The 60948-nt window shown below is 51.7% G+C and overlaps 1 protein-coding gene and 1 long non-coding RNA gene across 3 annotated transcripts; both read left to right on the forward strand.

The window, feature by feature from the left end:
• The first annotated feature begins 7683 nt into the window (after window positions 1-7683).
• SEC14L1 (SEC14 like lipid binding 1) lies at window positions 7684-60237 on the forward strand. Of its 2 annotated transcripts, XM_030295742.1 has the most exons (18): window positions 7684-7806; window positions 8922-9026; window positions 9130-9408; window positions 9851-9943; window positions 42305-42454; window positions 42565-42696; window positions 44615-44743; window positions 45530-45764; window positions 46356-46465; window positions 49143-49332; window positions 50791-50879; window positions 51619-51689; window positions 52594-52765; window positions 53099-53233; window positions 55078-55212; window positions 57338-57589; window positions 58828-59006; window positions 59193-60237. In XM_030295742.1, the coding sequence occupies exons 4-18, from the start codon at window positions 9881-9883 to the stop codon at window positions 59296-59298; spliced, it is 2148 nt and encodes a 715-aa protein (XP_030151602.1). In that variant the 5' UTR covers window positions 7684-7806; window positions 8922-9026; window positions 9130-9408; window positions 9851-9880; the 3' UTR covers window positions 59299-60237. The 2 variants fall into 2 exon arrangements, with proteins under 2 accessions (XP_030151602.1, XP_030151601.1); XM_030295741.1 differs by lacking the exon at window positions 9130-9408.
• LOC115500971 lies at window positions 27940-30111 on the forward strand. Its single transcript, XR_003964684.1, has 3 exons — window positions 27940-27951; window positions 28877-28884; window positions 29507-30111. It is a non-coding gene; the product is annotated as an uncharacterized LOC115500971 (long non-coding RNA).
• Window positions 60238-60948: the final 711 nt, after the last annotated feature.

Raw genomic sequence — 60948 nt, forward strand, 5'->3', positions numbered from 1 at the left:
CCCGGGGGGTGTGGAGGAAGGTCGCCTTAGCACTTCAGAGCGGAGTGAGCTCTCCGAACGTGGAGGGTGACCGGTAACCGGGGCTGCCGTGCCCAGCTCAGCAAGGTGACCGCCTCTGCCTGCATTTCCCCGACACCTTCAAGTCCTGTCTAGCTTATAATTATCGAAGGCGCTTTACCAAGGAAGCGGGCAGGTCTGTGTGTCCAGCCATTCAGGCGAAGACTGGTCTTTTGATCAGCACTCTGTGTTTGTTATTTTTGGGTTTGGGGGGAAATTTCAGATGGAGAAGGGCTTATCTAAATAAACAGAGGATGGTTCTAGCAACCAACCAGAGGCGTAGGCAGGGTCATAATAATCCCTGGTTGCAGAGCTATAGGATGTCTGGCTGTGGGAAGCCTTTGCATACAGCCTCGCCGTTTACAAAGGGTTTTCGCAAACATTTTCTTATCTAAGCTTGAAAACCCTGCGAGAAACGTTTTCTGACACCAAATCCCATCAACATCCAATTAAAAAAAAAAAAAAATTTCTGGGGCGCCTGGGTGGCTCAGTCGGTTGAGTGTCCGACTTCGGCTCAGGTCACGATCTCGCGGTCCGTGAGTTCGAGCCCCGCGTCGGGCTCTGGGCTGATGGCTCGGAGCCTGGAGCCTGCTTGGGATTCTGTGTCTCCCTCTCTCTCTGCCCCTGCCCCGTTCATGCTCTGTCTCTCTCTGTCTCAAAAATAAATAAAAAAAATGTTAAAAAAAAAAAAATTTTCTTTTCCCTCCCTTTGGAAGAGCAAGGCCTCCGAAGCTGCTCTGGGCTACAGCCATGGTTCCATCAGGCGCTGCGATGGTAGGAAGGGCTGAGAGATGGGATTTTCAGCGAGGTGTGAAATGAGCGGATGCGTGGTTCTCAGCGGGAGGCCACAGAACATTCTGGAGGCAGAGCTGTCGGATGGCTGGCTGTGGGCGGCGCCCCAAATAAGGAATTGAGCGGAAATACCCCCCCCCCACCATGTTCAAAAGCCTTTGGGGAGACAGGAGATTTTGGGGTCTGAGGCAGGCCTCTCTTTTATCTGTGTCACGGAGAAAGCGGGGGACCTCTGGGCCACAGACTGAAAGGGCTGCCGTCCACAGTTAGCCTTGGGACAGATGCTTCATTGATCAGATTTAGAGGGCTCAAGCTTCTTCTTCTTCTTTTTTTTAATGTTTATTTATCTTTGAGAGAGGGAGAGAGACAGAGTGTGAGCAGGGGAGGGGAAGAGAGAGAGGGAGACACAGAATCCGAAGCAGGCTCCAGGCTCCGAGCTGTCGGCACAGAGCCCGACGCGGGGCTCGAACCCATGAACCGCGCGATCACGACCTGAACTGAAGTCTGACGCTCAACTGACCGAGCCACCCAGGCGCCCCAAGGGATCGGCTTCTCATTCCTCGCTCAGGGTCCCCTTGTTGTGTGACCTTTGGTCGGTCCCTTGTTAGCACTCTGTGGGTCCTGCCAGGCCAACCCCACCCCCAGCTTGTGTCACCAGCAGAGCAGCCTGGGGACCCACTGCTGGCTTGCTAACCCAAGTCCCCCTCTAGCCTACAAGAAAAGTGCCACACAGCTGCATCGGGGCGGAGAAGCCAGGGCTATATTTTGCGAAACAAACAAACAAACCAAAAAGAAGTATGATTGGGTTGGCTATTTTTATTTCTCTGAGCCGGAAGCTGAAAGGCCTCAGGCCATCCTTTGTTGTCCTAAATCTCACTGGAGGAGTGCTGTGCTTCTCAGGGCACACGCAACAATTTGCCCCCTAAGCCAGGCTGCTTCCCTAGGCTCTAGATGTCCTAGCCTGGTGACACAGAGGACAGACCGGGGTGGGGAGACCACCGCCCTCAAGGATGCTTCAGCTCAGTCCATGGGATGGAGAGATGTGTTTAATGCACTCAGAATAAAGGCTAGGGGGTGGGGGGTGGGGGGGGTGTGCCTGGGTGGCTCATTCGGTTGGTCGGCCGACCTTGGCTCAGGTCATGATCTCACGGTTCCTGGGTTCAAACCCTGCATCGGGCTCTGTTGCTGCAACCCAGAGCCTGGAACCTGCTTGGGATTCTGTGTCTCCCTCTCTCTGTGCCCCTCCCCTGCTGGCATTCTCTCTGTCTCTCAAAAATACATTAAACGTTAAAAACATTTAAAAAAGAAAAGAATAAAGGCCGAATGTAAGGCTCATGACTTCAACCCAACCAATATGTAATAGGGCTCTGGAAAAATGCCAGGTGCCAGGATAGGTGGGAGAAAATGAGTGCATATGGTCCTAGGACCCAAGCAACTTACAATTTGATGGGACACAGACCTGGTTCTTCTTTTCAAGTTTATTTTAAGAGAGAGAGAGAGAGAGCACGTGAGTGGGTAGGGGAGGGGCGGAGAGAGAAGGAGAGAGAGAATCCCAAGCAGGCTCCATGCTGTCAGCACAGAGCCCGACGACAAGGGGCTCGAAACCGCGAACCGGTACGATCGTGACCTGAGTCGAGGTCAAGAGTCGGATGCTTAACCGCCCGAGCCACCCAGGCGCCCCGACCCGATTCTTTTATAATCTCGCTGAAGACAGCTTGCCTTCAACGAAGTGCCAAGCGCATAAGCATCTAGAGAAAGAGCAGGTGACAAGAAAGGCTTTGGGGAGGGCTGTGGAACTCAGCAGCTACATCTTCGCCGTTTCCACGTCTGTCCTGTGCCGTAGGCTGAGCACCTGGAGGGAAAATCTGCTTTTATATAGTGTATCTTCCCACACTCCCGCGCTCGATATGGTGTCTGAATAAATTAAGGAGCCGAATAAGCGTTTGCCTAGTTAACAAAGGCACGGATCAGGGAACAGACAGCGGGGGGATGGAAATAAAATCATTCTGGACAGAGGAAAGCTGGGGACCAGATTTATAGAAGACCTCGGATGGCAGGCTTTGATGCTTACATTGATTTCTGTCGTCAGTGCAGGTGTCGAGTGAAGGGGTGAGCTTGCGTTGGTGGTTTCGAGAGAATATTCTGCCGGCAGCCTTAAGGGTGCCCTGGAAGAGGGAAGACTTCGGCGGCCAAACCAATTAAGAAAGCGGGAGCTCTGCCCTCTCCGGATTGACGGGAAATGTTTCAGAGATGGGTAAGGTCGGATGGTAACTTTTGCAAATCTGGCTTCCTGGCCTCAAGTTTTCCCAGGTTGGAAATGAGGCAATGGTATTCGCTCAAGGCCACTGGCTGACCGCCAGAGCGCAATTAGGAAGTTGGGCCTGTGGGGGAATCTACCTCCCCCAACCCCCAGACTTCTCCAGGCTGGAAACTTCGCCAGATGGCCCGTGTCAGGAGAATCTGTCATGTTTTGCAAGGCTGTCTTTTGCCACCAAAGGAGAAAGTAATCTCTTCCAGACGTGGAAGAGGGCTGACATGTCCCTGTGACTGACCAATGTGTAAAGGACCAACGCGGGGGTGGGGGGGGGGGAGGGCCACCGGACTATAAGTGCCATTGGGCCTGTCACACAGCCTGGATACTTAATTGACCCTGACTCTCAGTCACATTCAAAGGGATCATTCAGACCTTATTTCCCGTTTCTTTGGCTGCTGTGGGGAAGAGGTTGGGCTCCACAGGCTGGAATTTGAGCTGAGACTGTCACTTGGCTCCCAGCGTCTCCCCTGAATGACCCTCCCCTTAAGCTTTAGATTCGGGCTCCTAGCGGACACTCAGCTGAGCAACCCAAAGGAACCAGAGGGTCTCTTTATGGACGCCAGAACTTGGGACTCTTCGGTTTCCGTCCCAGGGTCCCCATCAAGGCTTCCGTCTACCCAACGAGAGGTGACAGCAGGTGAGGAGCTTATTAGAAAGAAGGCTCATGGAGCTGGGTGCCCACTCCAGGTGTCTCAGAATTCTCTCGTAGTACAACTTGCGAGTCTGAGGAAGAGAGCCAGGGGTGCTGCGGCAGATGAGCGGGGCCACGTCACGTCACCTCCACCGGTGCTCCGCCGTCCCACCGGCCGTCCTGCCCTTTGCCTTGTCACGCACGCGCTACTGTGCGCGCACACGCGTTACATCCACAAAGCGCCATCGAGGAGGGGTGTTAGATCCTCACCTTCGCTCTCCTCCTCCTTGCTGGCTGGGGGTGCAGGAAACATTGAGATAAGACAAGGCAGCAAGACAGAAGGACCCCATGGCCCCGCCGATGAGAGACGAGACCGCCCGCGTCCACACAGCCTGACTATCGGGACTCCTGTGTCAACACGACTCGCTGTGTGTCTGGAAGATTCCTGGCCGGGGAAGATAAGACCGTGAACCAACGAACGGCTTCACCGTTTGCTTCGGGAAACTCATGAAAAAATAATGCCTTCTAACGAAAGATGGCTCATCTTGGCAAACAGCTTGTTTAGCAGACGGCCGTGTACTCGTCGAGGCTCAAATCTTCAAGACCCGCTGCTTGCTGTACCCATCAGGTCTAAACAACTACATCACCGAACGGACCTAGTCCTTCCTGGTCCCGGTTTTGAGACAGCTGCCTCGAACGCTTAAGCCCAGACTCACATCCCCTGAAATGTGCCCCCGACCTCCCCCCGCTGACCCACCAAGAGTGTCTCCAGGCTGACTCTGGTTAAGGTGGAGCTCTCCCCTGCTGGACTTGACTTAATCACCGTAGCCTTGGGTCATCAGGGTGGTCCTTTGGGGGCATCGGCAATTGATAGTGATGATGAGACACCATTCACGTGTGAGGGACATAAACTTCTGTTCCGTTATGACACTTTTGCTTGGGGGTCCTGGTCACCGGCAGCCACACCTGACCCCCACACTTCTCCCTTTCCCTTTTTACACGGTACTCATCTTTTTTTATATATTTTTTTAATGTTTACTTATTTTTGAGAGAGACAGAGACAGAATGTGAGTGGCTTAGGGGCAGAGAGAGAGAGGGAGACACAGAATCGGAAGCAGGCTCCAGGCTCCGAGTGGTCAGCCCAGAGCCCGAAGCGGGGCTCAAACTCACGAGCTGTGAGATCATGACCCGAGCCGAAGTCGGATGCTCAACTGACTGAGCCACCCAGGCGTCCCTTATGGTTTATTTTATAAATTATATATATATATATATATTTTAATGTTTATTTATTTTTGAGACAGAGACAGAGCGTGAACAGGGGAGGGGCAGAGAGAGAGGGAGACACAGGATCCGAAACAGGCTCCAGGCTCTGAGCTGTCAGCACAGAGCCCGATGTGGGGCTCGAACCCATGAACTGTGAGATCATGACCTGAGCCGAAGTTGGCCGCTCAACCAGCTGAGTCACCCAGGCGCCCCCACACTGTACTCATCTTTACGCTTCACACAGTGTCTGCCACATAATAAGAGGTCCATGTACATGTGCTAAAAAAAAGAGACTGGAGACTGGATCTTTTCACGTAACTCTGTGGTATGTCGCTCGGGAGAGTTTCTTGTGCATTTTCGACAATTGCCCAATAAAACTGATTTAAAAACAATCCAACGTAAGCCTCAGTGGTGACAAGCCATCTTTTGTGTGTGTGTGAAAAACGTCTTATTATTGGTAATTTCAAATGTGGTAACTCAAACATTGGTCATTTCCAAGTGTACAAAAGCGGACGGAATCATACAATGAACAATTATCAACCTAGGACCGATCTTATTTCGTCTTAGCCCTTACTCCTCCCTCTCCCCACCTAGATTATTTTCAAAGTAATTTCCAACACCGCATCATTTCACTGCAAAATATTTCCGGGCACATCCTTATAAGATAGGGCTTCTTTGAAAAATGTTAGCTATAATACCATTATCTCACCTAAAAAAATTAATTTTTTTAGTATCGTAACATGTTCAAAGTGTTTAAACTCCCCGGTTTCATAACAATGTATTTCACTGGTGAGAATCAAGACAGAAATAAGGTTCATGGTCAATGTCTTAGTTCTGTTTTTTTTTTTTTCCTCTGAAAAGTTTTTTTTTTTTTTTAAAGGGTTGAGAGAGAGCGTGTGGGCATGCGTATGAGTGAGGGAGGGGCAGAGAAAGAGAGAGAGAAAGAGAGAGAGAGAGAGAGAGAGAGAGAGAGAGAGAGAGAGAGACTGAATTTCAATTCCGTGCTGGCAGCAGGAGTCTGACTTGGGGCTCGATCCCACGAACCGTGAGATCATGACCGGAGCCGAAATCAAGCGTTGGTCCCTTAACAGACCGACGGAGCCACCCAGGTGCCCCTTTTGGAAAAGTTTTAACTGAAGTATACTATATATACACAAAAGCCTACAAACCATAAGTGTATGGCTCAATGGTCTCCCAATCTCTTTTAGGTCCTTCCCCCCCTTTTTCCTTTAGAATTGATTCGATAAATAATATGTTTGTCATGCAGTGTTTCCCACAGTTGAAACTTGGGCGATTCTTTTCCCCTGAAATCATTTGGCACGTTTCTCTGTTCTCTATTTCCAGTAAATTGGTGGTTACACCTAGAGCTTATCAGATCAGGTCAATTTTTGACAAGACCATTTCATGGGTGCCGCTGTTTACTCCTACCGGGAGGTTCATCATTCCCGGGATGTTTCTTTCCGAAAGCATCTTTTGAAGGTGGATGCAATTTTTACAAACTGGCCGAAGCCCGTCGGAGCTGAGTCTAGTGAGCAGTGTGGCTGCTCAAGTTGGAAAATGAGGGTCAGAGAAAAATAGGGTGTGATCAAGTTATAAATGGTGCTCTTGGGTGCCTGCTAAACTGACCCTGAAGGAAATTCCAAAGCAGTTCCGGAAATGTTCTGTGCAGGGGCAGCATCCGAAGTGTAGCCACCCAGGGTGACTAATGCAAAGGGCGCAGTAGTGACACGGCCGGAGAAATTGTGTGTTGGCGGTAAAGCCAGCCTTGTGGTGTGTGGGGAGAGGGAGGTGTGTGGGGGGACGTGCGCCGTGCCCCCCTCCAGCCCTCGCTCCCCGTAAGGCGCCGGGTCTCAAGGTGCATCACCCTCGCGCTCTGAAGCTACAGCTGGAAGTGCGGCTGTCCCGCTGGAATGCAGCCCTCCTGGTCCCCAGGGGCTGACCTGGCCCCGCGTTCCTTCCATCGCGCGGCCTGGACGTGTTGACAAGACGATGCTCGGTTCCACCCAGCCCCTCCCAAGCCCTGGCACTCGCCTCCGCTGCATTACTCGGCGAGAATGCGGTCAGGGCGCTGCAGGGGGAGGCCTGCCGCCCCCGAGCAGTCCATAAAAAATGAGGAGGCACCGGACCTCGGGCGCCGGCCGGGCCTCGCAGCAGCGGCCTGGCCCCGGCCCCGAGCTGACTCTGACCTGGCAGGAACCGGCTTGCTCCAACTCGGCGCAACTCCAGGCCCAGCTTGCCCGCCCTCCGGTGTCTCGCCCCGCCTCCCGCCACCCCCACCGCGGCCCGCGAGCCCCGCCCCTCAGCCTAGCCACGCCCTGTGACGAAAACAGGGCGGGGCCAGCGGCCTCTTGCGAGACTAGCCTTGCGTCCGGGCCGGCGCCAGCTCCGAGCTCCTCCCACGCCCGCCGGCCGCCGAGATGGCGCTTGCGCAGCGCGGCTCGGCCCGGGTCGTCCCCCTCCTCCCCTTCCCCTAGCAACGGTCGTAGCGCCCGCCTCCGTCCTTCGGCCGCGCTCGCGCACGCGCTCCCCTTCCGGCCGCCCGGCCCCGCCCTCCCCGTCACCCGTAACAACCACTGGAGCCTCGCCGCGCCCCTCCCTTGCCCGCCCCCCCTCCCACCCTCCGGTCCACTCCCCGGAACCGGCGGCGGAGCTGCGATCGCAGGCAGTGGAACGGCGACGGCACCCCGGAGCCGCCGGCATGAGCTGCCCCCGCCGCCCCGCGTTCCGGGCCCGGCCTTTCTGACAAGAGGTAGGCGCGCGTCGCCGCGGCGGGCTCCGAGCGCGCCCCCGGCCCGGCCCGGCCCCTCCCGGCGTCGCGGGGCCCTTCGCGGCCCCTCGGCTTCCTCCGCCCCGGCGGGAGCGCCCCCCCACCCCGCTCCCGCACTCCCCCTTCCCCCCTCCGCTTTCCCACTCCGGGAGCCCTCCCTGCGGGAGGCAGAATTTGGGGTCTGATCCCGTCCCCGGCTCCCCTCCCCCGGGCCGGTCGGGGCTGGGGGCCGGCGGGGGCCGCCGCGCTGGAGCCCCCGTACCGGCCCGAGGGCCCGGCTGCCCTCAGCCTGCGCGCGGTGGACTCCCTGGGTCTGGCCATTGGCTGATTTCTAAGCACCAATTGTCATGCAATAGAGGCTGCCCGGGTCCGGGGTGCCACTTGGCCGTCGTAACTCCGGATTCCCGCGGAGGAGGTTTCTCTGGACCCGAGCATCCGAAGCTGGGAACTGGCAGGAGTTCAGAAGTTCGTGAATTAGCAGGTTCCCCAGCGTGGGTTCTGCCGGGCAGTGGAATCGTGAATGGATGTTAGAGTATCTCAGCCGAGCACTGCTTTTTGAGTCTCCCAGCCCCCCGCATCCCTTTGTATACCCCGTAATCGCCCTCCCCTTCTCTGGGAGATCCTCGGACATCCGTTTTCCCAGTTTTCAAATTGTGCTCCAGCATCGCCAGGGTTGCAAAACGGAATAGATCGTGGTCCCAGCGCATCAGGACCTGCCAGTCCCAGAATTAGGATTAATGCGGGGCTTCCAGGGGAGGTGGAGAGTTCCGGAGTTGGGGCTCTGCGTGTCATGATTTTAGAGCTGGAAGTCTTTCAAGGTTATCGCACTCCAAACCTCATTGTACAGAGGTGAAACGGAGTCCACGGGAAGTCAAGGGACGTGCTTGAGGTCACCGAGAGTAATTGTGTGGCAGTTTTCAGACTGTCAGCGCTGTTTTCCAACATAACCTGTTCCTTCAGAGAGATAAGCTACACAAACATGCCGGAGAGAGTTCCAGACCTGTTTAAATGTAATAACGTAGATAGGAATCTTCTGAAATAAAATATATTTCTGTAATCCTTTTCTTTTCTTTTCTTTTTTCTTTTTTTTTTTACAGCTAGACTTTGGACTCCTTGAGTATTTTCCATTTTGTACTTTGGAATAGCCCCTCACAGTATCCAGCATGAAGTAACCTTCTTAATGATTATCCTCAGCAGGACAAGTAGGTTCTTTGGATTTCTTTTTCTTCCTCATTTTTAAATAGGGAAGTAGGGTCTCGCGGAGGACTCCCCCCCCACCAAAAAGAGTGTGTTTTTTCACGACAGTGCACGGCGGCTGGCACCACCGGGGCAGGAATACGTACCTCGGGGAAGGTGCCAGGGGGTACCTCGGGGAAGTAGGCTCCAGCACTTGAACTGATTGCCGACAGATACCACAGCTATTTGAGGCTTGGAAGTTTCAGGGGAGCCTCTAGCCAGAGTGCTTGGTGTTGCCGCCCCGTGAAGACAAGTCTCTGAAATTGTGGTCACCGCAGTTAGAAAACAGGGATGGACCGTTAGACTTCGAAGCTCGCTTTTGAGGAGTTTTCCATCATTTGAGATACGGTAGTATTTTCTTCCACTTTTATGCCTGTGTGTCTCCAGACTTCATATCCCGAAGTGCCATCATTTTGGTTTGGCTTGTTGTAAAAGTTGTGGAAGAGAAAATGATTCGGGAACTAATACTCGGATCGTAACATCTCAGTGCCGGAAAGGACTGGGATCTTGTACCCCCGTACATCCCCTGGAGAGGCCCCAGGAGGCCGACCAGAGGGGATTCCCTCATTACACTTGAACTTCCTTCACCGACTCTTACTGTCTCATTACCTTCTCCTTCCTCGTGTAATCAAAGTAGCATCTTTTGATTTTTGCGTGTAGAGAATGATGCGACCTATTGAGGTCCCTTTCTACACTCGGGCTGTGGTTTGCTGAGTAAACACGGATTTAAATTTTCCCTGTATCACGGGTTTTTTTTTTTTTTTAATCGCAATGCATTTGTGTCTTGCAGGTGTGAGAGGTTTGCTGTTGTGTTACAATCATGGTGCAGAAATACCAGTCACCAGTGAGGGTGTATAAACACCCCTTTGAGTTAATTATGGCTGTAAGTACTTTACATTTTGATTTACTCTTTGGCCTGTCTCAAGTATTCAGATTTGACTGTAGCTGGATGTATTCAGATTTGATCTGTAGCCGGATGTTTATCATTTGTCTCCATTCTCCCATTTTTACTTGTTCTTTTTTTATGCTGACGAGCCACGGCTAGAGTTTGTGAAGTGTCTTTAAACTGTCAGTCTCTGAAAATCAAAACCTGCCTGTTTTTTGTTTTTGTTTTTTTTTTCAACGTTTATTTATTTTTGGGACAGAGAGAGACAGAGCATGAACGGGGGAGGGGCAGAGAGAGAGGGAGACACAGAATCGGAAACAGGCTCCAGGCTCCGAGCCATCAGCCCAGAGCCTGACGCGGGGCTCGAACTCACGGACCGCGAGATCGCGACCTGGCTGAAGTCGGACGCTTAACCGATTGCGCCACCCAGGCGCCCCCTGTTTGTTTTTTTAAAACTGCACCTCAGGTTGATACACGGATTTGAGTTGAGGCGCCTGGGTGGCTCAGTTGATTAAGTGTCCATTTCTTGATTTCAGCTCAGGTCATGATCTCAGGGTCGCGGGATCGAGTCCCGCGCGGGGATCTGCCCTGAGCGTGGAGCCTGCCTAAGATTTCTCTCTCTCTCTCCCTCCCCCTTTGCCCCTCAGAAGCAGGATTCTGATGAAATACTTTTTCCTCTGGATTTTGTTCTTTTTGTTTGTTAAAGTAGAAGAGGGATGTGGAGAGGGTTTTTTCTTCCCCGAGTCCCACTCCCCACCTCCCTCCCACCTCAAAGTTGGCCGCCGCTCTCACTTTGAACACCATTGATGAGTGTTGGCTGTTTCGTTTCTGTATTTAACTAGAAACTCAGGTGTTTTTGCATCTGGTTGTTTCTGCTCAACCTTGGTTGTGAGATTTATCCGGGTCAATGTAGGTTTGAAAAATAGCCCCCAAAACTCAAGTCCTCTCAAGGAAACAATTTAGATTTAGGGAGTTTGTTTTTGTAAATTGAGGTATAATTTACATACAGTGAAATGGTCACATACTCAGTGTCCGTTTTGATCGGTTTTGAAGGAAGAGTGACCAACACGTCACTTGTAGAGCCTTTCCATCCATTACCTCAGAAAGTTGCCTTGTGCCTCTCCTCAGTCAGTGTGAGGTTTTGGGGGTTTTACTTTTGGTGTGGGGGTGGTGTTTCTAGTTCTGTATTTCCTTTTTTTTTTCTTTTTCAAGATTTTATTTTTAAGTCATTTTAACCCCCAACGTGGGGCTCAAACTCACAACCCCAAGATGAAGAGTGTTGTGCTCTACTGATGGAGAGCCAGCCAGGCGCCCCTGTATTTCCCTTAAATACTAGGCCTGTTGAGTATGTTTTGTGAATGGTTTATCAAGAAAGGCTTGTTTCCTGTTTGCATGTTATACGTGCTGTTTTGGCTTTTGGTTGTGTGCAGCACAGACCCACTCCAGAGAGCTTGAGAAGGGGCATTGTTCGTGGGAGCACATGTGGGGTGATGTGAATTGCACAGAAATGCAGGAACGCAAGTTGGATGGGCTGAGCTCCAAGGACCTGGCATCGGAGGGTGGTTCCTGGCAGCTCTGGGGAACGTCTGTCCGCAGCAGTTGTCCCTGGAACTTTACCCCGTGGGACTCTGCCTTGCTCCGTACGCGGGAGCCCCCCTCTCCTACCAGCTGGCTGCTTTGCTCGCTCCTGGTCTTCCCTCCCTTGTGGCTTCAGCTCACGTGCTCTTTGAGCTATTCAAAACCCCGCAGGCCCCAGTTTGTGGCATTTCTTGTTATATTGTTTCAGTTTCTAAGTGACCGATTCTGGTCTTGTTTCCTAGTTCAGATTCTGGAGAGACTTGATCCGGTCATCTCTCCCCTGGAGCTAGGATGTAGGTTATTGGCCAGCCTGTGGATTATCTGCCCAGGGTTGGCGGCCTGACCCTTTTCAGTTGGTAGAGGCTGGTGGAACTGGGGGAGAGGGGTGAGGGAGCAACAGAGCCCAGTGGCACCGTGTGGGGCAGAGGACTGCCCCGAGGACTGGGCCAGGCCTGGTGGGGCAGGGGGACAGGAGCCATTCTGTTTTCTAAAACATGAAATACTATCTTAAAAGCTCCGTGCAGGGGCGCCTGGGTGGCGCAGTCGGTTAAGCGTCCGACTTCAGCCAGGTCACGATCTCGCGGTCCGGGAGTTCGAGCCCCGCGTCGGGCTCTGGGCTGATGGCTCAGAGCCTGGAGCCTGTTTCCGATTCTGTGTCTCCCTCTCTCTCTGCCCCTCCCCCGTTCATGCTCTGTCTCTCTCTGTCCCCAAAATAAATAAGCGTTGAAAAAAAAAAAAATTAAAAAAAAAAAAAAAAAAAAAAAGCTCCGTGCAACCCTGATTCTGTGTGGCAAAGGTATTTTGGTCACTTCTGCAGACACCAGCTTAATAAAGAGGAGTTTTGACTGTCTAGCGATCAACTTCCTTATTTTCCTTACTTTGTTATTTTCAAAATGGTAAAGTTTGTCCTGCCCATTTTTATGCATGGATTTACAGGAGACTGAAATTCAAATTCTGAACCACCTCCCAGTCTTTTAAAATTAATGCATTTTTAAATTGCTTTTATTTTGAAGCAAGAAATCATTTTCTTTTGAGTTGTGAGAAAATACATATTTTTTATTTTATTTTTTTAATTAAAAAAATTTTTTTATGTTTATTTATTTCTGAGACAGAGAGACAGAGCATGAGTGGGGGAGAGGCAGAGAGAGGGAGACAGAATCAGAAGCAGGTTCCAGGCTCTACTGTGCCCGACGCGGGGCTTGAACTCACAAACCATGAGATCATGACCTGAGCCAAAGTCGGTCACTCAACCGACTGAGCCACCCAGGCGTCCCAGAAAATATATATTTTTTAAGTTTATATATTTTGAGAGAAAGAGAGAGTGTGTGCATGCACACGCACGAGCAGGGAAGGAGCAGAGAGGGAGAGAGAGAATCCCAACCAGTCTCCTCCTCCCTGTCAGCACAGAGCCCGGTTCAGGGCTCGATCCCACTGGGAGATCATGACCTGAGCTGAAGTCGGATGCTCAACCGACTGAGCCACCCAAGGTGCCCCCGAAAATATTTTTTAATCTGAAAACGAAATGTGTTTTCCTTCGGGAATTAGAAGCTAGAACGTTTTTTAAGTCTTTAGTGATTTTTTGGTGTGGTGTCATTTGCCATTTTTTCAAGCTGAAGTTGTACATCATAAAATCCTCATTTACCTTGCTCTATCACCGTTTTTTTCCTTGAGGATAAGCAGGAGTAGAACAGACTTCCTGTAGAAATAGTCTTTGCGGCTCATTCAGAGTGAGGAGAGAGATGGCCAGTTAAAGCAAGAACGGAACTATGGCTTCAAGGGAAACGTTTTTGAGAGCGAGCCTCAGAAAGTGTGCGGCGCTACTCACAGCACGTGGTGGTGACAGCGGCGTTGGGCAGGTGGTCGGCCTGTGGGATCTGGGGGTGGATCCAAGCCCTGCTTTACGGGGGTCCCGTGGGGAGGAGACTGTCGGGGAAGATGCCACTCCGTGAACGGATGCCCTTGTCTGTTAACCGAGAGCATTACTGTAATTTAGTATGGCCTGAAAATGGCTTAGGGGAACAGTGAGTAGTGTAAGTTGCTGGGGCGGGGGGGGGGGGGGGGGGGGGGAGGGTGTATCAAGTATGTTAATTGCATTTGATCGATTCAGTGTAGCGTTTGTTTTGGGATCAGTGTACCCGTGGCATTAGGAAATCATGTGAGCGTTCTCACTAACCCATTTGAATTAAATGGCAAACCAGCAAAACGGAGGTGGAGTTTCTGCAGAAACCAGCAAAACGGTTGTGGCGTTTTAAGGGCCCGCTCTCATGCCATATTTGCCCAGAAACGGAACGGGAGAGCCTCAGTGAGTTGAGAAATCACCCGAGACCACCTGAGGCACCTCGGAGGGTGAGGAACCTGAGACACACCTCGTGGTAGAGGTCTGCTGCCCGCGTTCGGTTCTCTTTATCCTGCCAGGCCTCTGGCGCCCCTCGTGTGCCCGCGGTGTTTTCCGAAGGTTCTTGTTCGCAAGGGCACCTTGGACTTGTCCAGTCTCAGCCAAGCTCCCCTGCCTGGGTCGTGGGGAGGGGGACTGAAGGGGCTCTGGATGGGCAGGAAGGTTCTGGCGTGCTGGCTCGAGAGGGCTGCGCGTGGAAATTTCTGAGCTAAAACATAATTTTAAAACTTAGACGTGTTCAGTGACAGCTTTCCCCCCGCTGACCGTTAAGGGCCCCTTCCTACGTGACCCAGAGGTAGGGTAAAGTTGCTGGAGAGCAAATGGAGGGACACGCGGGAGGCCAGGGCCCCGAGGGGGAGGAAAGCCCGCGGCCCAGACGGCTCTCTGCCAGCATTCGCCGGCGAGGCGCCCCCTTGCCAATGATCCCTTTTCACCTGAGGACAGCCGTCGTTTTGACCAGTTGGAGCGCGTGATGGGAGAGGCTCTGCCACGTGCCCTGCCACCCCGCGGACCGCCACCTTGTCCGGCCATCAGCGCCAGCCACGTGGTGCCCTCCCCTCCTGCCCTGCTCTGGCCAGCTTCCCTCCTTTCAGAAGCCCCGTCCTTCCAGAGCGCCCACCGTCTGCGTCCCAGCACACCTGTCCTCTGGTCGTGCCTTCGGGTCACGCGCTTCCTGTCCCCTTCTCTCCCTGCACCACCTGAGTTATTTGTTCTGTCCTTAGGTCTTTTACGCGGACAGGTCGCCCTACGTTCGGCTGCCATACGCTGTGTCTGCCCGGCAGTCGCCTGTTTGACCTCTTACCTGTCCCACCCGCTCTAAACTCCTTTGCTCTCTCGCAAGGCCCTTCCTGTCCTCCCCTCTCTGTTTCACCTTACTTCACGAACATGGACGTTTAAGTCTGCTCTGTGCTGTCCTGGCTTGCCACACGGTGTTTTTCTGGCCCTCACACCCCTTTCACCCTTCCTTCCTTCCCTTCGCTGCTTGCTTCTCCCGTCTGTCCTCTGAATCTCCGTCCCGCTGACCCAGCTGACTTTCCCAGGCCTCTGAGCACCGCTGCTAGGGTCTGTCTCCCCTTCCTCGATCCCTTATCAGGGTCATCCGTGGTAGCTACTCCCCCTTGTAATTAGCGTTTCTTTCATTCTCAGGGTTCCACACAGCTATTTCGAATGTTCCTCGGGGGCAGTGACCTCGTGTATTATTTTCCTTGTTCCCTCGAGTGTCAGCGCTAAATGCATAGTAGTCTCTCAGATTGCACTTGATCAGCCGACACGTGTGCACTTGAGCTTTGAGTACGAGGACTCGGGAGGTGGGTTTGACGGAAACTCAGCTCTGAAATGTCGCCCCGTGGTCCGTTTTCGGACACGAGATCTACGTGTTCCCCACGGAACACTTTGATCCTTCAGTGAGCTAATACCTCCCTTAGGAGCAGAGCCCTTTTGGTGGGGAATGTGGCGAATTCTTTTTTTGTTTTTACATCTTCCTAAATCCTACAAAGTCCTGTTGACAAACCCCTTATTAGGAGTGTGAACGATGTGTTTCTGTAGGTTGAATAAACAGGGAAGCTATTTGCCGGGGTACCGCTGTTGATTAAATGGCCCACGACCACAAGGCTGACTTTTTGTTCTTCTCTCTTGTGTTTCATTTTTGTTTGTTTCATCCCGTTTTTTTTGTTTTTGTTTGTTTTTGTTTCTAGTCCCTTTTTCCTTAGGTGCCTCCTGGCTTCTTGCTAAGACCAGATGACGAAAGCAGGAGGGAGAGATTGGCTGTGGGCTCGGTCCCCACCGGCCCTGCTGCAAACCCGCTCGGGACGGGTCAGTTCCCTAGTGTCAGGCTGTGGTGAGGAGGTGCTGGAATTAGCCCGCAGAGAGGAGGGTGGGGGAGGGCAGGGCCTAGCGAGACCCACGCGTCCTCCCCTCTTCCTTGCTCGCAGCCAGCCCTGTGCCTGCCTCCACGTATGAAGTGAAGTGCATCAGTAAGTTAATGACGTCTCTGAACGTGTGTGTGTTCTTTTCTTTTTTGTCTTTTATGTTTTTTGCATTAAGCGGGCATTTGTATTTTTATTTAGGCTTTATTGCATCCATTCAGATTTCCTTTGTCAAAACAGCTAGGGAGACCTGCGGGGGCCCCAGGCGCCTTGCATGTGTGACCGCAGTGTGAGGAGAGCCCCGAGTCTGGTCTTCTGGGGGGGCGGGTGCGAGGTGTGCAGAAATCTGGCAGGTGGAGTGCTTCTTGAGGAGGTGGCCTGGCGCACAAGCCAACCCCGCGGGCAGCCGCTTCCAGGTTGTTCCTCGGGTTGGCTGGGATAGAGGGGCACGGGTCCTGCCGGAGCGCATTCCTGTTTTGTCCTTTCTCGCTCCGTGTGGCAGCCGGCCGCCTCCCGAAGCCCCGTCCGCTCTCCCGAAGACATTTTGAGCCACCTGTCCTGTTTTCTCTGGTTTTTTCCTCTGACCCGAGTGCTGTGCACGTTGGGTTTTGAGCAGGATTTTAGTTTGAGGTGTTGTCGTGCCATCTGTCGTCCTTCTTCTCGAAGCACGGCTTCTTCTTCTCACCCTAGATTTCAGCCCTGGGCCTTTTCGCGTCCTTGACTCCGGTTTCCCAGTTTCTCGAGGTGACACTGAGATGCATCCTTTTCGTTAACGGAAGTGTTGTGAGATCTGCCAGCGGCCTGGTGGGCCGGAGCGGTTGTTCTGCCCAGGGGTGAGCAAGCCGTGCTCGTGTATCTCGGGGGCTGCCTTTCAACAGTTTTACTCCTTCTGGGAGTGGAGGGAAAGGACCCAGTCCCTCTGATGGTATATTAGGATCTTGGTCAGTTTTCCAGTTTGGGGAGATGGTAGACTTCTTATTTATAAGGTTCTTGAGTGCCAGGGTGTGAATCCTACCGCATTTAATACAAATTGGGGTGTAATTAGTCAGACTCACTTAGTTTTGGAAACAGACAGTTATAGTACATTCTCAGTACGCACTACTCTGTATAGAACTAGGCATTTTCCCTTCTCTTACACCCACTCTCCAACACATCATGCATCCTGAATTATTTTTAATGTGCTAAGGTGGAGACAGTTGTGGTTCTGAAGGAAAAATAAAGCAGGATCTGACTCAGCTCCTTGCTTCTTTGGTTTACCTGTTTTTGCAAAAACACGCAAAAAAAAAAAAAAAAGACAAAACCCCCCGAACACTGATACGGACATTTTCAAGCCTCTCCAAGTTGAGAGACTGAAGGGTCCAGGCAGTGCCAGGGGCCCGTCACCCTCCTCTGGCGGCGGGGGCAGTGCTTTGCCACTATTGTTAAATCTATTTTCCCCATTTTTTCCCCCTGGTGTATTTACGGTTGTTTTTTTTTTTTTTTTACATTTATTTATTTTTGAGAGACAGAGACAGAGCACAAGTCGGGGAGGGGCAGAGAGAGGAGACACAGAATCGGAAGCAGGTTCCAGGCTCCGAGCTGTCAGCACAGAGCCCGCCGCGGGGCTGGAACTCACGAACTGTGAGATCGTGACCTGAGCCGAAGTCGGATGCTTCACCATCTGAGCTGCCCAGGCGCCCCTCCCCTGGTGTATTTAAAGCAGGTTTCAGGCATCTTGTGAGCTCACCCATAACTACTTCAGCAGGGTCTGTAACCATTAAGGACCTTTTATTCTTTCAACAGAATCGCCATGTACGTCATTGTCATACTTAACAAAAATACCGGGTCCACGTTCAGACTTTCTCGATCGCCTAAAACAGTGTCTTTGGTTCCCGCTCCAGATCAGCTGTCGCTCGTGGTTCTTGTCTTCAGTCTCCCTGCTTCTCCCACCTCCTCCCTTCCCTTCGTTTCCTTTCGTGCCCTCGCTTTGTGAGAGAAACTGCCACCGTCCTCTCCTGTCACCCTAACCCTCAGCTGCTGTCTTCCGGGGAGCCTATGGGAGCACATGCGGCCTCGATCGGTTCGGCCTCCCCATCCGTCCCTGTGGCCGTCCTCCGGAAAGCTGAAGCACAAATAAGAGGCAAAATATTCTTTTCCCAAATTAAACCGGGTCTTTCTATGATGGGTCCCTGTGGTTCCTACAGAAAGCAGGGAAGGAGTGCATCTGATGGCAGGGCCGACTGAGAGGGTTTCGAGGTAGCGTGAGCAGTGGGGTGCCTGGGGGAGTCTGGTGGAGGGGGGTCGGGGTGGTGGTGCCGCTTGAAGTGCCCGCAGACAGGTTCACTGAAGAGAGGACTTTGGTCGCTGTTGTCATTACTGATTCTTCTTTCTTTTTTAACCTGCATGAGAGGGAACCAGTTTTGTGTATTTCTAGGGGAGTAACTTCCCGTGTTGAAACAGAGCATAGACTGCATTCTGATTCCCTGGTGAGGCACGGTTTGAGGTTAGGAGAACGAGTCTTTTTGTCGAATGAACAAAAGCTTTATGCTTTGTGTGTCTTGATGTGTACCGGGTCCCTTCTCCATTCAGAAATTTGCCGTGTGTTTCCTGGCTCCCCTGCACGTTTTCGCACTAGAGTGTTCAGCGTGCACTTTGAGTTATTGATGAGCAGCCAATGTGTGAGTGTCCTGCATATTTGATCGAGGCTGCACGTGGAACTCTCTGGCCTGCCCCTCTGACCGATCTTGCCTCTCTCTCCCACCTCCGTGCCTTCTCGGGGACAGATGGACCCCTCCTCTGATGACACTTGGTTTGCCGTTTTGGGACCGCCGGTTGTACATTTCGTGTTTTTTGGCCATCGTAAACATCGTGCTGTTTTAATTGGTAGTTTGTGCTGTTTTAGAAGAATCGGTTCTCTCTCACCTGACATCCCTTCCTGGGCAGCCTCTGAAACCCATGGCTTCAACTGTCGCTTTATAAACAGAAGATCCCAGAGTTTATCTTCAGCCTAGACTCCCACTCAGGAACTTCCAGATTCCTAGCCAGCTGCCTGCTAGGACGTCTCCATTTGACGCTGTACAAATTTAGCGTTTCTGAAACAGAATCCACTGCCTCCTCCTGCCCGCACAAAGAACACAGCCCAGCAGAACACACACACGCACACGCACACACACACACACACACACACACACCCAATAAAATGCCCCTCAGGAGCTCTGCCTTTTCCTGTGAACTCCTGCTCCTGACGAGTGCCATCACCACGTGCCCTGTTCCCAGACCGGAAGCCTCGGCGTTCCTGGCCGCCTTCCCTCCCCACCCCTCAGGCTCTGTGATGACCAGAACCTTCCCTGATGTCTCCCAGACCGTGTCTGAATCTGCCCGTCTCTGATCGTGTTGGCTCCTCTCCGATGACAGCGCCTGATGTCCCGTTCGGGCCCCTGGACGCCGCCTCCCCGCTGCCCCTCACCCACCTGCCCTCGCTCGGGGCTGCCGCCGGGGGCTCCGACTGAGACTCTGAACATGCTTCGTGTTTAGAGTTCTTTGAGTGGCCGCCCCACACCTTCAAGGTGAGGCTCAACTTCTTCGGCCTGGTACCCAGAGCCAGTGAGAATTTTGACAAAAGGGCACGTTGGAGCGTCTTCTTTCGGTCGGAGGTATTTGCTACTTACACTTAAATCGTGGCTCTTTAAAAACTTTTTTTGGTATTTTTAAACAAATTTAAATCCAAGTTAACGGATAGTGTGACGGTAACTTCAGGAGTAGAATTTAGCGATTCATCACTTACATGTAACACCCAGTGCTCATCCCAAAAGTGTCCTCCTTGATGCCCCTTACCCCTTCAACTCATGTTTTGAAGGAATCTGACTCACACCATGTTTTGTGGGTAGAATAGTGTTTATAGTCCGTGAACTGAAGCTTATAATCCGTGTAGTTGAGTAAAAAACGTGTCCTGCTTTATGGATTATTTGGTGTTTGGAGTGGCTTTTCTCCCATAGTGACGAATACCAAGTGTAAGAGAATGTCGTTTCTGGGGTTCTCCTATGGAACATAAAATTCACTTAAAAATTATTGATTCTGATAGTATGGTAGTCTGATTTTTTTTTTTTAAAGATTTCTTCAGGTTTAAACCTGAAAGGTTGGTTATTATATGTCTCTTTTTTTCTTAATGAATGTTATCCTGTAACATGAGGTAGGTCTAATTTTAAGGGATATGTTTCTCTTGTTTTTTCTAGCCTAATCCCCGTGTCTGTCTTAAAAATCAAGTCCAGAGCTAAAAGCTGCAAGGTACAGGTTTTAAGAAGAAATTCATCTAAGAGATCATTGATTATATTGCAGGATTTATACTATTAATATTTAGAAAACTTTTCTCCAAACACCTTTTATCCTCATTTTACTTTTAACACAGAGTTGGCTTAGAATGAGAATTCTGACAATAATAAGTTCTGATTCTCTACCGAATCGGGATTTCTGAGCGTGGGTTCAGCAGCCCGGTGTCCCAGCCCCGCAGGCGGTTCGGATACCTGCTCGGGTTTGAGAAACACTGGTTTAGGTCTCCTCAAATTGAATTTATAGCACGTGGAATGGGAGGAAGGGAAGCTGGTTTCAGCTATAACTTTTTAATTTAAAATTTTTGAAAGGAATAGACTCTCTAACAGGCTGTGGCCTGTTCTCACATCATATTTTCTTTCGAAGGATTTAACATGCCAACGGGGAGACTCCTGGCTTTATATGCTTCTCCAGACTGTTCCTGTGTTTACTTAGTGATACAGAGTTATAACGTGTGCTTCTTTGAACTTGTCTTAGTTATTTGTATGACTCTGCGAATTTTCAGGTGGAGAAGATCTGTACTGTGTTTTATTGTGGTGAATACACAATGCTATAAAATCTGCCGTTGTGAGCATTTTTAGCGGACAAGTCAGTGTGTTGGGCGTATTCGCCTTGTTGTGCCTCCATCCCCCAGCACTTCTGTTTTTCGCCTTCCCAAATAGAACCGTTGTCCCCGTTAAACCCCAGCTCCCCATCCCCCGGCCCCAGCAAACCCTCTGCCCCCTTTTCTGCCTTCTGTTTGTGAGTGGCGCTATGACTGTTCCTACTAGAAGTGGAATCAGACAGTGTTTGTACTTTAGTGATTTGCTTGTTTGACTCAGCGACCTGTCTTCACGGGCCATCCACGTCGTAGCACGTGTCAGAACTTCTTTCCTCGTTTATTTATTTATTTAGAGCGAGAGCGTGCATATGAGCGGGGGGTGGGGGGCACAGGTAGAGGGAGAGAGAATCCCAGGGAGGCTCTGTGCCGTCTACATGGAGCCTGATGCGGGGCTCAATCCCACCGACCATGAGATCATGACCTGAGCCGAAATCAAGAGTCGGACACTTAACCAACTGAGCCACCCAGGCACCCCAGAGCTTGTTTTCTTCTTAAAAGGCTGAATACTTTTTAAAAAAAAATTTTAATGTTTTATTTAATTTTGAGAGAGAGACAGCATGTGTGGGGGAGGGGCAGAGAGAGAGAGAGAGAGAGAGAGAGAGAGAGAGAGAGAGAGAAACAGCATCCAAAGCTGTCAGCACAGAGCCCGACGCGGGGCTCGAACTCGGGAACAAGATCATGACCTAGGCTGAAGTCGGACGCTTAACCAACTGAGAGCCACCCGGGCGCCCCAAGGCTGAACATTTTTAAGATCTAGCTTTTGATGCTAATATCAACCAAAAAATTGCATATCTAAGTTCATTTCTTTTTTGTCTTTTTTATTAATAGATTCTAGATCCAAAAGGCAAGTTCCTTGAAGAATTCTACCACTGTATTTTGTTCTATATATTCAAAGTATATATGTATTTTTTAAGCAAGTTTTTTTTTAAGTTTATTTATTTTGAGAGAGAGAGCCCGAGCGAGCCTGCTTGTGCGAGTGGGGGAGGGACAGAGAGAGGGAGAGAGAGAATCCCAAGGAGGCTCCATGCTGTCAGCACAGAGCCCAACCTGGGGCTTGATCTCACAAACTGTGAGATCATGACCTGGGCCGAAATCAAGAGAGGGACACTCAACCCAGCGAGCCACCTAGGCGCCCCTCAGAGTATATCTTTATAATGTGCATTTTGTGGTTGCTGGTGTTCCTGGCTTCTTAAGAAAGAAGCAGGTGTAGGGCCACCGAAGTAAAACGCTGGGCTCCTGCCATAAGGGAAGAGAAGTCAAAGAGACAATAGAGAATCAGACGCTTCGGGTGTGTGAGGTACGACGGGTCTGATAGGCCTTTAATAAATGGTACGTGATAGATATTTTCCTGGTGGATTAAAACAGCTCCTAGTTTCGGTCCGCTAATGATGGGAGTTTTTATTCTGGTTCATGAAACCGGATAATATTTCCATAGCTCATTACGTTCTTTTATGTGGGCAAACACATGGCATCTTTCAAAGCTGACAGCTGCAATTCCCCAGAACACCAAATGCTTTTTCTCAAGTCCTTGGGTTTATTTTTTTACACTCTGGAAAGTAAAGCCGTACTCTGCCAAATCCAACTTGATTTGAACAGGAATATGCAGAACCGCTATTTTCGTTGTCATCCACACTGTTTGCTCTTTATTAGACAAAAAAATGTACGGACTAGGAGTGGTTTTGGTAAATCACGGGGTGTCTTGGATCCCACTGGATCACGCATGGGTCCGTCACGTGACTGCACGCGAAAACCCCAGAGAGACCTGTCACGGTGCTCCAGGTGTTTGTGTTTGCCTGGGTCCTGAATAATTGTCACCTGTGAGACCTTTGACCTTCAAAATGTATTGACGTATAGCTTACGTATAAAGATCTACCTAAAAGATGTGTATACCTCTGTTTTTTCCAACTGTAGTTGGCCCTTGAACACAGATTAGTGTCACAGACACCCCCCCATCCCCGCGTGCAGTCAAAAATCTGCATATATAACCTTTGATTCTCCAGCAACTTCGCTAATAGCCCACTGTTGACCGAAGCCTTACCGATCGCACAAGCAGTTGATTGACACCTATCTGGCACGTGCCTTATGTCCCGTATTCCTCCAACCAAATAAGGTAAAGAAAAAATCATAAGGATACGTTTCAACTCTTGTCACCTGACAATGGAAAGGTCGAGGCGGGAAGTCTTTACGTTTGTGATTCTTACAGTCATGTATCTTTTTCACAAGAGGAATTTTAGAGTGTTTTGTACATGGTCCTCAAGTACAACTATATCATGTTTTCAACTTTAAAAGTGTAAAACTCGGGGCGCCTGGGTGGCTTGGTTGGTTAAGCGTCCGACTTCAGCTCAGGTCACGATCCCGCAGTCCATCGGTTCGAGCCCCGCGTCGGGCTCTGGGCTGATGGCTCAGAGCCTGGAGCCTGCTTCCGATTCTGTGTCTCCCTCTCTCTCTGCCCCTCCCCCGTTCATGCTCTGTCTTTCTCTGTCTCAAAAATAATGTTCAAAAAAAAAAAAAAGTGTAAAACTCTTGGGGTACCTGGCTGGGCCAGTGGAGTGTGTGACTCTTGATCTCAGGGTTTTGAGTTGGAGCCCCGTCTTGGGTACAGAGATTACATAACTAACTAATTAAAAAAAGAAAGTTTAAGACCTTCAAAGCAGTTTAGTTTGAGAATGGTAGTCGTGTGTCCAGGAGGTTACAGTAGGGCTGGATGCCACAGGGAGATGGGAAGGGGTTCTAACAGGTCCTGCCTTCAGAGGCCGGTCTCCTGGAGGAGGTTGACAGGGGATCAGCTAGGCCTTGAGCCTGTAGAGGGACCGAGCCATCTTCTTGGGCTCTGCTCTCAGCGAGCTTATCGTCCAATGAGAAGACCCAGTTGTCTGAGCCCTGGGGGCAAACAGGGACCCTCCTGCTGAATTTGAACCAACATTTCTCCCTTTAAGTGTTTGAGAAATACTTAAAGAACATATAAAAGGTTTAAGGATAATGGTGAGCATTTATGGGGTACATAAGTATTTTGTCATTCGTTTGTGTGACGAAACGTTAGGGGCGCATGGCTGGCTCAGTTAGTGGAGCACGTGACTCTTGATCTCAGGGTTGTAAGTTCAAGCCCCACAGTGGGTGTAAGAGATTACTTAAAGATAAAATCTTTAAAAGAGATGTACACGCTGTGTTAATTTCCACAGATCTAAATTAGACCCGGAAGAAGTTGAGGACCCTACCAGTATCTTTTTGATTGCTTACGCTTACTTTGTAGGTAGGGCCCCACCAGCTTTATTTGGATATAATAGACATTTAACATTGTATTAGTTTAAGGTGTATACCGATGTTTTGAGATACGTACAAATTTGTGAAACGACCATCACAGTAAGTTTATTTAACATCTGTCGCCTCACGTAGTTACACATTTTTTTCCTTGTGATGATAATTTTTAAGATACCCCCTTTTAGGGGCGCCTGGGTGGCTCTGTTGGCTAAGCATCTGACTTCAGCTCAGGTCACGATCTTGTGGTTTGCGAGTTTGAGCCCCACATCAGGCTCTGTGCTGACAGCTCGGAGCCTGGAGCCTGCTTCGGATTCTGTGTCTCCCTCTCTACTCCTCACCCGCTCATACTCCGTCTCTCTCTCTCTCTCTCTCTCTCTCTCTCTCTCTCTCTCAAAAATAAACAAATGTTAAAAAAAATGTCCTTTTTTAGCAGCTTTCAAACATGCAGTGCAGTATTAATTATAATCACTGTGCCGTGCGTTACATCACCAGGACTTTTTTTTTTTTTTTTTTTTTTTAAGTAAGCTCCACACCCAACGTGGAGCTTGAACTCATGACCCTGAGATCAGGAGTCGCACGTTCTGTCGACTGAGTCCTCCGGGCGCCCCTGGACTTACCTATCTTCCAACTGGGAGTGTGTACTCTGGAGTAGGTCTGTGGGCTTTGCTTTAAAATTCCTCTCCCTTTCTCCTCCTCGTTCTCCCTCTGATCTGCCTGTGCCCGACTGGGTTGCCTGCCGGACGATAACACTTTTCCCCGTCGTGCCCTGTCTTTGGTGGCTCACAGCCGTCTTCTTCATCGAAGGCTGTTGCTTACGGCTGGTACACGTGGCATTCAAATCAAGGCCCGTCGACACCAGAGCCCAAGCTGTCCATTGGCCCTGTCGTGCGGCTCCCTGGTTTGTGTCTCAGGCCCAAGGTGACAGTGCTGCAGGAGCAGAGGGAAAGGACACTGTTGACTAGCCGAGTCACACAGCTGGTAACTGGGGGGGTGGATAGGAAGTTGCCAGCACCCTGCGCTCCAAGGAGTCCGTTGGAGGCCGTGAGGGCTGGTGCGGCATCACATCTCCGGTCAAGATCCGGTGCGAGATCCGGAGAAGGCTTTGTCCTTGGAGCAGGAGAGGACTCTCCCAGGACTGTGGGGAACAGCAGTCTAATGTTTACATTTATTCAGGCCGCGATGGGAGCCAAGCGATTAGTTTCCTGACGCGAGTTCTTTCCCTTCCAGGGTATTGTGTTTCCTCATTCTGTGGAAAATGTTAATACCAGTAGCCTGAGGCCTGATTCGGGGCTCCCTGGAACCGAAACCTTTTCAGAGAACGTCCTCTCGTTCAGCACCCTCCTTCCACCCCCTGCATTTTGTGAAAGGTCTCTTTCCAGCCCTGGTCGTGTTTATCTTCAGGGCCCTATCTTCTGATTCCCACAACTGAGTATAGTATATTTAGCTAATAATCAGTTCTTTAACTAGTTAAATCTATCTCTTGTATTTATTTCAACTTTCAGAGGGAATATTTTATCCATAAGACCTACATCGAAGTAAAGATGATTTCTGTCTGTATCTTCGGTTTGCCTTTTCTTTATAGGAAGAAGGAGACCTATGTGATACTATTTACACCGAGTATCTGTTTTTGTTTTTGTTTTAACTTGGCTGTTTAGAAGCTTCACATAGTGGGTTTTCACCAAAGCCTCATGAGATTTGCATCGTGTGTTTTTAGGGCCGTTGGGAATATGATTACCATTTTAGTCTGGTGAACAGAGGGGTTTTTGGGGGGTGAGTTTTCAAAGCATGGTAGAAAAGATAAACGTCAAAAAATATTTTAGTTTTTAAAGCCGATTGCGTTAGAAAGGCTTCCTTCCCCTTTTTGAGCCTAGACAATTTGGTTCCTTGGAACCGTTGGGCTGCTGCGTCTTTACTTAATGCACGCTCACTTTCTTCCTCTTTGGGAAGTTCAGCACAGGACAGGAGGCACATTTTTTGACTGTTGTACTTATTCTGTGTCAGGGCCCGCTGACCAGTTCCTTTTTGAATCTTCCACGATTCTGTACGCTAAAGAAAATGCAGAAGCTGGGACTCTGCGAAATTCGGGAATCTCCCGGGGCTCTCTGCCGACTGCTGTTCGGGGCTGAGATTTGAAGGCGGGTCTTTTATCCCAAGGTCTGTACGAGGGGGCGCGGACCCGGGTTCAAATCCCCGGGACGTTGGCTTCTCTCGGCCTCTATTTTCTCATTTCTTTTTTTTTTTTTTTTTAATTTTTTTTTTTTTCAACGTTTATTTATTTTTGGGACAGAGAGAGACAGAGCATGAACGGGGGAGGGGCAGAGAGAGAGGGAGACACAGAATCGGAAACAGGCTCCAGGCTCTGAGCCGTCAGCCCAGAGCCTGACGCGGGGCTCGAACTCCCGGACCGCGAGATCGTGACCTGGCTGAAGTCAGACGCTTAACCGACTGCGCCACCCAGGCGCCCCTATTTTCTCATTTCTAAGTAGAGGGAAACTCATTTCGTAGAAAGATTCTGCCTAGTAAGTGCATTAGACTTTGTGAAGCCAATTACGGTGCATACGCAGCGGTCAGTAAGCAGGCGATGCTTGGGTAGAGTGTTGTCAGCCTCATTTCCCGTGCTGACAAGGTCCTTGTCCTGTGTCCCTGCCTCCTCAGCGCCCGCCGTGGGGAAGGGAGTGAATGTTTGTTGAGTAATTTCTCCAGGTTCTTCTGAAAAGAAGTTTGTTTTTTGTTTTCTTAGAGCACACTTGATAGATTTTTGCTCTTTTATGATATTTCATAGGTCTTACTTTTTAGAATAGTTTGTTTAGGTTTGCAGAAGATTGAGGAGACCACACAGAGGGTCTCCAGATACCCCTGTCGTTAAAGCCTGTGTGCTGTGTTTCAGCTGATAAGCCAGTATTAATACATGATCTTTTTTTTTTTATTTTTTAATGTTTTATTTATTTTTGGGAGCGAGAGAGACAGGGTGTGAGCAGGGGAGGGGCAGAAGGAGAGGGAGACACAGAATCCGAAGCAGGCTCCAGGCTCCCAGCTGTCAGCACAGAGCCCCATGCGGGGCTCGAACTCACAAAAACCGTGAGATCGTGACCTGAGCCGAAGTCGAATGCTTAACCGACTGAGCCACCCGGGCGCCCCAATACGTGATTATTCATTAGCATCCCCCATTAGGATTCACTCTTGGTGTTGGACATCCTGCGGGCTTGGACAGATGCAGAACATCACGTGTCCACGTTAAGGTATCACACGGAGCAGTTTCACGGCCCAGGAACCCTCTGTGCTCCGCCTGTCTGTCCCACCCCCCTCTCCTCCAGTACCTGGGAGCCGCTCATCCTTCGGCTGGTTCTGTCGTTTTCCGTTCCCAGAATGCCATGTGGCGGGCATCCTGTGACATGTGGCCTTTTCACACAGGCTTCTTCCGTTAAACGGTAGTCATCGAAGTTTCTCCCGTGTATTTTTGGGGGTTGATGGCTGATTGCTCTTTGTTGCTGGGTGACGCTCCACCGTACGGACGTGCCCCAGTCTACCAGTCCATCCCTCTTTCGGAGGACACCTTGGTTGCTTCCGGTCTTGGACAGTGAGGGACAGAGCCTTTCACCCTGCGTCCCTTTTCACATACCCTTGCCGCTTCCCTGCTCTGGTGGATCAAGTTCCTTTGTCAGTCAGACAGGTCACTGCTGCAGATGTTAGGAATTCCTGACTTGGCTGCCAGTTGAAACTCGATGAATTTGTTGCTGTTGTTGTTGTTTGGCTTTACTGAGGTATAAATGAGGAATAATAAACCGTACGTACATTTATTTATTTATTTATTTATTTATTTATTTATTTATTTAAAATTTACGTCCAAATTAGCTAGCATACAGCGCAACAATGATTTCAGTAGATTCCTTAGTGCCCCTCCCCCATTTAGCCCATCCCCCTCCCACCACCCCCTCCAGTAACCCTGTGTTTGTTCTCCATATTTAAGAGTCTCTTAGGAATAAACTGTACGTTTTAAAGCTACGTAGTCGGGTAAGTTTTGTCATGTGTTCTTACCTTTGAAACCATCGCTGTAATTAAGATCATTAACGTAGGCATCGCCCCAAAAGTTCTTTATGTCCCGTTGTAATTTCTCCTTTTTTCCTAACTCCGGGGAGCCACTGATTTGCTTTTGGTTACTGTAAATTAGTTTGTACTTCCTAGAATTTTACAGAATCACACATCCTTTTTTTTTTTTTTGCCTGTTTTCTTTGATTCAGCATAATTATTTTGATTCATTCATGTATGCACGGATGAATCGTTCATCACATTGTATTGCTGAAGAGGGTCTCCTTGGGTGGGATTATTTATATATACTGCAGCAGAAGACATTGCGTTTAAAAAAAATCACACTTAAACATTTTTTTTAACTTTCTTAAAATTTATTTTTTAGAGAGAAGGAGAGCGTGTGGGTATACAAGTGGGGAAGGGGCAGAGAGAGGGGGAGGGAGAGAATTCCAAGCAGGCATCTTGCAGAGTCCGCGAATCGTGAGATCGTGACCTGGGCTGAAATCAAGAGTCGGATGCTTCACCGACTGACCCACCCAGGCACCCCGAAAAGAGAACGCTTTCTGATTTTGTAGCACCTTTCTAAGATTTTGGATCTGTTAGAATCAAGATGGAAACCTATGATTTATTGTTATTATTTTTTATTGCTCTTGTAATTTATTTTCAAATCTGGATTAATACTTGCAAGCTGGAAAACAAAGGGATACTTTTCAGGCTGTCAGCAGAAAGGAAGATGAAAAATAGTTGCTAAAGTTCTATTCTAGGCAGAAAAGGCAACTGGATCTGGGACTCAGACCACGAGAGGGGTGGGTGGGGAGGGTGGAGCAGGAAGGTGGGGGCGCCGAGAGGAGGGGGGCCTCCTCAGTCCTGGAAGGAATGAACTGTTTGTTGTTCACCCGAAGTCACCTTTGTGATTGGTGTGTGCGGTCAGAAGCTGCCTGTTTTCTAAAAAATGGCCTCCGATGCCAGAAATTAAAAAAAAAAATTTTTTTTTTAATGTTTATTTATTTTTGAGAGAGAGAGGGAGAGAGACAGAGTGCCAGCAAGGGAGGGACAGAGAGAGAGGGGGAGACACAGAATCCGAAGCAGGCTCCACGCTCCGAGCTGTCAGCACAGAGCCCGACGCGGGGCTTGAACCCACAGACCGCGAGATCGTGACCTGAGCTGAAGTTGGACACTCAACCGACTGAGCCACCCAGGCGCCCCCAGAAATTTTTAAATAGGTGATACAGCCTCCTATTCTGCGTCTGGACAAAAGGCTTTAAATAACAAGACCCAGTTAATAAAACAGATTTGAAACTCAGACTAGTATAATTAGCTTATCAAGAAGTATGAATGACTCTCTGGGTCTCGAGGAGGGAAGACATTCATCGTTAGACTTATTATTTAGGGCTCACCGCAGTCCCCACAGACGTTCTAGGGACACGAACTAGGACAAAGGTGTGTAGTTGTCAGGTCAACATGTTCCTTGTAAATCAGCCAAGAATATCAGAGCAACTTCTTGAACTTGAAATGTGGCCAGTGAGGCTGAGGAACTCATGTGGTTAGTGGCTGCTGGTTTCGATGACAGAGTTCCAGAGTCGTCCGTTCATTGCGTGGAATGGTGGGTGTTTTCCTCATCGTTCAAATGCATTCTCTCCTTTCCCCTCCTCCCCACTCCTTTTTTGGGTGAAATGTACATAGTCAGATTTGCGGATGTCAGTTAGATGTGTATTTGTTGGAATCCTGCCTTCTCATGGAGGACGGTTCAGGTAAATAAACATAAAACGTATGAAGTGACCATCCATGGCTTCACAGTTCTTTCTATTTTATGTAAAGTTTTTTTGTCCACAGTTTTGACTGATTGGCATTTTTTTTTTCAATATATGAAGTTTATTGTCAAATTGGTTTCCATACAACCCCCAGTGCTCATCCCAAAAGGTGCCCTCCTCAATACCCATCACCCACCCTCTGATTGGCATTTTCAAGAACTCTGGAATTTTTGTGAGAAAGTAATTAAATGGAACCTTAATTCTATTAAGGAATGGAATTCCATGAGGAATTCCAATTAAGGATGTTAGAGTTCATCTCTTAGATCAGGGGTGGGCAGACTGTGCCCTGTTGCCTGTCTTTGCAGACAGCTCTTAGTTTTTATATATAGATCATATAGATGATATAGAAAAATATGTATAAATTATATATATATGTATGAATATATATATTTAGTTTTTATATATATATTTTTTAACGTTTATTTATTTTTGAGACAGAGAGAGACAGAGCATGAATGGGGGAGGGTCAGAGAGAGAGGGAGACACAGAATCTGAAACAGGCTCCAGGCTCTGAGCTGTCAGCACAGAGCCCGATGTGGGGCTCGAACTCACGGACCACGAGATCATGACCTGAACTGAAGTCGGCCGCTTAACCGACTGAGCCACCCAGGCGCCCCATAGGTTTTATGTTTTTTAATGGTTAGGAAAAATTCCAAAGAATAATATTTCATGACATGTGAAAAGTATATGAAATTCAGTTTTTGGTGTCTGTGAATACAGTTTTAAGGGAACACGGCCGCACTCATCTGTTCGCGTATTATCTGTGGCTGTTTTTGTCCTATAAAAGCAAAGTTGAGTGTTTGCGACAGAGACTACCTGGCCCGTGAAGCTGAAAGTCTTTGTTTTTTGGCCCTTCACTTACTACAGAAGCTTTGCTCACCCATCTCTTTGCTTCTCCAGGATCTCTGTGCAGAAGTTGGAAACTTACCAGAACACTGGACCCTTTGTTTTTGATAGAAAGTTTGATGGTAGAGAATTATCCATTGGATTGAAGCTCATTTGTTCGGATTTTGAATACCGCCTCTCTATGCAGGCAGAACTTATGAACAAATGAATAACATTTAAAGCACTTGCTTGGCGGCGCCTGGGTGGCTCAGTCGGTTGAGCGTCCGACTTCGGCTCAGGTCACGATCTCGCGGTCTGTGAGTTCGAGCCCCGCTTCGGGCTCTGTGCTGAGAGCTCGGAGCCTGGAGCCCGCTTCCGATTCTGTGTCTCCCTCTCTCTCTGCCCCTCCCCTTGGGCTCTGTCTGTGTCTCTCAAAAAATAAACAAACATGTAAAAAAAAATAAATAAAATAAAGCACCTGCAGCCACAGTTCCCGCACTGTGCCGAGGCACCCCAGGGCACCACAGTGCTGTCGGGTGTTTTTTACATTTTGAGAAAACACGCTTGATAGTCAACATTTCTTGGGTGTCGTGCAAACTCCTGGCGCATGCACGGTAGCTCACGTTTCAAGATTGGATCACACTGTTTCTTTTCGTGGCGTCGCATCTTTGTGGAGCTGCGTTTTCGCTGGCTGCTGTGCTAAAAATTAGCTAGTGTGGCACGAGAATCCGTGGGCAACAGGAAACGAGAGCACAAGCGCCCCGTGTGATTCCAAGCCCTGGTGGCACCCAAGCGTCCACCCTCACAAGTAACACTGGCCATGTAGGAATGGAACAAAAACACATTTTCCCTCGACTTGAGAGTATTATTGTTTCAGATGTCTCCTGAGTTATTAGGACACAAGTGCTTTTCAAGCTTGTCTGGACCTAATAACAACCGATACTTCTGGCATTGGGGCACCGCGGAAAAGTTACTGAGATGTCAAGGGTGCTGCGAAGGGACATTTAGAATCCTCTGACGTAGGGCACCATGTGGTGGTGCCTGAGGACAAACGTTCCCAGAGAAGCCAGTCAGAAATGTCCTCATCGATTATCTTCAAGACTGTAAAGAAACTGAAGTCACCCCCAGGCTAGTGTCTGAGATGTCGATCTCCAGCTCTTCCAGAAACATAATACCGTGGAACACGTGAGGGCCTTAGCTTTCTACTCTAGGCTAAAAAGCAGAAGATCTGGTTTATCGAGCATGCTAGATGGTTCTTGGAATTTCATTTGAAAGCTCAAGAACTCTGTGTCGGTCTATTAAATTGTGTTCACAGAAGTTTCCACGTAGTCTTGCCCGGAAATTCTCGAGAAGGAATACATTACAAGTACCGTAAGGTAGAGTATTCTAGAAGACCTTACTGAATCAGGAGTGTAGCCGTACAGCTGCTTGCACACGCAAGGAGAGAAGGAACGGTTTCACGTTTGTCTTTAACCAGAAACAACTAGAAACTATTGTGCCTGGTAGCTTTGCTGGAGCCAGATAAGCTCTGTGCCCGGCGTGGGACTTGAACTCACGTCCTGGAGGTCGAGAGTCGCTTGGTCTACCCACTGAGCCTCCCAGGCGCTGCCGCCCCTCCCCGAACATATGCTAATTTTGAAATAGATACGGATGATTATTTTTCTTCTAAGGACAGTTCTTTGTTTTCTTGCTCGTTTGGTTCTTACAGCAGCGGTTCAAACATTGAGGAGTCCCGGGACTCTGCTGGCCCTTGTCAGATGGCGACTTCGCGTTTCTCTGCCGGGAGCCGGGAGCAGTGTGCTCGGGCCGCGTGCTGCCGTGGGTGCAGGTTGACGTCCTGCTGTCCTGGGTGCGGGGGTTGGGGGGGGGAGGGGGCAGCAGTGGCAGGGGCACCGTCACGGGCGCCATCACATTCTGCTGCGGTCCGCCCGCTGCACCTGCACCTGCTCCTTGGCTCAGTGTTCTGTTGTTGTCAAGGACTCACGGTTGCTTGGGCTGGGACCCTCACGGTCGAAACGTTTGTGGTAGAACATCCTAAACTAGATAGAAGTTCATGGAGGGCCAGTTCCCGCTACTCTCGCGGAGAGACCTTTGCCAGGCATCTGGGTTTGGGGGGCTCCCGTCCCACCTCGCGCTCAGGGGTGTGGGACCCTGCCCTTTGGAGCGGAGCGGAGTCAGGCACGGTTCGGATCTCACTCACCCGAGTTGTCGAAGAGGTCGGCAAACACCCTCCTGCTGTGTGATTTGGGGCCCTCTTTACAAATATCGTAGTATGGATAAGGAAGGGTAGCGACCTCGCTGGAACTGAAACTCCTCGCACGTGAAGTCCTTTGATCTTGTGGGTAATTTCCAGCAGGCCCTTTCTGCTTGTGCCGCTGTTGCCACTGCTGGTCGTCTGCAGGCCGGTGACAGGGCAGGGGACACAGTTGGCCACCGTGCACGGTCCCCTCTGCTTGAGGGAGGCCCGCCGCCCCCAGTGGCACCATGTCCCGCGTCCGTGTGCTGTGGTCCCACCGAAAATAGGTGGATTGGGGAAGAAATTGCGAAGTTTTTCCATCCTTTAACACAGCCGTTTCGTGTTGAGAACCGTCCAGAGCAGTGGCACAGGCGTGTGAACGAGGGACACGGGGCCTGACCTGCGCTCCTCCCAGTGCCTCCCAGTACCCGCCTGTCTCCCCCTGGGGTGTGGGGGAGCGCACCGAGCCGGCTCCTCGGTCGCCAGGAAACACGGCCGGTGTCTCCCGCGGTGTGGTGGCTGTGAGGGCGGCCGTGGGACCGAGGGACGGTCAGAAGAATGTGCGTGCAGGGGCGCCTGGGTGGCGCAGTCGGTTAAGCGTCCGACTTCAGCCAGGTCACGATCTCGCGGTCCGTGAGTTCGAGCCCCGCGTCAGGCTCTGGGCTGATGGCTCAGAGCCTGGAGCCTGTTTCCGATTCTGTGTCTCCCTCTCTCTCTGCCCCTCCCCGTTCATGCTCTGTCTCTCTCTGTCCCAAAAATAAATAAACGTTAAAAAAAAAAAATTAAAAAAAAAAAAAAAAAAAAGAATGTGCGTGCAGTCGGGACACTGTGGCGCAAGGTGTGGGAGCTGTACGTCCGCCATCTGCGCTTCGGCTGCGCTCCTGTCTTTGCTCATCGTGGCTCTGCTCCACGGAGAAGGTCCTAGAAGAGGGTCCAGCCTCTTGTACTGGATCCCGTTGGCGTCGGTCATGATGCCCTGTCCTTAGAGCTCCCGGCCCCGACTCACGCCCTCTCCACACTAAATGTCACCCAGAGAGAGTGTGTCCTCAGAACCCTGGAATTGAGGTTGTCTGAGACGAAATCCCTCATTTACACTTCAGATGTGTTTGATCCCGGAGGGAGACGGCTTGGCACCTGTCAGATGTTTGCGAATTTTTTTTAGCTGCCGTAGAATCTTTGTGTGTTCTTGTGTGACCTTCCCAGGGCTAGTCCGGTCTGTTGTGACTTGATTTGTGGGTCCCACTGAAGGCCGGTGACTGAGGATAGGGACTTTGGTGTTAGCTCAGCACTTGCCCTGGACAGTTGTCTGTACCCTGTTACCCCAGTTAGTCCGCTCATGGCCTTGAACTCGTTTGAAAATCGCTAATCTGACTGGGTTGGTCATGAAGACTTTGGATGAATGGAAGTGTATCACAACTGATTGGATTATAACTTTTCTTGGAAAGGACTCAAATTTTCAAAAATTTAAGTTTTTATAAACATCTTGTTTTATATTTATATAAATATATATACATACATATGTGTGTGTGTGTATATATATATATATATATATATATATATATATAAAAGTATATATAGGGACGCCTGAGTGGGCCTGAGCGGCTCAGTCGGTTGAGCGTCTGACTCTTGGTTTCGGCTCACTCAGTTTCGTGGGTTCGAGCCCCGTGTTGGGTTCTACGCTGACGGTGCGGAGCCTGCCTGGGATTCTCTCTCTCTCTCTCTCTCTCTCTCTCCCTCTCTGTCTGCCCCTCCCCCACCCACACTGTCTCTCTCTCTCTCTCTCAAAAATCAATAAACTTAAAAAAAGTAAAAAAAGAATGAACACATTTATTCACAAGTAAGTAGCACGTGATTCGGAACCTCGCCTTACTGGTGGGCTAAATAGAAGTCCGCCTGTCTTGTAATAGCGGAGGCGGAATTCAAGAGCCCATCAAGGACTTGAGTTGCGACCACATGCAGTGTCGGGGGGGCCCCCAGGTTCCTCGGGCCGTTGACACTCTTCACGTCTTCACTTAGCCGAGCTGTTTGTGTGCTTTGGAGTCTCAGCAACAGACCAGGTGCCCGAAGCTCTTCGCGGCGCGACTCCTGTGCCTGAGCCGCTTCTGAGGCAGGTGACGCGGTGTCCGCGGGTCTGAACGGCTGCTCCGGAGCGTGTCCGCGGAGTGTTTCCTCCCTTGTGCTGTCGCTCCCGTGGCCCCCATCGGGAACGTTCCCTTCTGCACACGCGCTCTCGCCACCCATCCTGGAGCCATGTCCCCCCCCACTGTCTGAAGCAGTTTTGTTGTCAGCACGGTGCATTGCTGTCCGTGACCCCCTCCCTGTCTTTTCTTCGCTGTGGACGGTACGTGTGTCTGTGTCTTGCTTCTGAAGAAGCCCCGTCCCTGTGTCTTCCACAGTCACGTTGTCTAGATCTCAACACGGTGGCTTATACGGCAGGCCCTCTGTATGTGGCTGTCACGTCTGCTAAGTCGGCGACTTAACGGAGAACCGACTCTGAGGGACTTCGGTCAGTTTCCCACGTCTCCCCGATGCGTTTTATATTTGCCTCTTCGAGCACTGGCAACTTCTGAGAGACTCCCGCCGTATTTAGGGTTTTTCCACTTCTGGAGTCTTTCCGGGGTAAAACCAGCTCTGCGTCTAAGTGCGTTTGAGGGTCACGTCCAGTGCCATAGGATCTCCAAGTCGTACGGAAGCGGCTGGCTTAGTTCGCTGGCTAAGTTGTGTATGAACCTAGTTCAATCTGAAGGTAGATTCTTTAAATGGAATTTCTTTTAAATGGGTTTTCCTGGCAGAATGCGCTGTTAAGCTCGTTACTTCTCAAGTTGAAATGTCTTCACTAAAATATGGTTTTATTTAGCACAGTACAAGCTTTTAATATCTCAAAATTGCATTCAAAGTTTGGTTAAAGACTGAAAGTGCTGTTGCCAAGCTCCCGAATTACAGGCTCAGAAATCCCTTTCGAAAGAGGAAGAGTGGGTGTAGGAAGGTGGGAGGAAGCCGAGTTACCCAGCAGGCAGCTTTCCTCCCTGGGGCAAATGGGTAAGGCCCTGCTTTTGTTTTTATTATTGAAACAATGGCTGTGTGAAACAAAACCAGTGAGCCAATGATTATAATAGTCAACGTCTCTCGGTCTCTTGCGAAAGTAGCTTTTCCTTTTAAGAGAGGACATCGAAGAACATTTCTCTCGCGCTGGAAAAATGCCTTCTGGAAAATTTAATTCTGTTCAGGCCTTTCTTGATTTTTGTGGTTGATACATGCCGAGTGTGATTAGGAAGTGACATAATAATATTGCAGATAGTTCCTGAAAACTCAGACGGAGGGAAATTCCTGTGGCTCTCCCGAGGCGGTGATTTGAACCCGGAGAGAACTGAAGCCTGGGTTCCTGCCCAGTTCTGGAGAGATAGGTGCAGGGAGGAGACTCAAAGGCCTGCGGACGTGGGCCCGTGGGCACGAACTAAGCCTTCAGAATGGGGAAGCTGCACACAGAAATCCAGACTGCTGCCTTCCCGTGAGGAGCCGGCAGCTGGAGCTCTCTGGGCCCGCGTCCCCTCAGAGCCACGGTGGCCGGGCCGGGCCGGAGGCCCCCGTGCCGAGGCACAGGGCCCCGGGGGACCTCTCACCTGGCCTTCCACCTCGGGCTGGAGCTGGGCCAAACCTCACTCTGGGTAAGATGTGACAAGGTCGTACTCAGTTCCGTGCAAAAGCACTATTGGTCTCCATATTGCCCTTCCCCCCGAAGTGACCTTCCCCTGTTGCTAGTGTCCCCAGTTTTTTACTTTGAGAAATTTCCATTATTGAAGAAGTTGATGAAGTGTAGCAAATACGTGTCTACGTTTCCACTTAGATAAATTAATACATTCGCTTTATCTCTTACACACACACACACACACACGCATGCACACACTCACAGCCTGAGTCTTGCAGAACCATTTGAAAGAAGCTGTGTGTATCATTACACTTGCCCTAAGTACTAAAGCATTATTGCCTCAGAATAGAAACGCTGCTTAACGGTCATCGTTATCACACCCGCGAAATTTCACACGGACAGAATGATAGTATTTAGTGTGTGATGCATGGGCACATGTCCTTAAATATTCTTTAGAGCTATTTTTATTCCAAAGAGCCAGTGCAGCATAGCCTTTGGTAGTCCTGTCTCTTTAATTGCCTTCATGCTAGATAGTTCTCGGCTTTTTCTGTGCATCTTTCAAGACAGTGGCCTTTCTCATTTTTTAAGAGTCCAGGCCGGTGCTTTTGTGCAGTGCCCCGTAACTTGGACTTGTCTTGATTATTTCCTCCCTTTCTGTTGTGAGGTCTGCAGAGGTCGTGCGTGCTTCCGTTGTGTCACAGCAGCTCGGCAGGTTGTCCCGTGCTTGGTCCTAAGTTAAATCCTTGGCCGGAGCTGGTATCTGCTAGATCTTTCCATTATAAAGGGACAGCTTTCCATCATCTGTCCCTTTGTAACTGACAACCTGCAGGGTGATCTTGGAGACCGTCCTGTCTCTTCCAGCCTTTCAGTAGTGCCCTGTGTCGATCCTTGCCTGAACCAGTTATAAATTGGTGGTTGCAGAATTGTGGTTTTCTGATTGTGTTGTTTGCTCCTGTGGTTATTAGGTGACATTTGTCTGTAAGATTTCCTCCCCCGCCCATTTCTCTTGAGTATCACTATCTTTTCTCTTTCTGGTGCTCAAATGATCTCAGAACGGGGGGAGTGGAACCCCTTCAGGCTGGTTCCTGTGTCCTTTTGACATGCCCCCCCTCCGTCACTGAGCACATCCTTATTTCTGGTAAGTACTTCAGATTCACCTTGACCTTTCCCTTCAGACTTGTAATCAGTCATTTCTTGACAGTGCATGCCTTCTTCTCTAGTCCTGAGTGGTATTTAGAAACCAAGCTCTAGATGCCAAGTTTCTTGTTGCTGCTGAGGTGTCATTGCTTCTAGGCCCTTCCTGTGGGCAAAACTAGAATGTGCATAAATGTTTCTAATAAGATTGGAATGCTTCTGTTTTTCAGAGGCTGTAGCAAGTTTGTAGATTGTAGTTTGTGCTGAAAAACTGGGGTCTGGTATCTGTAAGCAGTTTCAGAAACTAAAGTTTTGTCACTGTTTTGCGATCTTCCTTTTCTATAACCCTCTAGAAAGTTAGCTTTTTGCGCCAACAGTAATGCAGAATTCCTGAGCCTTATATATCTCCGAAAGATTGGCCCAGGTAAGTGAGCACAGAGAAAAAGAGCTGGGTTTGTTGCTTTATCTAGTAAGTTTTTTTTTTTTTTTTAATGTTTATTTTTGAGAGAGAGAGAGCCCGAGCACACACGAACAGGGGAGGGGCAGAGAGAAAGAGGGAGACAGAGGATCTGAAATCAGCTCTGCACAGAGCCCGATGCGGGGCTTGAACTCACGAAACCTGAGATCATGACCTGTGCCGAAGTCGGACACGTGACCGACTGAGCCGCCCAGGCGCCCCTATCTAGCAAGGTTTTATTCCATAATTCAAAAAATGTTTATTGAACACTGACTTTGTTTTAGGCGATGCGAAGACACATGGATGGCCCCTGTCCCGTGGCTGAGTGGTGCGCCTGGGGACAGGGGGCAGGTGCCGACTGGGGCGCGCAGGGAAGCAGGGAGAAGCTCGCTAGGAACCTTCCGCACAGACAGCTTTGCAGAGGAGTGTACCGATTCCCCGGGTGGGTCGTGCGTTAGCACTGTCACGCCTAAGGCCATCTGGCCAAAGTAAAAGCGAGTCTCTGTGAAAACAGGCGTCTACACGGATGGGTGATTTTACAAGGAATGGAGAGTTTGTACTGTGTCTTAAATTGAAGACTGGGCTGTGTGGGTAATGCCCTGTGCTGACCACTCTGTTGCAAGAATTTAGAGGCTGTTGTGGGCATTTTGAAAATGATCTAATAGGTCCTTTGATAGGAGAGATCCCGGCTTCGGGTATTTCTTGGCGAGTGCCTACTCTACCCCATATGTAACTTAAAAAGAATCTTTTTGTTTGGATCCTTGTATTTCAATTTTTTGATATGTCATAGCGCTGGAGTATACAAAGCCAGGGTTGTTTTTTTTTGTAATGTATTAAAATTTAAAACTCAGTTTAGATGGTTTTCAGTGTCTGTAGAACAAATGATAGCAAATTTTTTTATTCTAGAGTTGTTCCCGTGTGCAATACTCAATACAGGCGTATTTTAGGCCCTCCCAGAGACTTCTGTGTGGTATGGTCTGAGCAGTTCGATAAACTCCTTCCATGTTGTTGATTTCAAATGCATTAAGAGACGAATGCTGTGTGATTTGTCAAGATTATAGCAGTAATGGGATGCAGAATATATTTGAGAGGAGGGGGGAGTAGGTAAATAGGAAGGATATGTTTTCAACCCCCAAAGTAAAGACTTTTAAAAAGCAGTTATAGGGGCGCCTGGGTGGCGCAGTCGGTTAAGCGTCCGACTTCAGCCAGGTCACGATCTCGCAGTCCGTGAGTTCGAGCCCCGCGTCAGGCTCTGGGCTGACGGCTCAGAGCCTGGAGCCTGCTTCCGATTCTGTGTCTCCCTCTCTCTCTGCCCCTCCCCCGTTCATGCTCTGTCTCTCTCTGTCCCAAAAAAAAAAAAAAAAAAAACAAAAAAACTTTAAAAAAAGCAGTTATAATTGGTCACCACGTAAGTTTTGCCTCCCTTCCAGACCGCCCTGTGCATGACTGTCCTTGATTTTCTGAAAGGGCGACTCTGGTCACATGGTAGACTTCCCTCCTTCTCCATCGCCCCGTGAGGTAGGTCAACTCCAGGAGAGCCAGGCCTTCCGTTGGGTTTGGTGTGGCCACGTGGGCTGTGCTCAGCAGGGACAGGCCTTGTCACAAGTGTCACTGCAGGCCACCGTTCCCTCCTCCACTGGCTCTCGGTCCCTGCTCGCCCTGCGGCATTCCCTTGAGGCCACGCTCCTGGGTTCTCTTTCCTAGAAATCTCTCCCCTCCTCGATGACTATAAACAGTCGTGTGCCTTGAGGCCCAGTGTAAATGCCCCCTCTTCCACGAAGCCTTCCTACACCACCCCTCTCTCCAAAGCTCAGGGTGTTCTCTTTCTCCTGACACCTCTGTGGCACTTGCTTATTCTTAGGACACACTCGTGTATGACCCTGACTCCCTTTCCTGAACTGTCTGCTTCATTTTCCACTGCCTCCCGTATTGCCTCGCGTGGTATCTTACATAGACAGCAGGAGCACAGCCGGAAATTTGCAGCCTGGCGTAGCCCTGTAATGTTATGGAGAGGAGATATGTACCAGATTATCGAGGATACTTAGAGTGAGATTAGTGAAAACCGGGTGGAGGGATTAATAGGTCGCTCTGGTAGGGGCGTCCTGACTTCGGTTCAGGTCATGGATCTCAGGGTCTGTGAGTTCAGGCCCCGCATCGGGCTCGCTGATGTCAGCACAGGGTCCCCTTCGGATCCTCTGTCCCCCTCTCTCTCTGCTCCTCCCTCCCTCTCTCTCTAAAAAATCAAATACAAAAAAATTGTAAATACAAAAAATAAGAAATAGGTTGCTCTGGTGCTTTATGGGGGGTTCAGTGCAGCTCCTGCGACCTGAGTACTACTTCTGTTCAGACGTCAGGTCTGTCCACGGGCGGCTTCAGGGAATTGCTCCACGGAAGGCAGCGTGTTAGTCTGGCCGTGCGCCGGAACGCCTTGCCCCTTGTCGGAGGTCACATCGCAGCGGTCGGTGCCACTTTGAGGTTGTCATTCATCTTGTCAACGGCATACATTTCTCCTCAAATCTGTGTGTGGTTGTGATTAACGTAAGGCGGGAAGTCAGCCCTCCCCCCACCCCCCATTTTTAGGACAGCTGGTGGAGGAGTGGCATTTGTCACTTTAATAGGATCATCACGTCACCGAGGTGCTGGGCCCAGCCCCGGGCTTCTTTTTCATGCTTCTTCTTAGAGCCCAGACACTTGTCATCCGGCCGCCTCGGTTTCCTGTTCCTGCAGCCCCGCGAGCCGCCGGGTGGCTTCGGTTTTAGCATAAATTCAATAGTCAGGTCGTCAGCAAAGCTGTCTTCACAGATCACCACACACTCGCTATGCCGTAAACTAAATCGGGCGCCTGAGTTCATTGTCGAAGAGTTTGGATGAATTATACAGGGAGTGAAGCTTTTTTTCATGCTTTAAGTTTCGTAGTTTGCGATAATTGAAGAGTCACGATATGTTAATACCCGTTATTCACCAGGAACGACACCGGGGCTTCCCCTGTGTTCCTTACCCGTTCCTCCCCGCCCCCTGTAACATTTGGGGAGACTGCGGTCCGTCGTCACAACTGGAATATCGCCGTGGATGCAGCAAAGATACTGAACATTCTCCGAGTGCCTTGACGGCTGCACCCACTCCCCCCCCCACCGCCCCTGGCAACCGCTGATCTGTGCTGCGTTTCTGCAGTTGTCATTTCAAGCAGGTTACAAACACGTTTGAGTCCATGGTCTGTTTTGAGCTAATTTGTACATACGGTGTGGGGTTCAGGTTGAGGTCCTTTTTTTTTGTTCCTTCCTGTTGGTGTGCAAGGCCTCCAGTCAGATTTGTTGGACAAAAAGGCCGTCCTTCTTCCGTTGAATTGCTCCTGCCCCTCTGTCGAAAATCACTTGGGCGTATTTGTGTGGGTCAGTGTACGGCTGTCTGCCCTGTGACTTCTGGGTCCCTTCCACCGCCAGCCGCGCAGGCCTGGGTCACTGTGGCTGCGCAGTAGGCACCGATCCCACACCACTTCCTCCCAGTTTAGTCTTTTTTTGTTGAGAATTGTTTTAGCCGGTTTAGTTCTCCTGCCTTTCCGTATAAACTTTATTCATTTATTTTTTCAAGTTTATTTATTTTGAGAGTGCAAGCTGGGGAGGGGCGGGGTGAGAGGGAGAGAGAGACTCTCGAGCAGGCTCCGCACTGTCAGCAGAGAGCCGGACGCAGGGCTCTGACTCGTGAACCGTGAGATCGTGACCTGAGCCGCGATCGAGTTGGATGCTCGACCGACTGAGCCGCCCAGGCGCCCCTCCATATAAATTTTAAAATAATCTTGTCTGTAGCTTAGACGAAGACGAGCCCTGCCGGGATTTCGATAGGAGTTGTGTTAAACCTCTGTAGCCACGTGGGAAGGATTGACGTCTTTCCAGTCCACGAACACAGAATGTCTTTTTCTTTTTTAACAAAAGCTTATGATGTAAAGACAAAGGCAGCTCTGTGGTGACGCGTGGACGTGTATCAGGAGATGCCGTGTTTGTTTTTTTTTTTGAAGTAAGCTTCGCGCCCAGAGTGGAGCCCGATGCGGGGCTTGAACTCCCTACCCTGTGATCGAGACCTGAGCTGAGATCAAGAGTTGGCCGCTTCACCGACCGAGCCACCCGGGCGCCCAGGGAGATGCTTTTATTCCTGGGAGAATCTCAGTGACGGGCTGTCGGGTCGCATCTCTGTTCAATTCCTTTTTTTAAAACAATTTATCCCCAGGCCTACGAAAGGAGGTTCCCTACGTGTCCTTTGATCCCGATGTTTGTGGACAGTGACACCGTGAACGAGTTCAAGAGTGAAGACGGGGCCGTTCACATCATAGAACGGCGCTGCAAGCTGGACATAGACGCACCAAGGCTGCTGAAAAAGGTACCCACGGGGACATTTAGGCCGTCCCCCTGCCAGATGAACTTAACGCTCGCGGCTTCTGTTGCACTCAGTGTCATTAATAAGTCCGTTTTCTCCTTTTTTTTTTAAAGATCGCAGGAGTCGATTATGTTTATTTTGTCCAAAAAAACTCACTGAATTCTCGGGAACGTACTTTGCACATCGAGGCCCATAACGAAACGTTCTCCAACCGGGTCATCATCCACGAACATTGCTGCTACACTGTGAGTAACGGCGCTCGCGGGGGTGGGGCGGGGAGGGCAGGGGACGCAGGCTGGGGCCGGCCTGTGCTTCTGGGACCCGCGTGGCCGTCGCGCTAAACGGCACACCGCCTTGTGTTCTTCAGATACCGTCCCTCGCTTCTGACGCGTGGGGTCAGCGGGTGGCAGCTGCGGTTTACTGCAGAATGGGTCACGTGGTTGTAGCAATCAAGGTCGCCTTGTGACCTTCCCATGTCCCTTCCTTTCCGGCGCCACTCTAACACTTCAGAAGTACACGGGAAGGACCCAAGAGAACAGTTTTCCTCCGCTCTCTGAAAGTAGAGTGTTCCCGTGAAGCCTTTCGTACGCTGAACATGGGCAAAGCAAAGCAGCAGTTACGAGTGTATATGGGGAGATTTTTTAGCATTCCCGTATGCAAAGCAAAACATAGCTTGTTTAGGGGCTTCTGGTGCCCCAGGACCCGTCTTGCTAACAGGCGCACAGAATAAACGGAGATAAAGCCCAGAGGCCCACAGACGCTGTTCTAAGCTCTGGAGTCTGGAGGCTTCCGGAGGCGGGGGGGGGGGCGTGGTGCCATCCTCGCCACTTGGGGTACGAGCTGCCTCCGTAATGGCTTTTGCAAAACAAACGGTGAATGCTGTTTTCACGTTCACCCGTTTTCCTAAATGAGGAAATCCTCTTTAGGTTTCTTTTGGTTAGCCAAAACAGGCACGAATGTCAGTCTTTCGTAGAAGCGATGGGGCGGAATGCAGACTTCGGGAAAGCGGGGCTTGCCTGTGATGGGTACCTCTGTATCAGGCTGATCTGCTGTTCTTCATCACTAACTTGCCACCAGATTATTAGAATAATCTAATAGGGTCTCTCTGCTTCTTCCTCACCTTTCTACAACGTATCCTTAGCGCTGAATCCCAAGTGATCCATTTAAAGTATGTCAGATCAGGGGCGCCTGGGTGGCTCCGTCCGTGAAGCATCCGACTTTGGTTCAGGTCACGATCTCACGGCCCGTGGGTTTGAGCCCGCATCGGGCTCTGTGCTGACAGCTCAGAGCCTGGAGCCTGCTTCGGATTCTGTGTCTCCCTCTCTCTCTGCCCCTCCCCTGCTCTTTCTCTCTCTCAAAAATAAATAAACATTAAAAACTTTAAATAAATAAATAAAGTATGTCAGATCGTATCATACTTTCTGCAGCCTTCCTGCATTTCACACAGAAAAGCCCAGAGGCCTCCCAGTGGCTTACAGGGCCCCTCATTTTCTCGTCCTCACACATCTGCTGTCCTGCTGTCTTTGTGCACAAGCCTACGCACCTGCTGTTCCCTGGTGGCGTAGGCTGCTTCCCCTAAGGACCTCTGCTCCAAGTGCGCCCTCTGCCGGGGGCGCTGTGCCCCCGGATCTCTGCTGGACTCCCGCCCTCACCTTCGGTCTGTGCTCACATCTGCCCTTCTGGATGAAGCCAGCCTGAACACCCTGTTCAATTCTGCTGCCCGCCCCCCAGTTCATTCACCTGCTCCAGCTTTTCCTTTTTCCCTTAGCGCTTGTCCTCAGTTTCTTACCTCTTTATGTTCATGGCTAATTGGCTGTCTCCCCCTCCAGACCGTAAGCTGCACCAGGCAGGGATCTTCGTTTTGTCTACACTGGAGAACCCTGCTCAGGAAATACGGTGAACGAATGAACCACCAATGAAAGCGGAGCTCTCCTTTTAACAGGCGTTTTTCGATTTTTTTTTTTCTAGAATATTTTACAAATATTTAGGGCTTTTTATGATTTTGAGCCTCCCTGTGTAAATTTTCCGTCTGCTGCTTTCATGACCGTAACGTTACTGGTAGAGTAAGTGTTTTCTTTTGGTTACTAGTTGATGGAGAAGCCGACAGATGATACCGTCACTCATCAGCGTAGTTAATGGGAACGATTTCTCATTTGTCTGCAGGTTCACCCTGAAAACGAAGATTGGACCTGTTTTGAACAGTCTGCAAGTTTAGATATTAAATCTTTCTTTGGTTTCGAAAGTACAGTGGAAAAAATTGCAATGAAACAATACACCAGCAACATAAAAAAAGTGAGTCCAGCTTGGGATTTTATGGAAAAGGGGAGGCAGGAGCCTCTGAGGTGCTCGAGGCTGGCAGTGTTTTCAGAAGGCCGGAAACGGGCCAGTCGGGGGTCCCGGCCGTTTCACGACGTGGAAATGATTTGACTCTCCCCCGAGTCTTGCGTTCTAGGGAGGGGGAGGGTTGGGTGGGAGTTCAGATATTGCCGTTGCCAGTGACGTAGACGGAAGGTGCGGCCACTGGCCGCTGTGCCCTCTGCCCGGAATCGTTGGCAGATCGGGGTGGGCGGGCGAGGCGGGAGCGGACCTGTCTGTGGGCAGGGGGAGCGCTTGTCGGGGATCCCCGGGGGCCCCCGGGCCTCGGGTTCTTAGGTTCACCTTGCGTGGAAAACTTTCCGTCTCGTTCTCGTGCCGTTGCTCAGCACTGCTGTGGGATTTTGGTTTTGAGAGTGTCCGTGTGAGATCATGAGTGTTATGTGAAGGCTTGCTTTATTTTCAGGGTGTTGGAAAGAACTTGGGTCGAGACACAAAGCACAGATTGAGTACAAGGGTGATACATGGGTGCTTGTAGTCAGTCATTAAAAAAACCCCGTCTCTTTAGAAATTACTTCCTGGACCTTTGGAGAAGAGGAAATAAAATCATTAGGAAAAACCCAGACACAGAGGCATTTGGCTTTTGCTTTTATAGATTTCTTCTGCGGCTCTTCGGTTTTTGTTAGTGTCTTAAAAATCTGGGGGAGGGGCGAATAATTTGAATGTGGGTCACATACTAACCGTCAAATCGGTTTTATTTTCAAGGGGAAAGAAATCATTGAATACTATCTTCGTCAGCTGGAAGAAGAAGGCATCACGTTCGTGCCCCGTTGGACTCCGCCTCCCATAGCTTCCTCTTCAGAGACGACCTCGTCCTGCAAGAAACAGGCGGCGTCCTCGGCTGCTGTCGTCTCGGATGCTGCCCAGGCGGAGGGGCTGGGCGGCGAGGCCCTCAGCAGCCCCAGCGGGCCGCCCGAGCCGGCGGCGGGGACCCCTGAAGGTAGGAAAGATGCGGTGTCCCACGAGCAGGACCGGGGGTCGTATGGGGTCCTTTCCCTCCGGTTCCTCGGCCCGTTCTTGTCTCCTTAGGACCTTTAGGTATCATTTTGTCGCTGTCCCTTTTCCCCTGGCTTAGGTAACCCATTGTACTTTTCTCTTAGAACGAAGAAAAGTTTCATTTTTTTTTTTTTTTTTTTTTTTTAATGGGCAGGAAGAGTTCTATCAAGTTGTTCTTTTATTGAAACAGGGAGATGTTTTTCGGTTATTTTAATTGAAGGCGTACTTAGCAAACGAAAGGTAGCAACTAAGCCTTTTACTGCAATCGTAGCGTCGTCAGATGCTCTATGCTTCCCGTGTGCTAGGCCCTAAAGGTAATTGAGTCAGTAGGTTGAGCTTTGGCTTGGCCAGGGATTTGGTCTTACAGACGATCACTGAGGGTCTCTAAGGGGGGGGCCGGCTTGACCCTGCTGTCCCCGTGGCATCCTTCCGTTCTATGGCCGGAGGACCGCACTTTCCTGAGCAGGACGACTTTGGACGCCTTCAAGTTCCAGCGTTCTTTGTTGTAAACGCTGTCATGTAATTTCTGTTCCAGACAAACTAGACGCAGACTACATCAAGAGATACCTGGGGGACCTGACCCCGCTGCAGGAGAGTTGCCTGATCCGGCTTCGCCAGTGGCTCCAGGAAACCCACAAGGGCAAAGTGAGAACCGGCCCCCCCGTGTGTGGTGGTGCTGTCCGTGGAACTGTTCGTGGTTCTGGTCCTGTTCACAGTTCTGTTCATGGTTCCTCGGAGTAAATGTTCCCGATTACCGTAGCTGGGGAAGCCCCTCCCAGTCCCAGGGTCACAGGATCTGTGTTTCTCTGTGTGGCGTCCGAGTCCTTGACGGCAAATTGTGATGCCCTTCTATTTAGAATTAGTTTATTTTTCTAGGTTTACCAGAGAAGGGTCTCACTTAAAAACAGCTACACGTCGGGACACCTGGCTGGCTCGGTCAGTGGAGGGTGTGGCTCATGATCTCAGGGTTGTGGGTTTGAGCCCCACGTTAGGCGTAGAGATCACTTAAGAATAAAATCTTTAGGGGCGGCTGGGTGGCTCAGTTGGTTAAGGGTCCGACTTCGGCTCAGGTCGTGATGTCGTGGTTCATGGGTTCAAGCCACGCGTCGGGCTCTGTGCTGACAGCTCAGAGCCTGCAGCCCGTTTCGGATTCTGTGTCTCTCTCTGTCTCTGCCCCTCCCCCTCTCGTGCTCTGTCTCTCTCTCTCTCTGTCTCTGGAAAATAAATAATAACATTAAAAAAAATTCGGCGGGGCGCCTGGGTGACTCAGTCGGTTAAGCGGCCGACTTCGGCTCAGGTCATGATCTCTCGGTCCGTGAGTTCGAGCCCTGCGTCGGGCTCTGTGCTGACAGCTCAGAGCCTGGAGCCTGTTTCAGATTCTGTGTCTCTCTCTATCTGACTCTCCCCTGTTCATGCTCTGTCTCTCCCTGTCTCAAAAATAAATAAAACGTTAAAAAAAAATTAAAAAAAAAAAAAGAAAAAAAATTCGGCAATAAAAAGAATAAAAGGTGTTCAAAAATTACATGTCAAATTATAAAGTGATATCACGTTCCAGGTATTCTGACATGTTAATTTTCAGAAGCTTTGGAAGGAATTCACGGATTGTTTTAAGACTAGAAGTGTTTGAGTTTCAATTTTGAGGTTTTTGGTAAAATTTTAGCCTTATAAGGAGTCGGGTTTTTCTTTCTTTTTTTTTTTTTTTTTTAATCTTTTTTTAACGTTTATTTATTTTTGAGACAGAGAGAGACAGAGCATGAACGGGGGAGGGGCAGAGAGAGAGGGAGACACAGAATCGGAAGCAGGTTCCAGGCTCTGAGCCATCAGCCCAGAGCCCGGCGCGGGGCTCGAACTCACAGACCGTGAGATCGTGACCTGAGCTGAAGTCGGACGCTTAACCGACTGAGCCACCCAGGCGCCCCAAGGAGTCGGGTTTTTCTAACCTGCCTCATGCTAACAGGGGACTAGAAGTGAACACAGGCACGTTGCTATGTCCCGCTAGTTACTGGCATCGCTTAGTAAAGGGAAGCTGGGCATTGCATGGAGCCCACCCACGCACTGGTTTCTGCTGGCCTTGGTTACTAGCACCTCCGTGTCTGACGACTGTTGGTAGCACTTACCGGGAGCACAGCCGCGTAATGATGGCTGTCGTTTGTCGTGAGCTTGCCACGGGCTAGACACTCTCACGACCTTTACGAGATCTTCCCAACGTCCCTCTGAGGCGGTGACGTATTTTCCACCCCTGTTGTACATACGAGGAAACTGAGGCACAGGGCAGTGAAGTAGCTTGCCCGAGGTCTTCCCCCGAGGGAGTGCTGGCGTAAGGGTTTGAAGCCAGGCCCTCTGGTCCCAGAACCCTCGTTCTTTACCATGTCCGTGGGATGCTGGTCCTTCCTGAGTCACAGCGATGCCATCTCCATGCCTGGAGTTACTCTCCCAGCAGTGGGGGAGTCGGAAGGCTCCCCCTTCCCTGCCCTGCCACCCGCTGTGGACCGGCGGTGTGCACCAGTGAGCGTGTGGCCGTGGAGGAAGACGGCCGGGCCAGATACGACTCGGACACAGTCTTGGCCTGGTCCTTCCCTCAGAGGAGCCCACTTGTCCGATAGCAGACTCTCCAGAGAAGGTCCCTGTGTGTTAGCGACACCGCCACCGCCACCAAAACCAACAACACTTTTGCGTTCTGACTTTTGTTCGGGTACAATACACATGTGCAGAAGTGCACGCAGATCACAATCACGGATCTGTCCGGCAGGCCGGAGCATTTGATGTTTAACAGATTATTTCTGCCTTCGCTCTGCTTTGCTGACACGAAAATAGAATTCTGGAAAGATTACTCAGATTAGCGGTAGTGATTTTCTAAAGCCTTGAGGGGGGTTATTTTAGTAACGGCCAATTTAAAAAAAAATTGTTTTTGAATGTTTGTTTCTTTTTGAGCGACAAGTAGCGGCTGATTTTAAATAGCACAATAGGGGCTCCTGGGTGGCTCAGTCGGTTAAGCGTCCGACTTCAGCTCAGGTCACGATCTCGCGGTCTGTGTGTTTGAGCCCCCCGTCGGGCTCTGGGCTGATGGCTCAGAGCCTGGAGCCTGCTTCCGATTCTGTGTCTCCCTCTCTCTCTGCCCCTCCCCCGTTCATGCTCTGTCTCTCTCTGTCTCAAAAATAAATAAATGTTAAAAAAAAAATTAAAAAAAAAAAATAAATAGTGCAATAATGCAGCTCGCTCTGGACGAGAAGTGAGTTTTAGAGTTTCATTCCCCTTTAGTCACTTGGTTTTCTTCCCTTAGCAGCTTTTAACGTTGCTTAGAAACATCTTATTCTCTTCACAGATTCCAAAGGATGAGCACATTCTTCGGTTCTTACGTGCCCGGGACTTCAACATCGACAAAGCCAGGGAGATCATGTGTCAGTCTTTGACTTGGCGGAAGCAGCACCAGGTGGACTACATCCTCGATACCTGGAGCCCCCCCCAGGTCCTCCAGGACTACTACGCCGGAGGCTGGCACCATCACGACAAAGGTGCGCTGGGCATCCCGGGCGCGCTTAGAGGCCGCCTCGCGCGGAGTCCAGAGGGCCTGTGGGTGGTCGCCCCCCCCTCCGCCTGGGCAAAGGGGCGCCCGTTCATCGCGGCCAGCCCCACACCGCCCCCCACCTGTTTGGGAGCTCCCCCCGCCCCGCGTCCCCGTGGAGCGCAGGCACGGGCCGTCCCTTCCTTCCCTCCGCTCTCGCCCCCCCCTTGGCCGCCAAGTTTCTTCGCGTTGCGGGAAGGCCAGCATTGCCAGAGGCGTGCCCGCTGCATCCTGGTTCGGAGCTGGGCAGCGGACAGGACGGGATCGCAGACGTGGACAGGGCACGGGGCGGCCCTGGCGCGCCCTCCCCCTCAAAGCAGGCCCTTCCCAAGCGGAATGGCTCTGATGTGTCTGCTTTCCAGACGTCATCTTTTGTGCTTTTCCGTATTAATTGTAGCTTTATTAGTTTTTACTGGCAACGTCTCTTTATTCTGTTTCCCGACCCTTCGAAGACTGAAGCGTGGTAGTAAAACATTAATGTATTTTATAAACGTTGGGAGACACTTTTTATAAACCTTCCCTTCAACAGGATTTGGGAACGCAAAGACCTTTCTGTTTTAAGTAGAACAGGTCTAGAGCCAGTGGGAGGTGAATGAAATTCACCGGGTGATAAACACAAGGAAAAGTTGGGCCCTGTCTGTCAGAGGAGCGGGCTGGCCCCCCGTGGACCGCACAAGACGGGTCTCAGGTGCTTGTCCGGAGCAGATTCCTTCCCTATCCTTTCCCCTGCTCCCCTGAGACAGCAAGTGTCAGGGGTCTAGAATCTAGAGAATCTGTTGATTCCGGGACCCACTGTGGCCACTGAGGTCTTTACGCCGTCCGCGTAGCTGTCGTGTGATGACAGCGCATCTGTATAGCGAATGAGGTTCCTCTCAGGCTCCGTGTTAGGCCTCCAGACTATTAACAAACACGTAGAGCCACCCTGTGCTGGTTGGTATGAAAGTAAAGAGTTCCTGAAAGTCCTCAATTATCTTGATCCTCTAGGTGGGAATCAAGGGTAAGCGGACTTTTAGAAAATCTAGACGTTAACTTTTTGGTAACCCATGAAATGAACACGTTTTCTTCCCTGAAAAAAGTCAAAGATTTAAAATACTCCCTGCTCACGGAAGAAGCGTGGATACTCTGAGGTCCCCCCCCCACCGCTGTTGAAAGTGGGCTCTGTTCAACCCCCTGGTTGTTCTTGAGGAGTCTGAGCCCCAGTTGGCACTGGCGGTTAGAGGAGGGCCGGGCGGAGGCTGAGCTCCACTGGGTGCCCCGGGTCCCGGGCAGAGGGGCGGCTGCTGGGGGGCTCTGCTGTGCCCACGTAGCCGGCTGCAGCCTCTGAGCCGGGAAGCACGCTCCTTGTTAAGGCTCCGGTCAGCTGCTCGCCAGGAACGGTGCCGATCATGCGTTTCCTTCCCCTCCGTAGACGGCCGGCCGCTCTACGTGCTCAGGCTGGGGCAGATGGACACCAAGGGTTTGGTGCGAGCGCTCGGGGAGGAGGCTTTGCTGCGATACGTAAGTGCTTCCCGGGGACGCCGCCGCCCCCTTCGGACCCTCACAACTGTCCCCTTAGAGCGAGCGTGGAGTGCGTTTGCAATCAGGAAAGGAACTCTCTCAGTACGTTTTTAGAAGTTCAGAAGAGGGCCCGGGAGCTCTAGAGATATTTCTCACAGGAAAGCGTGAACGAAAAATCGCCATGGCCACTCAGGATGGCTTCTTGGGGCCGATTTTGAGCCCTCTTTTTCCATCGAATCGCTCCCTCCCCCCTCCTCCTTTTGAGAGGTGTCTCACTCAGGTCAGACCTCTTCATGGTATTCTTTCCCCGGCACGGCCTCACCAGGGGGTGGGAGGGCGGTTAGCATCTCCCATCTGAGCCATTAGAAATGCTTCCTTCCCGCCCCTGGACCCCGGGCTCCCCCCCCCCCCATACCCCAGAGGCGCCGGTTCCAGAGACAGGCCAGCGGGGCACGCCCTCCCCGCCCATCCGGTGACACCTAGCTCCGATCTCACGGGACGCAGCTGTCGCCTTCGCCCAGAGGACAGTGCTCTCACCCCCTGTGGAGAGAGAGAGAGAGGTTCTCTGTCAGCCACGGGTTGTGTGTGTGTGAACGTGTCGTAAAATCTAAACCGATGACTCTGTCGGTTGACTCGCTTGCCCAAAACGGGCTTTGTTATCGTCCCTTTGGTTCCCTAGCTTGACGCGGTGGTGTCGCTTAGGCTAATTGTGGGTTTTTTATGGCCCTTTTTCACATAGGTTCTCTCCATAAACGAAGAAGGGCTGAGACGGTGTGAGGAAAACACAAAAGTCTTTGGTCGACCTATCAGGTAGATGTGGATTTTGTTTTCCCTTCCAGCTTATTGAGAATACGAGTTAAATATTTCTAGTTGACTTTTAGGACCCAAGTCTGGTTTGATTGGGTTAGGACCCAATCTAAATGGTAGCCTGTTTTCTGCAGCGTACCCAGAGGCCGAAGAAGGATAACCGTGTAATACGGCTAGTTGGGAGGGACAGGTGCTGGGTTTTGGTATTTTTAGCCCCGAGGCATTGCTGTCACCTCGCTCCGAGTGGGTCGGCCTGTCTGGTTATGGTTAGTCTGCGTGGTCCTCGTGGGGGGAGCCCCCGGGGGTACAAAAAACTTACTCTGCGTTTCTAAACCATACTTGTAGTTCTGGTAAACCACTCTGAGAATGTGCAGCGGTTCAGAGGCTGACACCAGAAGGGGACGGCAGGTTAACTGGAACGGAAGTTCCGCCACGACAGGAAGGAGTTTCAAGGGTTTTCTGTTCCCTGCCGTAGTCTCGGCTCCTGAGGCCGCGCTGGACTCAGATCCTTGCGGAAGAATAGCTTATTGTGGTTCGCCACAGCGTGCGTTAGAAAGCCAGGCCCGTGCCCCGTTGGGTCAGCAGAGGCCGCGCAGCGGGTCAGGCACGACACGTCACCTCGTTTTGCTGGGTCACGTGTGTGCCCGGGTGAGGTTGCAATGGTCGACGAGCCGCCGATGCTTTGCCGTCTCGGGGATTGGTCCCACCCCACCGATCCCGCGTGCTTGCCGCAAGTAGATAGAAACACGGTGCGCGACACTTTGGTTTTTCGAGACTGGCGGATTTGTGGAAATGTGTGTAAAGGGCTGTTGCCCAGTATCGAAACGAGAAAACGGCAGCAGTCGCTTGGGACGCGGTTGGCGAGTGTGCCGTCTGGCGAGTGACACACGTCTGCACGCCCTTACAGTTCGTGGACCTGCCTGGTGGACCTGGAGGGTCTGAACATGCGCCACCTGTGGAGACCCGGCGTCAAGGCCTTGCTGCGCATCATAGAGGTGGTCGAGGCCAACTACCCCGAGACGCTCGGCCGCCTCCTCATTCTTCGCGCCCCCAGGGTGTTTCCCGTCCTCTGGACGCTGGTAGGTCTGGACGCTGCTTTGGAGAAACGACGAGCCACTTGGAAGGCGGACGTGCGTGCGTCCGCGTGCGTGTGTCCCTGACCCTTAGCCTTAGCTGGCTAGGAAATAACAAAATAAACGTGGAAAGATACGCAGTCTCTCAAACCGGCGAAGGGAAGAAAGAATTCCCGAGCGTCCTTCTGTCACCGGACAGACTTTCCGTGCATCAGACACCCTTCCCCGGCCCCCTCCCCCCCCCCCCCCCCAACTCATACTGTCTCGTTGTCATTTTAATCTTTGGAAATCAGACGGCCAAGCAAAGATGACCGCGTGGTCTTCTCTCGTTACCTACAGGTTAGTCCATTCATCGATGACAACACCAGAAGGAAATTCCTGATTTACGCAGGAAATGACTACCAGGGTCCTGGCGGCCTGCTGGATTACATCGATAAAGAGATTATTCCAGATTTCCTGAGCGGGGAGTGCATGGTATGTATTTAGGCAAGTAGTTACACGTTTGGCCGCTTTACAGGGATAGGGAGGGTGGGCGTTGGTTGGTACAGATGATCTTCAGAACCTTTAGTTGGGAGTATTGTCTTTCTTTTGGCTGACATTTCTCTGACCCAGAGTTAAACTAAATAGAACCATGTAAGTGATGGTCGATAACATGCCCGTTTCTTCGTCGTTAAATACTAATGAGGATTCGTTTTAGACTCTAATATAATTACGGCTTACTTTATTCACCCAGCTTCGTGTGGATCAGATTTCTTTTACCTGTCGGGGGGAAGCTGGGCGTTTTATGAAAACACTTAACTCCAGATGATTCTCCAAGATTTCCCCCCGGACCGTAAATCAGGATAACATTTCAAAGGGGATACGTTAAGAGAACCACTTCTTTTCTGTAATCGGGGTTTTAATACATTGAGTTGCTAGCTTCTCGGGCAGACACCTCCACTTGTGTGCCCTGAACTGTGATGAGGGGTCCTTGAGGACCTCACAGCCCCAGGGCACGACACAAGGGTGAAAGCGACCTGCGGAGGCGCAGGTGGCTTCCCGAGGTGACAGCCGAAGCCAGAGGGGGGTCAGGCTCTCGTTAGAGGAAGGATCTCTGTCATCCTCACGGTAAACAAAGTTACCCGCTTCGGGTACGTACACACTGGATCTGACACGTGCGTTTATGAGCTAACGAACTGGGCTTTCGGGGGAATCTTTCGGGATGGGTGGAGGAGGTTGAACGGCATTCAGATCCAGCTTTCAGGTCGTGGGTCCTGCGCTCAGGAATTGCAGGCAGCGTCGCGGTGCGAGGGGTAAGCGAACTACAGGGCCCCCCTCACCAGGCGCCGTGACGTTGAATCGGGAGGTCAGGCATGTAGCATCCTACAGACGGCTCGCGTTACATGAGAACGGTCCCGAGTGGCCGGTCCTTCCGTTGTGAGCTGGAGGGAGGCCTGGCTCACGGCGGATTGGACCACGTTTGTCAGGCACCAACCACCGTGATGCGATTACCGGGCTGAGAGTCCTCTTCTGTCCACGCGTCCGAGCTCCGGCGCCTGAGGCTCTCCCGGCTGTCATGTGTCCCTGTACACTGTGCTGCTCGCACTCGGCGCTCCGATGTCCCCAAACAGGTCGTCACGCCGGGATAGGTCTCCAGGCTGGCCGCACTGCCGGCCGGACACCGTCGTGTGGGTTCCCTGTGTCCTCGCCTCGCGGGGCCGATGGTGCGAGAGCTGCTAAGATGCTGTGAACTTGAGTGCTGGGTCACTCTGTCAAGGTCGACGAGGAAGTTTATGAAATACACAGATTCTAGTTCAACTTAGCCTGTTCGCAGCGGCTTCAGAAGAAGCTCTCCTTTGTTATTTTTTTGTCTGGCATTGTGGACGGATCCTCTGACCCGGGTCAGACACAAAGCTCTCATCGCTGGTTACGTACGTATTGACGGTAATTGCACGTAATGAAGAGATGCCTGTAGTTGCCAAGAATCCAGCTTTTCTGAACGTGACGTTTCCTCTTCACGGTGCCGTGTGAATGCTTGCGATTCTTACATAAACGAGCTTTAGTAATTGAGTCCAGTACCTCGTAAACACTCGTGTGAATTCTGTGCTAAATCAGCTTCAACTTGTTCTCATTTAAAGTATGACACGTGTATTTAAGAGGTTCTTAAAAATCCTTTTGCTAAGTCGCACAGAACGTTTTTCGACCTCGCCGGTGTTTTCCGTTTCCCGAGCGGCCCGGAGGAGTCGAGCACGCTGGGACGTGGCCCTCGCCGGAGTGTTTGGTGTTCAGGGGGTCCCCGTGTGCGGGCACAGCTTTTATTGCCGCGTTTCTGTTTCCAGTGCGAAGTGCCCGAGGGCGGACTGGTTCCCAAATCTCTGTACAGGACCGCGGAGGAGCTGGAGAACGAAGACCTCAAGCTGTGCACTGAGACCATCTACCAGTCTGCCAGCGTCTTCAAGGGAGCCCCGCACGAGGTGCGCCCTCCGCGGTGACGGCCCAGGGTGGTGGGGGCCCCTCTCCCCAGGGAGAAATTCTTCGGGCGGCCTTCCGAATAGGATTTAGTTCAGGAAAATCAGATGCTTTCTCTGGTTGTTGTCTTTAGATTGTTGTCGATTTTGTTTGTTTGTTTGTTTTTTTAAATCTGTAGTTGAGGCACATGTCTACACTGAAGGGCAGGCGTCTCTCGAGGCATCTGTGCTCGGAAGGAGATCAGGCCTCCTGACCTCTGTTTTACTGGATAACCTCTTAGCGCAGGGATGAGAGGGGCACGTGGAAAGTCTTTCCTGTGGAAGATGTTTGACTCCTCAGTTTGGTTAGCTCAGCGATTACATAGGGCCGGTTTCGTTTCTCTTTTTTCCTGACCGGGCCTTGGTGGTTTAGATTTTAAGGAATTTGCCCGTTTTTATAAGTCAAGCAGAGTGAGGAGAAAGCACATTTCTCTTCCCTTCTTGCTGTCCCCTCTGGTGCGGAAGCAAGAGTGCGCCTGTGTTTTGTATACGCTGTGTGTCCTCTGGCGACAATTGTGAGCGGCCTGAGCTGTGAGGGCTCCCAGCTGAGCCCCCCTCCTGAGCTCCGGGCAGCTTTCCGCCTCGAGGGTTGTGGCCGAGGACGGCGGCCCTGGGCTCCCAGCGAGGGGTCAGCGAGGAGGGGCTGCGGGCTCAGGCCGCAGCCGGTGGCCGGGAGCTGACCCCTTACCGCCACCCACCATCTGTCCTTGCTGGTGTGTGTCCTGGAATGGCCAGCCTGTCACTTGCGGGGCGGACAGGGACCGTCACTGTGCTCGAACAAGCGGAGGCACATTAAGTGTGCCTCGTTCCTAGATTCTGTAGGGAGATCTCGAATTCTCAGGGCTTTGCCTTCAGGATTATTTATATTGATCTCCTGCACGGAGACCAGGCTCGAGGAGGCGGAGTTCTCGTTTCTCCGGTGACCCCGTCTTGTCTGTGGCACAGAATTCGGTGGCGCCTGACGTTTCTTGAGAGTCACGGGGTATCTGTGGAGGTGGGAACGTCTTCTGTGTCACAGCACCAGAACTTGCTTCGGGGATGAAGTAAAACGCAAATCGAGCATGATGATGCCCCTGAAACGAAGGCTGAGTTCAGTGTCCCCCTCGTGAGCGCGGGAAGGAGGGGGCCCGTGGGCAGACGGGGTGCCTCTCGGGAGAGCTGTGCCCCTGGGGAGCCGCCTCGCTGCAGGCAGGGAACCGCGGTTCCCACAAAGGGCTCCGGTGCTCCTGGAATCTGCTCTTTCGGGAAATTCCGGAGTGGTATTTCTGTGGCGAGGAGGGAAGAGTCTGCCTGACGACGAGCAGAAGGCTCTTCCCGGGAAGAGGGGGCCCCGGCCCCGGCCCCGGCTGAGGTTTCCGAGCGAACACAGAGCCTCGTACAGCTGGCTTCAATTCTCACGTCCCTCCCGTAGTCATGTTCTGAACTATGTAACTTTGATCATCCCCTACTGGGAAACTTTATACGGGCGCGCAGTTAGGAAGTTCGGGTTTTAGGTTGGCGCTCGGTCCCCGGGGCGCCTCCCCCGCCCCATGCCACGTGGCTCTTTTCTCCCCCGACTGCGCTGGCTGCCACCGTGCCTTGCGAGCCTCTGTTCCCTCCGCTTGCCTGGAACGTTTCCTCCTGTTCCTCCACGTGCCCTCTGTTCCGCTTGCGCCTTCTCCGGCACCTTCCTTGTGCTGGCCAGCCTAGAGCGACCCACGGAACCACTTCTGTACCGTGTTGAGTTCCTTCTGTTCTGTGTGGCTAAGGCATTTTGACAGCCAGGGCCCGGTGTTGCGAGCGCTGAGGCTCGTGCAGGGGGAAGTCTTGGGCCGTGGGGGCAGCCAAGGAAGAGCACAGAGCTTGACCTGGAGCGGGGGCCATTGGTCGAAAGAAGGGAGAGCCGGAAGGCTGGGTGGCCGGAAGGCGGATGTGGGTGAAGAGACGGCCGACGTGACACGTCTGCCTTCCTCCCACGACCCCCACACACACCGCTGGGCAGAAAGCCCCTCCGGAGACGAAGCCACCACAGTGGCAGTGGCAGCACAGGGCGGGGGCGGAGGGCGGCGGCCTCGTGCTTCCCTTGGTCGCCTCATGCAACCTCTTCTTGCAGATCCTCATTCAGATTGTGGATGCCTCTTCGGTGATCACTTGGGATTTTGACGTGTGCAAAGGGGACATCGTCTTCAACATCTACCACTCCAAGAGGTCGCCCCAGCCTCCCAAAAAGGACTCCCTGGGGGCGCACAGCATCACTTCCCCGGGAGGGAACAACGTGCAGCTGATAGACCGAGTCTGGCAGCCGGGCCGTGACTACAGCATGGTCGAGTCCCCTCTGATCTGCAAAGAAGGGGAGAGCGTGCAGGTAGGCCCGTCCGGCATTCCCTGCGGCTTGCGTATTTCGTCTCGCAAAGGAGGGCTCTCGGGCTTCACCGATGCCCCGCGTGGCTGGCGCGGTGTGTCCGCGGGCGAGCCCGTAGCTGTGTCCGGCTTCCGTTCCGGTCAGGACGACTCTCAGGAAGCCAAGTGAGACCCCGAAGAAAACTCAGACCTGAGTGATGGTTCTGGACTGAATCCGTGACTTGGATCTAAAGTGCATGAGGTTTTTTTAGAAGTTCTTTTCATGAAAGTGACGTGGAGGGAAGGGAGAGGCATTCTGTGCACTTGTACAGCTGGATGCAGGCTTCCGCCGAGAGGAAAAGTGCCCTAAATCAGCGGGGGGAGAGGCACGTGCTTCGGGAGCTATCCGCTGTCGTTACTGAGCATTCTAATTCGTTTAAAAATGCTCTGTCGGTTCATCTGTTAAGTCGTGGCCGGTTATTTTCAGTGCTTGTACTAAGAACAGTGGTCCTTGGGCGCTTCTAGCCTGCATAATAGATGTGTAATTTTGCTGCCTTTACAGTTTTCAGGGATAAGCCTGTCAGTGTTTGGTCTGAGAAGTAGAGTAAAAGAGAGGCTTTTACTCCGTTTTAAAAGTAACGGACAGTTGAAGGTGAGGCTCCGGTCATTTTCCCACGTTGACGTCGAGTCCTACTTTAGATGGACACCCTTTATAAGGTTTTTCTTCGTGAGAGAGAGAGAAAGACTGAGCACGAGCGGTGGAGGGGCAGAGAGAGAGGGAGACACAGAATCAGAAGCGGGCTCCAGGCTCTGAGCCGTCAGCACAGAGCCCGACGCGGGGCTCGAACTCACAAGCCGTGAGATCATGACCTAAGCTGAGTCAGACGCTTAACTGAGCCCTCCAGGCGCCCCTAGGTTGACATCCTTTTAACCAGAATGCTCTAGGTAGATGATTGCAAGCAGGTCCAGGAGAGCATCGCCTGGTCAGATGACCTTTTCTGAGCCCCTTAGGGCTGAGCGAAGGGTGGCCTGAGCTCACCCAGCCCCCCAGGCGCCTGCCCCTGTTGTGGCCGTCCTCCCCATGAGGCCACGGGTCCTCCTCGGCGCCCAGCGGGGCCGGCAGGCGGGCCACCCACCGAGAGGGCCGGCGGTCACTGCGGAGCGCGATGACCGGGGCCAGCCTCCGGGTGGCGTCTGCGGGGGGGGGGGGGGGGGAGGGGCTCCGAAGTGAGCTCTCAGCCGGCACCGCCCGACTTGTTCCAGGGCTCGCACGTGACGCGGTGGCCGGGCTTCTACATCCTGCAGTGGAAGTTCCACAGCATGCCCGCGTGTGCCGCCACCAACCTGCCCCGGGTGGACGACGTGCTGGCCTCGCTGCAGGTGTCCTCCCACAAGTGCAAAGTGATGTACTACACCGAGGTGATCGGGTCCGAGGACTTCCGGTACGGGCTCCCCTTCCACCGGGGCCGCCGGGTCTCGCGTACGGGTGGCCGTGGCCTCGGGGGCCGAGCGGGGCGGCCGGCGCGCCACGTCCTCCGTGTGCGGGGGCGGTGGGGGCGGGGCGGCCGAGGGGGGGGGCGGCCCGCCGCGGGGTCCTGATGCCTCGTCCCTCCCTGTGCCGCTCGCAGGGGCTCCATGACCAGCCTGGAGTCCAGCCACAGCGGGTTCTCGCAGCTGAGCGCCGCCACCACGTCCTCCAGCCAGTCTCACTGCGGCTCCATGGTTTCCAGGTAGTGCCGCCACGCCCGTGCCCGGTGCGCGGAGGGGACAGCGCGCCTCCTCGGACGGCCCGCCGCGCTCCGCCCCCTGCCGGCGGCCGCGTTGTGCCGACTCGTCCCCTTGTAGGCAGCGGATAGCTCTCCAGACGGCAGACGTAGTCCTCCGCCCCAGACCCTCTCGGCAGGTAGTTTTAACTCTAACTCGATAGCCATAGATTTTGTACACAGTGGGCACAAAATCAAACCAGAGCACAAGGGCTCCCTCGAAAGGCAAGCGGCTCGTGTACACTTAAGACGTTGACTTTGTCTCCGAAGCTGATGCAAAAAACGTTTCCGACAACCTCCACACGCTGCCCGTTAGCGGGTGGGTCCCCACACCGTCCTTCAGAGACGAGCCACCCCCCTCCACGGAGCGGAAGCTGCCAGCTGGTCCCCACCCCGCGTCGCACAGCCGACCCGGCCCGCAGGTTGAGTGGCCGCCTCCGACCACCCCCCCCCCCACCCCGACCCCGACCCCCGTTCCCGGGGGGCAGACCTGCTACGCCGGGAGGCGGCCGGTGGGAGCGCCGAGCTCTGCTCCCGCGGGCAGGTGCGTCCGCGGTCAGGGGACCCTCGGGGACTCCCCTGCGACGCCAGGAAACCACCGCCGTCATTAAACACTTCCTCTTGCCTCCTTTTCACACCTTTTTGATACTCTCAGAGCAGGATTTTTCTGTAAGTGAACCCGCAGGGAAGGGATTCTTGCCCTCTTCCCGTGGCGTGGCGTCCTCTCTCCCTGCGGACGCTGGTTCAGAACTCCCTCCAGCGTTAATCCCGGTGCCTCCTCAGAGCCTAACAGCATCGGGGCCCCGGTGGTCCTTCTCGTCACTGGAGGGGTATTTTGAAGGCCCAGTCGCTTTGGCCACGTTGAGATCGTCCGGTGTCCACTTCAGCCAACCGTGTTCTCGCCGTGTGGCCGCTCCGGGAGAGCGCACGGCCCACGGGAGCCCCGCTGCTTTGTAGAAGAAAAGTGCGGACTTTGGGGGTGTGTTTGCGGGTGCGGGCATGCGGGTGGGGGGTGGCAGTGGTGCGAGTGGGTGTGACCATGGGGGTGCCTGTGGCAGCAGTGGGGCGCACGTGCATGTCGACGCGTGTCAACGCGTGCAGGGGTGTGTGTGAGTCAGTACTGGGGGGGGGGCGTGTGCGTGTGAGACCGAGCACGAGTGGGTGGCATTGAGCAGGGCGGGGGGGGGGTGCGGGGGGGGCAGCAGTGCGATGCTGGGGAGAAACGGGCAAGTAGAAAGTGAGTCCAAGTTACAAGGGATTCTTCTAGAAGCAAATCAGAACGTGGGCTTGCTTTGCCTTTTACGTTTTCTTTCTGACCCCGGCGACAGAGCACAGTCTGTCTCGTGGTGGCCCGTGGTTTTTTCAGCTTTTTACGGGAAACACGGGTCATTCACAGATCCGACTGCAGGTTGCATCGGGTTCGCGTTTGTGATAAGGACAAGGACGTGACGTGTCGGGTGGTGTCGGAAGAGGCTGTGTCTTTAAAGATCCGTGCCAAAACCCACGCGGCCGCTCTGGGTGTGCGTGAGGGGCACGTGCGTCCCGGGCCGCGGTGCTCGCGGTCTGCTCTGAGGGCCCAGGTGGGGTGGCCACGCAGCGGAGGAGCGTGTGGAGGGCGCTG

The sequence above is a fragment of the Lynx canadensis genome, chromosome E1, assembly GCF_007474595.2.
Source record: "Lynx canadensis isolate LIC74 chromosome E1, mLynCan4.pri.v2, whole genome shotgun sequence".
Classification (NCBI taxonomy): Eukaryota; Metazoa; Chordata; class Mammalia; order Carnivora; family Felidae; genus Lynx; species Lynx canadensis.

Bases quoted from the DNA above. Each gene is read 5' to 3' on its own strand.
- SEC14L1 (XM_030295742.1), top strand. From the start codon at position 9,881: ATGGTGCAGAAATACCAGTCACCAGTGAGGGTGTATAAACACCCCTTT. The intron at 52,766-53,098 runs GTAGGTCTGGAC...CGTTACCTACAG, and splicing joins TTCCCGTCCTCTGGACGCTG to GTTAGTCCATTCATCGATGA. The intron at 57,590-58,827 runs GTAGGCCCGTCC...GACTTGTTCCAG, and splicing joins AAGAAGGGGAGAGCGTGCAG to GGCTCGCACGTGACGCGGTG.